Below are 72,089 nucleotides of genomic sequence, written 5' to 3'. Positions count from 1 at the left end.
TAGTTGAGACTGAAGAATGGCAATCGCCTCAGTAATCTTAATTTCCTTTGGGTTTTCCTGCTCTAGAACTCTTGTCCTGCAGATTTATTTGCAAGAGGGCAGGAAAGTTTAAAGATAAACTCAGGGCAACTCTGTTCTTAGACACAGACTTGATGACTAAGTCCCACAGGAAGAACTGAAAGACAAAATTTGACCTTTATTGTTTCAGGATGTGAAAAGGAATTTGAATTTTGGAGTTCATTAAGAAGTATTGAATATTCTTGTCATCAAGGCCAGGTTTGCCTTTCCTTGGTACCCTCTGTGCTTGATATGGTGCCTGGTATGTAGTAGGAGCCCTGGTGATGCAGCGGTTAAGCTCTTGGCTGCTAACCGAAAGGTTGTTGGTTCGAATCCATCAGCCACTCTGCAGGAGAAAGATGTGGCAAGCTGCTTCTGTAAAGATTTACAGCCTTGAAAACCCTGTGGGACAGTTCTACTGTACCCTATGTGGTCATTATTAGTCACCATCAACTCATTGGCATTGGATTACATAGTAGGAGCTCAGTGCACATTAGCCAATGAAGGAGAAATGCCTGTTAGCCCCCTTTATCCTTGGGTAAGTACTCTCTGGCAAAGCCGTCACTTAGTGAAAGGCAGTGTGGACAGCTGCTGAGACAGTGGACTCTGAAGCCAAGCTGTGCCCAGCCTGACACTTCTTAGCCATGTGACCTTGGGCAAGTCACTTACATTTCTGCATATCTATGAGAAAAAATGGTTAATATAACAGTATCTACATCATAGGCTTACATCACTATGAGGATTAAATGACTTATATGTGCTTAGATTAGTGGCTGGCACTTAATAATCAGTGTACTTTTGCAGTTGTGAATACAGGTCACAGGGCCATAATGGTACGTGCCAGTCATAGTGAGTTCAGAAGACACATTGTTTAAGTTTGGGGCTTCTCTCCGTGAACAATTTTGATGAAATTGTTTTGTGGTTACCTGTTCTCTTTAAAGTTGCTTCTCTCTGCCTCTACAAAAGAAAATTCGTCAACAGAAGCTTATGGTTAGGCTCTCATAATCTATTGCAGCATTTAGTAGATGAAGCAGAAATAAGCGTTGGTAAAGCAATGTTCTTTAAGGGAGCTTGGCTTCCTGATTTGTACAGGCTGTGCGTACACAATCTGCAATAACTGGGGATCCAGCTATTTCTCTGTAACAATGATCGAGGAGAGGATCTTTACGCAAATAAGAAATATTGATTGAGACTGACTACATTCTCACTAAAGAATATATAGTAGCCTTAGCATAAATTGGAGCTCTGGTGGCGCAGATTAAGAGCTCAGCTGCTGACCAAAAAGTCGACAGTTCAAGTCCACCAGCCACTCCTTGGAAACCCTATGGGGCAGTTCTACGCTGTCCCTTAGGGCCTCTATGAGTCAGAATCGACTCAACAGGAACGGGTTTAAGCATAAGTTATAAATATCTATTCTGTGCCCAAAACATATTTCTTTAATAAATGAGTGGGGTGGTATAAATTTGGTTTTCTCCTCATGACAAAGCTGGTGAAAACCCTTAACTTGCAGCCTGGATTTTACTTGCCTTGTCTAAGTTTTTCTTCTTTTCTTGTTTGTCCCCAGTGGTCTTATCTCGTATCGAGATATTCTACAAAGCTACCTCCAAGCATCAGGGTCCTTATTTCCATTTATGGAAAATCCTTCCCACCAGGATTGACTATTGAGCAGTGTTAATTGTTGAGCAAGAGTTAATTATGATCAGAGAGTGTCCAAACCAAAAGTGGAGAGGAGCTGGTTCACACAGCACAGGTACAAGGTCTTTGAAGTGTTAAGGGGATTTTCAGTAGGGAAACCACAATGATTGGGTCTTAGATATTTCCAGAGTTGAAGGGAGGGTCTTATGAAGTGGGAGTCCTTTCTGTCATTGGTTTTATAGGTATACTTGTTTGTCTGGGATTATCAAGCCTTGGGCCCTTCCCCCTCACCGTATCTGGTATGGTTCATCTGATACGGTGAATTAGAAACATCTTTCAATGTTATGCCTTTTTTCTTGGAAAGTCCCTGCAGTTAGAACATTTTGAAAGACTCTTTATTGTTCTCAGAAAGGTCTACACCTGGCACAAACATCCATTAATTTTTACATAATAGTTCATATACCTGCACCACCACCCGTCAGTTTGTCCTACTGTGGTGGTTTTTATGCTCCTATGATGCTGGAAGCTATGTTGCTGGTATTTCCGTACTAGTAGGATCACCCATTGTGGACAGCTTTAGCAGATCTTCCAGACTAAGAGAGGCTAGGAAGAAAGACCTGGTGATCTACTTCTGAAAATTAGCCAGCAAAAACCCTTGGTACAACAAGAGCGGACTCAACATACCAAGAAATCGTGAAGATGGCACAGGACTGGGCAACATTTTGTTCTGTTAGACGTAAGGTCACCATGCGTCAGAGCCAGCTCAGTGGCAACTAACAACGACAACAATATCTGTAGTAGCTCAAAATGGTCTTTACGTATGGGATCATTGTCAACAAGGCTTTTGAGGCAATTTGGGCAATAATCTGGGTCTCTGTGCCTGCTCCACGTGGCCGTGATGGTCACCATCTTCTGTGCAGCGGGGTTGGATGTGTGCAGGGTGGTCAGGAAGAGTGACCTCCCAATTAAAATTTGAGTCAAAGACAAGCTTTAGGCACTCTTTGAATAGAAAAATGGGTGCCAGAATCCACTTTGTGTGTGGCTATTACACAAGCTCCAGAGGGCAGCAACTAAGGGTGTAAGTGTTTAAACATTTCTGTTCACTCTCAGTGAGCTGTTGTTGTTAGCTGTCATCAAGACAACTCCAGCTTATGATGACCTTAGGTACAACAGAATAAAAAGTTTCCTGGTCTTGTCTCATCTGCACAACCACCAGCATGTTTGAACCCATCGTTATAGCTATTGTGCCAATACATCTCCCTCACCCTCATTGGCTCTCTACTCCACCAAACACAACGTCTTCCTTTAGCAACTGAACCCTCCTGATGATGTGTCCAAAGCAAGCTGAGTCAGAAATGTTCTGTTGTGATTCATAGCAGTTTCATTGGTTAGTTTCGTTGGTTAATCAGGCCTTTCTTCTTAGTCTTAGTCCGGAAGTTCCACTAAAACCTGTCCCCCATGGGTGACCCTCTAGTATTTGAAATATCAGTGGCATAGCTTCCAACATCACACAACACACAACCCACTATAGTATGACAAAGTGACAGACAGGTGGGTCACTGAGCTACTATGAAGTTAATTTGCCATTCTCAGAAAAAGCATTTCCTCCCTAAAGGGGGGATGTCAGTGAATACACTATATTCTCAGGGGTTGAATTTCTTTGAAAAGGAAAATATTGGCTATATCCTACAATAAAACACCCAGAAATAGATAAAAACTAAAATTATTCAATACCATGCAGAGATTGTTACCATTTCTATTAAGAAGCATGGAAAACAGGAGAGATGAAAATTAAGAAATGTTGAAATTATTCCCAAGGACAGAAACGAAGTCATACAAAGTCAAGGTACTCAAAAATAGTAAACAGATAAAATCTCAAACAATCCACTAAAACTGATTACATTTTTTCACAGTGGATGGAATAATGTGACCCTGTGATATTCTGTTAAAGTGAATAACAAGTGTATTCTAGACTTAATTTTTCTAATCACAATTGGAAGGGTTATTTTTCATACTTAATTCTTTCTGTGAAAGATGTGTTCCTTCATATCTTTCATCAAGCCCCATAATTCATTTCATCAACATACTGTAACATATGCCATCAAAATATAATATGCCTTAGATCACTCTACTGACGGAGCTCCATAAACCAAGGAGTGAGTGAAAATAAATCACACTGTCTTCTATTTTGCCTTGAAAGCAAACAACAACACCCACAGAAAACTAAGAGATAGAAAAGGGAAACCACCACTGTGGGTAAAATGTAAAATGTCCCTAAAGGCTTTAACATGAAACACTTCATATGAATATAGAGTCCTTATGAGTTATTTTTTTTCCTTTTTAATGGTTTATAGCGTTAATTTCTGATTACTACACATTTCAGTTGTGCAACAATATTCTTCACTGTACTGATTCGATAGTGAGGATGATGAAAGGAAGATATCACAGTATAACTCCACTCCAAGCAGTCTTATCTGCTGCTGCAAAATTAATCTTCTCCTTCCAAAAGCCATTTCTGATCACACTATCCCCGTGTTCAAAAATCTTAATGATTTTCCGTTTGCCTAAAGAATAAAATCTGACTGTGTAGTTCAATACTCAAAGTTCTCCAGGCCCTCATTACCTCTTGCCCAACCGGTGTTCTCTCACATAAATTAGGCTCCTGCCAAACTTCATTATTACCTTAACATCCCCTTCTGTGCCTTTGTTCACACTGCTCCCTCTGCCAACAATTGCTTTTCAATCTTTGCATGCACCAATCCTGAATAACTACTTCCCACCCAATTTTTGCATGTCCAAACCCTAGATAACTTTTCGAGCCCAAACAAATGCCAACTTCTTTATCCTTCTCTCTAAATCTTTGTCTATGATAAGTACTTTCTACCCTAAATTATGAGAGGAAGATCCCCAATGAGATGGACTGACATGGTGGCTACAACAGTGGGCTCAGACATAGCAATGATTGTGACACTGGCACAGGACTGGGCAGTGTTCCATTCTGTTGTACATAGGGTTGCTATGAGTCAGAACTGACTTGATGGCATCTAACAACAACCCTGAATTATCATTATTCCCATACCTGTCTTGACAGGCTTAGGAGACCATAAGCTCCTGGAAAGCCAAATCCATGAGAGATAAATTTTAGACCCTCTTAGAATCCAGAGTGAAGTATCTGGAATTATTTGCTGACAACAATTACATTATGTATTTTGGGGATCAAAAGAAGAATTTAATTCTGCTGTGAGTGACACCATGCATGCTTACTTAGTTTTGGTAATCTAAAGAGATGAGGAAAGAGACAACGGAAGACATACTTAAAGGGCAGTGAGTTTCCTCTGCTGTTTTCGTTTTAGAGAAATTGGCCCAGCTTTCTGTCTTTGACCCATCAAATACTTGACTACTCCCCCATGTTTTAAATTGTGAACTGGCTACTCAGAACCCAGAAAAAAGGTGAGTTTAAATAAAGTGAAATATCAAAAAATATCAGTTAGAAGCAATAAGAAAATGTTCCTTTAAGTAGATGATCAATATAAAGTGGAATATAAGTATACAGTTTAAGACATTAGGCTTGTAGAGTTGTACAAAATCTCATAATTTCCATTAAAAGCCCTTAATATCTTCAACGATGAATAAACAAATGTTAAAACTTTGCAAATGTATAAAATTGGGGAGTACCTGGTATTTGACTCGGACAGTAACATTGATAACAAAATAAAACTGTACATATAATTACATAGCTCCACATCTTGGAGGGAAGTCACATTTTAGAGTTCAGAATAAAGGTAAATCCCAGGCTCTCTAAGCAAACACTTTTTTTTTTTTAATTCCCAAAACCATTTGTCAACCTGTTTCACACATCAGTTGCAATGAATTACAACTGAGAAAAATCACACTTAGATTGGAAGCAAAGTAAGATTAACCTGGTCGGCCACATCTTGTTTTCAAGTACTTGTGTACAGCAGTAGATTAAAAAAAAAATGACTTCTATTGCACTGACATTGATGAAAGCAGAATTCGTTCTGGTGAGTCCTTTCAAGCTTTTGGGAGGAAATTTTCAATTATTTTAAGCCAGCAGAATAACAAAATCCTCGAAGTTTTACTATCCCCAGAGCACTGTTAAATTAACGTATGGAAGCCTGGAAAATTTAAAGGATCTGTCCTAGAACTGAAGGGCTATGAAATTTGAATCCTCTCTGGCACATTAAATGTCCAAGGATATCTGTTTGACTCTCATTTTAATGGTAACTCTCACTTGACCTAACTGCTAAATTGATGCCCTATGATATATGACATCTTGGGAAGAATGTCTAATAAATTTCACTTGTGGAAGTGGTAGTGGTATGTCCTAAATTTTCAATGCTTGGGTTTTCATATTTTATTCTTCCTTTGGGCCTACCTGACGTGACTAGTATTGATGCAACCAAAATTTACCTTTTACTGTGTTTTTGCCATCTTATCACACAGCACTTACGTTCATCTGTTAGTAGTAAAAAAATTTCCATTAACATATCTGCTCTCTAAATAATCTCCCATTTCATCTGATCCCACTTTAACTTGTTTCTCACTTGCTACACCTAAATGAAATTCCTCTCTCAAAGGTCACTAGTGATGCCCTTAACATAAAACTTTTTTTAGTCATACTCTTTAACATTTCCGCAAATCCTGGAATTGTTAAAAAAAAAAAAATTGGAATTGTTAGCCACCTTTTATTATTTGAATCTGTCTCTTGTTCTGTGTGTTATTCTGCCCCATGTATCTCCTGTTATGCTTTGCCTATGTATCTGATTACTGTCCTCTCGCTTAACTAGACTTTTGCTCCCTAAAGGTTCATATTTCTCTGGGTTTTATTCTTGGTCCTTTTCCTTTTATACCTTATTTCCTTGCCTTATCTCCTTCTCAGTGATGAATGCAAAGCTGACTTTACTTCTAAGGTATAAATTCCTATTTCCATGTGCTTCCTAGATATGTCTACTGTGTGCTCTGCGGATTTCTCAAAATTAGTATGTCCCAAAGTAAATTAATGTCATCTTCCCTTACAAACCTTCTTTTCCTCACTGGATATTACTAGTATCATTAATGACCTCACACTCCATCCAGTCTCCAACCCTGAGAGGTTAGATTAAGTTTTACTCCCCCTCTCCTTCTCCCTCTCCCTGCCTGACCTATTCAGTCACAAAGTGTCCTGGACCTGACCTTCACAGTATTTCTCAGATGCATTCCTTCTTTGTTGTTTCCTCTGTTCTGGCCTTTGATCAGATCATTTTCATCTAGCCCCTGAATTACCCCTGTATTTTCCTTACATGCGATTCCTCCACATTCCACCTTTCTACCTGTTGCCAAAACCCTCGTTCAAAAATAGTTAATGATAATTATCCCTTTCTAGAAAACCTTCAAAGATTTTTAACAGCCTGTAGAATAAAATAGAACTAGTAAAAAAGACAAAGGGACAGTGGTCAGCTGGAGCAGGCTCCCAGAGGCTTTGAGAGCCCACTGGAGCAGTTCTTCCCAACTCTGAAGTCAATGATTCTCCTTGGTCACGTTAAAATGGCCGAAGTAGAGTATTTACATAAACAAAATCAGCAGATTTTATAAACCAGGGATTTTTTTTTTTGAGATATGGTTGTTAAACAGGTGCCAGTAGACCACTGCAAACGAATTTGCGTTTATGAAGTGCCTATTCTGAATGGGGCAGTGTTACTTGCTATAACTCAGTGGCCTTCAAAGTTTTTCCTCTCATATATGCTAAAAGAAGTCTGGAAACTTTTGTATCCATGTATTTTCAAGCTGACTTGTGTTTTAGATTACCGTTCAAAAATATTCACTTCACTTAGGAGAGTTATGCTTCTCAGCTGCATTGATGTCAACCTCGTGACTTGTTTTGGCCAATGACCTGAGAACAAAGGTGACATCCCTCACCTCAGAGCAGAGACTTGGAGGCAGCTCTAAAAGGGAACAGAGTCCTGTTCACTCTGGCAATCATCTAGATAAAGGTTACTTTATCTCTGGGGTCCCAGTGTAAATTTTGTTCTAAGATATTATGTTTTTATCCTTGAAAGTCTTGTACTGATTATTGTGTAGCCCTGAAAAAATATTTATACAGGAAAAATATATATAAATGTATGTAAAATACACACACATATGTAAGGATTAATTATACATATGACAACATTTGTATGTGTATACACACATACGTACAAACATATAGAAATGTTATACATATGTGTGCATGTTTGTGTATGTGTGTGTGTTTTGGTATGTCACCATAGACTGGACAAAATCTAATTTTTAAGCCTAATATCATAAAATTTTTTTTTAATATCTTAATATGATTCACATGCCCTTTTTTGTCCATGCATTTAGCCCACACACCCAAAATACCTAGATTCTGAAGCTCCTATGTCTAGACTGAAACACCACCTCCCTGCCTAGAGTATCTTATTTACCCTTTTCCCCTTCTTCCCATTCTAACCTCATCTCCTTGCAGAGTAATAGTGTCTCTTCAAAGCCAAGTTGAACTCTCATTACCTTCATGAAGGCTATCCAGTTACTGTTTACCTCATGCAGAATTTATTTTAGCTTGATTTATATGTATCTTCCTCTTTTGCTAGCTTGTGAGACAATTTACTGGAAATATAAAGTCTTATTTTAAATTTATTTATACTTATTTATGTTTTCCTTATTTCTATATCCCCATTGCCTACTGTAGTGTATATAGTACATAGTTTAAGCTTAATAAGTGTTGAATGAATGAATTGGAACAATTTGTTAGATTCTTATGCCACAACAAATGCAAAAGCAAATTCCCAACAGACTGAAGATTTAAATATAAGAAGTAAATGTGTTTATATATTTGCAGAAAGGTTTTTCTAAGTAACATGGAAATCCCAGATGCCTTAATGGGAAGTATTGACAGATTTAACTCATTAAAATTAAAAACTTCCATGCAGAAAAGGATACTCTAAACAAGTGAAGGAACAAAGAACAAATTGAGAAAATCTAACTTTTCAACACAGATAATAGAAAAATGTTTTATAATCCTAGTATTCTTTAGTAGGAGGTCTATGCATAAGCGTCTTAGTTATCTAGTGCTGCTATAACAGAAATACCACAAGTGGATGGTTTTAACAAAGAGAATTGTATTTCCCCACAGTAAAGTAGGCTAAAAGTCCAAATTCAAGGCGTCAGCTCCAGGGGAAAGCTTCTGTCTCTGTCGGCTCTGGAGGAAGGTCCTTGTTCTCAATTTCCCATGGTCAAGGAGCTTCTCAGGCACAGGGACCCCTGGCCCAAAGGACGCATTCTGCTCCTGGTGCTACCTTCTTGGTGGTACAAGGTCCCCAGCTCTCTGCTTGCTTCTCTTTCCTTTTATCTCTTAGAGTTAAAAGGTGGTGCAAGCCACACCCCAGGAAAATTCTCTTTACATTGGATCAGGGAGGTGACCTGAGTAAGGGTGGTATTACTATCCCACCCTAATCCTCTTAACATAAAATCACAACCACAAAATGGATGACAAACACACAATATGGGGAATCATGGCCTAACCCAGCGGATATACACATTTTTGGGGGGACATAATTCAATCCATGACAACAAGAAAGAAGATAATCCAAAGTAAAATGGGCCAAGCAATGGGTAATAAACAAAAGAAAAATTATTTAAAAAAAATGCAAAGATGTTCCATTTTACTTGTAGTCAGAAAAGTGCAAATTAAAATGAAATCCATTTTACTGGAAAAATTTTAAAAAATTCTTTTGTGCCTACCCATTGCTGGCAGGGAATTCACATACGGTGTACAGTGTTGGTGGAAGTATATATTAGTACAACTTTTTGGAAAGAAATTTACCAATGTTTATTAAAATTTAAAACATATGTGCTATTTGTTTGACAAAATAATTTCTATTTCCAGGAATATAGCTTATAACATTGAAACCAAAATGTATAAATAAAACCAAACCCAAACCTGTTACCACTGAGTTAATTCTGACTCACCGCAACCCTATAGGACAGAGTAAAACTGTACTATAGGGTTTCCAAGGAGTCACTGGTGAATTTGAGCTGCCAGCCTCTTGGTTAACAGCCTGAGCTCTCAACCACTGTACCACCAGGGCTCCAAATAAATATGTAAGAGGGTGGTAATTGCAAATGCACTCAATAACCTACTGATATAGATTTGCAATTTTTTTTTTTTAAAACAACATCAAACAATGCAATTACCTCCGTCTTACATATTTATTATAGAAACCCTGGTGGTGTAGTGGTTAAATGCTACGGCTGCTAACCAAGAGGTCGGCAGTTCGAATGCGCCAGGCGCTCCTTGGAAACTGTGTGGTGCAGTTCTACTCTGTCCTGGCGGCAGTGGGTTTGATTTTGGTTTTGGTTACATATTTATTTAGAGGATGGTAATTGTATTGTTTGATGTAAAAAAATTGAAAGCAGCCGAAATATTTATTAGTAGAAAATTTTTGAGTACATCGTTACATATTAATCATATTAAATACCATATAGTCGTTGAATGAGGTAAACAGACAAATTGATTTAGAAACACACACACAACATTACTCATAGGTGAAAAAGTGCAAATGGCAGAATATTAAGCACAGCAAAATTTCTGTTTTTATTTAAAAAATAAAGATAATATGTGTCTATCAATTTTGTATTACCGTTAAAAACATGATTTCCTCAAAGTTAACATCAGTCTCTTTAAGAGGGTAGTTTGGGGTGAGTGAGAGAAAATTATCATTAAAAAAAAGAAAGTATGGTCTTTTAATCTTTACAATGACAGTGCATTACTTTTGTTAAAATTTTGTCTTTATGAGGGTTTTTCTTTTGGTCATGAAAAGAAAAATTAATGAAATAGATCATTGTTTCAATATGGAGAATATTCCTTGATGAATTGAGTTAAACATCACACACACACACATACACACACGAGCTTTTTGTAAAACAAAAAGATGTAAGTAATGAGAGATGTATTTAAATCTGTACAGCTCTATAAGCACACATATCTCTTCTAGAGTGAGGAGACATCCTGGATTCGACCCCTAGCTCCACCACTCTCTTGCTGAGTGACCTTCAGGATGCTCCATTATAATTTTTCTATGTCTCAACTTTCTCATCTCTAAAACCTGGATTAAAATAGTAGCTATATCATACACATATCATGATGACTAAGTGAATTAATAGCATTTAAAATAGTAATGGGCACATGGTAACTACTTTTAAAAGGTTAGTTATTATTATAACTTAAAACCTGGACAAAAATACAACAGTCTATTGGGATGAGTGATGGAAACCTTATGCTTATTATAGAAGGTGAACCAAGGATGGGACCAAATATGTTCCAGTCAAATTAGGTGTGTTGTGGTGTGTTGTCTATACCAAAATCCAAACCCATTTTCATCAGGTTGATTCCAACTTATAGCAACCCTAGAGGACAAAGTAGAATTGCCCCCATAGGGTTTCCAAGGAGTGGCTGGTGGATTGTAACTGCCAACATTTTGGTTAGCAGCCAAACTCTTAACCACTGCACCACCAGGGTTCTTGTGCTGTCTAGAGAGAACTTAAAAACAATAATAATGATAGCTAAAAGTCACTCTGCTTTTTGTTATCACTTTGCACCAATGATTCTAAACATTGTCTGTGCAAAAACTTTACTGTCTCTCCCCCTTGTACCTCTTCCCCGAAAAAATTTTTTGTCCATCTAAATTCAGAACAATTGCAGTGTTTACTGTTAAGTTAAATACTGATATGTAAGTTTCAGGTTAGCATATTTTAATTATTTCTTTAATAAACATTGTATTCTACATGAAGCTAATTCACTAAACTTTCAGTTACATACTTGACCTCAATACATGTGGACTCAGCTACCCATGTTCATTTTGAGAGTTAGTTTGTAACACTTTGGAATAGTTTGAGCTTGCTTTGGTTTGTCAGCAATTCCTGGGGTACTACTTATTCCTCCGTTAAAAGGTAGGTTCGAAATAATGATTGCACAATAATCATAAAGCGGAACACAGAATGTAAGTTCTGTCATTCAATATGATGGCTTGGAGTTTTACAAGCTTCAAAAGTAGGCCACTTTCGCCTCATGCATTACTCTCCAGTCACACTGGCATTGTCTTCATTTCTAAAACACTAAGCTTTTCCCCACCTCGGGGTCTTAGCACATGCTCACACTCTCTGCTTGAACTTGATTTCCTGGATGCTTCCTGAGGCAGACTCATTCTCATCCTTTGGGATGAAATAAAACTGTGAATTTCAAAGTGTAATTATTTTTTTTTTGATAAGTGCAAATATTACATCCCTCATGAGATATTATTCTGAACTTGAATATCTTTTATATTTATGTTATATTTAAATTGTATTATATTTAAACTGTTAAGTGTTTTAATCCTAAAGACTTTTATGATTAAGTTTAATACTTTGTGCAAAATCTGATCTCCTAACAGTAGCCTAAAACACTAGAATTGATCTGTCTGCCACCTGCCTCTCTGACCTTGTGTTGTTTGCCCCTTTCCCTTCACCCTCTCTTGGGCTGCACCAGCATTCTTCATTTCTCAAACATGGCAGGATCTTTCCTGCCTCAGGATCTTAAAACATGCTTTTTCACTATCTGATTGAAACTGTCTTTGTGGCTGACACCTTTCATCCTTCAGGGCTCAAGTCAATGTCACCTTCTCAAAACTTCCCTGACCAACCTTCCTGGTCACATTCATACCCTTCACTCAGTCACTATCCTGTGCTCCTTTATTAGTGCTTATTATGTTTGTAATTATAGATTAATTTATTGTTTAATACTTTTTCTACTTCTTTCAGTTGATAATGCATCCCTTAGAATATGTGTATGGATGTGACCAAGAAAATAACAATCTTATTAATAATGGACTAAGTAAAAAAAAGTCTTTGGGTTGGATTGTAAGTTTGAGAATAAGTTCAATGGCTCAGATGTTGTGTCCAAATTCTCTCAAATTTCTTTTCCTTCTAAATTTTCTTTATTTTGTTGTTGTTGTTCAGAATACACTCAGCAAAACATATGCCAATTCAACAGTTTCTAAATGTACAAATTAGTGACATTGACTACATTTTTCGAGTCATACAATCATTCTCATTCTCCCTTCCTGAGTTGCTCCTCCCTCATTAACGTAAACTCACTGCCTAGTCTCTCAAATTTCTTCACCTTCTCCTTATGGTCCCAAGGTGGCTGTTACACTGCCAGTCTTCATATCTGCATTTCAGTCAGGAGGAAGAACGAAGGAACTCAAGCAGCAGCAACACCTATGTCAGAAAAGCAAAGGCTTTCATAGAAAATCCCGGAAGACCTCCATTAATATTCCATCAACCAGAATTCTGTCACATGGACACCCCTTGGGGAGCCCTGGTCGCTCGGCTCATAACCAAAAGGTTGGCAGTTCAAACCCAAGAGTCACCCCACGCAAGAAAGATGTGATGGTCTGGTTCTTATAGCCTTAGAAGCCCTCTGGGTGATGATCTGGTTCTTACAGCCTTAGAAGCCCTCTGGGGCCCTTCTGCCCTGTCCTATAGGGTTGCTAGGAGTCAGAGTTGACCCTATGATAATGGTTTTGATTTTTTTTGTTGTTGTTTTGGATACCCCTTGCTAACAGGGGTTCTTGTAAGGTGAGTTGTTACATTTTCAAGTCTCTAAAATTGGTAAAGACTGAAGAAAATTCATTTGGAATGGGTATTGAGTAACTACTCAATCCCCTTACCATTCTCTCTTTTTCATACATACGTGATACATGAAATGTGTTCATCTTTCTCCAAGGAAGACAGCATCAAAATTATATCCAGATCTTTATTCATTCATTCATTTTAAAGCATTTATTGAGAACTTAATGTAGTGCCAGGAACTGTTCTATGCTTTTGGAATACATCAATAAACAGTGGAAGATCCCTACTCTCATGGAGCTTTTATCCAAACCTCACAATCTTGAAATTCAAGATCTCTGGGTCACATGTAGTCCTATTCTTTCCGTTGGGTTAGGTGTGGCTTCTCATAGTTGTTTATAAACTAAAAGACATGTTTTCTTCCTCAACAACCATAATATACCATGAAAAGAAGTAATAACTCCAATTTAAAAAAAAAATGCTCATTTAGTATATAATTTGGCTGTTAATTCTTACTGAGCAGTTTGATGCCATTATGATTCCTGATCCTTTTACTACCAAACCAAACCAACACAAACCCAGTGCCATTGAGTCGATTCCGACTCACAGAACAGAGTAGAACCACCCCATAGGGTTTCCAAGGAGCACCTGGTGGATTCGAACTGCTGACCTTTTGGTTAGCAGCCGTAGCACTTAACCACTACACCACCAGGGTTTCCTGGGGCTCATTTATTCTGTCTGGAAGCTTTTTTGTGTCAAAAGTTCTGATTTTTATACTAATGAGATTCCCTATGGGTCTTTTTCATGTATTGTGCCTGGAACATCATGGAATTTCCCAAGGATCTACTTCATAGTCTTCAGTCCTAAACATATTTCTGGAATTCTTTTATATATTTGCTTCTTTCTGTTTATTTCTAGAACTGTTATGATTAAGATGTAGGACTTATAGTATAAACCTCTAATTTTACTATCTTATTTTCTTTTTCTTGCTGTTGTTCTGTATTCTGTAAGATTCCCGAACTATTGTGTTTAATTTCTACTATCATTTTTTTTCATATTTTTAACTTCCAAATCATTTTTCCTGTTTACTAAAGCTGTATTTTAAAACCTTCTATTCTCTTTCCTTTTATGAACGCAATATTAATTGTAGGTTCTTTTATATTTTCTCCTACTTCCTGTGTTGCCTCTGTTCCTGTGAGTTTTTTACTGACTTGTTTGTCTTGCTGACATTTTTGTTAGAGAGCTCCCCAGATTCTGGTTATTGAGGCTGATTGTTCATACTTACAAGATGCAATAAGAAGTTGAGTATCAGTGTTACCCAAAGCAGGCCCTGCTCGGTGCAACTTCTCGTCAATAAAGACACACCCAGGTGAGGGGGGAGGAAGAGAGTTTGTTGCAAATATGCAGGCAAAGAACAAGGAGTGGTATACCTCAAATCAAGCTCCTGAACAAAGGGAGGCAGAACCTTTTATACCATCTCTCACAAGGAAGTACATACAAACATTATGGGCTACATAGCTTATCAGAGCGCACAGTCACAGTAAGACAAATTGCATTCTTTTCTTCGGCATGTAGGTTAGTAAACTGGGTTTGACTGGTTTCAGCTATACCCAGCACTTGAGGATAATGGACAGGTCGTGGCAGCTTCTACTTGGTCTGAGCAGCTCCCAAATGAGCCACGACCATCAATACCACCTATGGTTTTTTGTTTGCTAATGGACGGGGGGGCAGGTAAGCAGGTCCTGGCTGTCTTATGTAATATAAACAGCCAAACAAAATCAAATAGGTAAATTGACTTTCATCAAAATTAAAAACTTTTGTGCTTCAAAGAAGACCATCAAGAAAGTGAAAAGCTAACCTACAGAATGAGAGAAAATATTTGCAAATCATTTATATAAGAGAGTTCTATCCAGAATAACAACTCAATAATAAAAAGACAAATAACCCAGTTAAAAAATGAGCATATGACCTCAGTAGGCATATACCCAAGACAATTGAAAACATGTTCACACAAAAGCTTGCATGTGAATGTCCATAATTGCATTATTTATAATTGCCAAAAAGTGAAAACAATAAAGATGTCCATCAGCTGGTGAATGGATAAATAAAATGGGACCGAAATACTGATACTTGCTACAACATGGATGAATTTTGAAAACATTGTGCTAAGTGAAAAACTCCCACACATTTACAGCTTGTCCTACTGTGGGGGCCTATGTGTTGCTGTGATGCTGAAAGCTATGCCACCAGTGTTCAAATACCAGCAGGGTCACCCATGGTGGACAGGTTTCAGCTGAGCTTCCAGACTAAGACAGACTAAGAAGAAGAACCCAGTGGTCTACTTCTGAAAACAATTAGCCAGTGAAAACCTTAAGAATGGCAGCGGAACATTGTCTGATATAGTGCTGGAAGATGAGCCCCTCAGGCTGGAGGCACTCAAAAGATGACTGGGAAAAAGCTGTCTCCTCATAGAGTCAACCTTAATGACATGGATGGAGTCAAGCTTTCAGGACCTTCATTTGCTGACATGGCAAAACTCAAAATGAGAATAAACAGCTGCAAACATACATTAATAACTGGAAGGTGGAATGTATGAAATATAAATCTAGGAAAATTGGAAACCATCAAAAATGAAATGGAACTCATAAACATCAATATTTTAGGCATTAGTAAGCTGAAATGGGCTGGTGTTGGTCATTTTGAATTGGACAATCATATGGTCTACTATGCCAAGAACTACAAATTGAAGGGGAATGGTGTTGCATTCATCTTCAAAAAGAACATTTCAAGATCTATCCTGAAGTACAATGCTGTTAGTGATAGGATGATATCCATACACCTACAAGAAAGACCAGTTAATATGACTATTATTCAAATTTACACACCAACCACTAACTCCAAATATGAAGAAACTGAAGATTTTTACAAACTTCTGTGGTCTGAAATTGATCAAACATGCAATCAGGATGCATTAATAATTACGGGTGATTGGAATGTGAAAGTTGGAAAGAAAGAAGAAGGATCAGTAGTTGGAAAATATGGCTTTGGCAATAGAAATGATGCTAGAGATTGCATGATAGAATTTTTCAAGACCAATGACTTCGTTGTAAATACCTTATTTTCACCAAGATAAACAGCGACTATACACATGGATCTCACTAGATGGAATACACAGGAATCAGATCAACTACATCTGTGGAAAGAGATGATGCAAAAGCTCAATATCATGAGTCAAAACAAGGCCAGGAAATGACTGTGGAATAAACCATCAATTGCTCACATGCAAGTTCAAGTTGAAGCTGAAGAAAATTAAAACAAGTCCACAAGAGCCAAAATATAACCTTGGGTGTATCCCACCTGAATTTAGAGACCATCTCAAGAATAGATTTGATGCATTGAACACTAATGACCAAAGACCAGACCAGTTGTGGAATGACATCAAGGACATCATACATGAAGACAGCAAAAGGACATTACAAAGACAGGAAAGAAAGAAAAGGCCAAAATGGATGTCAGAAGAGACTGAAACTTCCTCTTGAGCATTGAGCAGCTAGAGCAAAAGGAAGAAATGATAATGTCAAACAGCTGAACAGAAGATTTCAAAGGGCAATTCCAGAAGACAAAGTATTATAATGACATGTGCAAAGACCTGGAGATAGAACACCAAAAGGGAAGAACATGCTCTTCATTTCTTCACTTGAAAGAACTGAAGAAAAACTTCAAGGCTCAAGTTGCAATATTAAGGTTTCTACAGGGAAAATATTAAACAACGCAGGAAGCATCAGAATATACAAAGTCCCATGCCAAAAAGAACTGGCCAACATTTAACCATTTCAGGAGGTAACATAAGATCAGAAACTAATGGTTCTGAAGGAAGAAGTCCCAGCTGCACTGTGGGTACTGGTGAAAAACAAGGCTCCAGGAATTGACGGAATACCAACTAAGATGTTTCAACAAATGGATGCACTGTTGGAAGTGCTCACTTGTCTATGCCAAGAAATTTGGAAGACAGCTACCTGGCCAACTGACCGGAAGAGATCCATTTTTATGCCTATTCCCAAGAGAACTGATTCAACTGAATGTGGAAATTATAGAACAATATCATCAATATCACATGCAAGTAAAATTTTGCTCAAGATAATTCAAAAGCAGCCGCAGCAGTATATCGACAGGGAACTGGCAGAAATTCAAGCTGGATTCAGAACAGGATGTGGAACCAGGGATATCATTGCTGATATCAGATGGATTCTGGCTGAAAGCAAAGAATACCAGAAAGATATTTACCTGTGTTTTATTGACTATGCAAAGGTATTCGACTGTGTGGATCATAACAAATTATGGATTAGATTGCAAAGAATGTGAATTCCAGAACACTTAATTGTGATCATGAGTAACCTGTACACAGGTCAAGAGGCAGTCATTCAAACAGAACGAGTGGATATTGTGTGGTTTAAAGTCAGGGAACTTGTGTGTTAGGGCTGTATCCTTTCACCATACCTATTCAATCTGTATGCTGAGCAAATAATCCCAGAAGCTGGACTATAGGAAGAAGAATGGGGCATCAAGATTGGAGGAAGGTTTATTAACAACCTGCAATATGCACATGACACAACCTTGCTTGTTGAAAGTGATGAGGACTTAATGATGAAGATCAAAGACCACAGCTTTCAATATGGATTATATTTCAACATAAAGAAAACAAAAATCTTCACAACTAGACCAATAAGCAACATCATAATAAACAGAGGAAAGATTGAAGTTGTCAAGGATTTAATTTTATTTGGATCCACAATCAACACCCATGGATGCAGCAGTCAAGAAATCAAAAGACGCATTGCATTGGGCAAATTGGCTGCCAAAGACTTCTTTGAAGTGTTGAAAAGCAAAGATGTCACCTTGAAGACTAAGGTGTGCCTGACCCAAGCCAAGGTGTTTTCAATGGCCTCTTATGCATGTGAAAGCTGGGCAATGAATAAAGAAGATGGAAGAAGAATTGATGTCTTTGAATTGTGGTGTTGGTGAAGAATATTGAATATACCATGGACTGCCAAAAGAATGAACAAATCCATCTTGGAAGAAGTACAGCCACAATGCTCCTTGGAAGCAAGGATGGTGAGACTACGTCTCACATACTTTGGACATGTTATCAGGAGGGATCAGAACCCCGAGAAGAACATCATGCTCGGTAAAGAAGAAGGTCAGCGAAAAAGAGGAAGACCTCCTCAACAAGATGGATTGACATAGTGGCTGCAACAATTAAGCATAACAACGATTGTGAGCACGGTGCAGGACCGGGCAGTGTTTTGTTCTGTTGTACGTAGGGTCGCTATGAGTCGCAATTGACTCCATGGACCTAACAAAAACAACAAATGAAAAAAGCCAGGCACAAAAGGCTACATATCATATGATTTCACTTATACGAAATGTCTACATTAGGCAAATCTATAGAGATGGAAAGTAGATTAATGGTTGCATACTGGGGGTTTGGGAGAGTGGAAAGTAGGGATCAGGATGTAGACATCTTTGGGGGACCTAATGAGAATGAGGTTTGCATTTGGGAATGAGATATCTTTTTGGGGTGATGAATGTTCCACAGTTAGGTGGTTGCACAACTCTATGAATATACGAAAAACCACTGAATTGCACATTTTAAAAGTGTGAATTTTGGGGTATGTGAATTATATCTCAATAAAAAGAAAAGTTAATTGGAAGTACTATGAATATGGGCAGGGCTTTGTCCAGGGACAATTAGTGGGCTTCACTTTACGGTAATGAGATGAAGAGACTGTGTAGTTTTAAAGGGACTCTCCAACAATTACTACCTGTAGATCTCTATTCTGAGCTTAGTTCTTAACCCTGCAAATGAATTTCTAACCACCTAGCATTGTGAAGACTGAGTAGAGGAAGGAGATTGGGGTCTTTAGTGTTTACCACTTAGATTTCTCCATCCACCTGGGTCAGCATGATATCCCATAGCCTATATGTGATCAGAGTCTCTGAATCTTGTCTTTCTGATTCACATTCTCAAGGGGAGAATCTAGTTTCTGAAAGGGTTATGAAGAGGCAATTGTCAGGAAGTTCAATATTGAGGAGAGGATCTAGAGGTACAAATTTCTTCTTACGAATACTTTTAGCCTCCCTTGTTCTCCTACTTTATAGGGCTCAATGAGAGGACCTAGCATACTTCTACGCTTTCCCACATACTAGCTAAGATTTTAGCCTTCTCTAGTCAGCCAAGTCAGTTTCCACTGATTCCTGCTTACAAATTTGTGTTGCTATCAACTCCTCACCCTTTTTCTTTGATTTTATTAGTTAATGTTCTTTTTTTTTTTATCCTTATACTGTCTGATGGAATCTCTGGTGGCATAGCATTTAAGAACTATGGCTGCTAACCAAAAAGGTCAGCAGTTCAAATCCACCAGGTGCTCCTTGGAAACCCTATGGGGCAGTTCTATTCTGTCCCATAGAGTCACTATGAGTCAGAATCAACTTGACAGCAGTGGGTTTTTTTTTTTTTTTCTTTGTAATACTGTCTGAGGTAAGCAGAAAAAGGTCCCCCCAAAGATGTCTATGTCTTAATCCCCAGAACCTGAATATGTTAAGTTACATGGCAAAGAAAATTAAGGGTACATAGTTAATCAAGGTGATCTTAACTACTAGCTGAAATATTGATGGTTCACACTCACCCAAAAGTGCCTCAGAAGACAGGCCTAGCAATCTGCTTCTAAAGGTTCACAGCCTTGAAAACTCGATGGAGCACACTTCTACTCTGCACACTTAGGATCACCATGAGTCAGAATCAACTCAATGATAACTAACATCAACAACTATCAGTTAAGCTTAAAATAGGAAGATTATCCTGAATTATATGGGTGTACTAATCACAAAAGCCTATATAAGGTGAAGAGGGAGACAGAAGAGAGAGGGAGATGTGACTATTGAAGAATGGTCAGGGAAATGTAATGAGCCAAGGAACATGAGCAGTCTCTAAGAGCTGGAAAATGCAAGGACATTAATTCTCCCCTAGAGCTTCCAGAGAGGAACACAGCCCTGCAGGCACCTTGATTTTAGCCCAGTGAAACTCATGTCCAACTTCCTTTTATAGAACCATAATAAATTTGTGTTGTTTAAACTGCTAAGTTTGTTGTAATTTATTAAAGCAGTAATAGAAAACTAATACACTAAGGTGAATTTAGGAAAGAATAGTTTTTAATCTTCCATGTTTAACCAGAAATCTCTCTCTTTATATTCAACAAGCCTAAATTAATTTACCATACCCTGAATCTTTTCTATGATTTGTGATGTCTTCCAGCCTATCTGTTCTATAATTTTGATTTCTTAGTTCATAGGGTGTCATAACCAGGATAAGACTGGCCTGGTTTGTACCAGCACAAACAGCTAGTTTCATTCATGATTGGTTGGTTTCTGTGTCATAGCAGTCATTAAATATTTTCAATGTTGCACCTGGCTGTAAAACACAACAACCTTTCTTCCATTGTGGAAATTAGAATATTTTTTAGTCATGGAAATTTTTTCTTCTATTTTATATCCTTTTCTTTTCTATTCAGTCATTACCACCCTTCTCTCCTGTCTTAGGCTGGCTTCTCTAGAAAAGCAAAATGAGTAAATCGTATAAATATATATACATAGAGAGAGAGAGAGATTTATATCAAGGAAATGGCTCATGGGATTGTAGAGGCTGTAATGGTCCAAATCTGTGAGTCAGGGTAGAGGCTTCTCCTGATCCACATAGCCTCAGGGGCTAGTGAACCCAGGATCAGCAGGTCAGAGAGCAGGGCTATGGCTCACAGGCCGTGAAGACCAATGAATCAAAGATCAGCAGGCTAGACTGCAGGTAAGCTGCTAGCTCAAGTCCCAAGAACTGGAGGTCAGGTGAACAGGAACCAGCTGCAGGATCTAGAATGAGAAAAAGCCCCTGAGCCCTGCCAGAGCATCCACCCATATGAGATGCAGGCCACAATCCCAAGGAAACTCCCCTTCAACTGATTGGCTACTCATAGCAGATCCCATTATGGGGGTGATCACATATCAAATTTCAATGGGGAAGTGACCACAATATCATATGACCGCCAAAACACTGAGAATCATGCTCCAGCCAAGCTGACACACAATCTTAACCATCACTCATATGCTTTGTGAGGCATATGCTAGGCTTTAGGGCCATTCAGGTCCACAACGCGAATTCCTGGGTTGTTCTTTTTCAAAGACCAGGGAATTCAACTAATGCTTTTTTTAACTGACTGTCAGATTCTCAAAGATCATAACAGACACTTCAGAAGATTGACGTCCCTAAACTTGGAACCCATTAACATTCTTTCAGCACTTTTCTCCTTGAAAAAATGATCTTAATTTTGCCTCTATCCTACACCTACATTAAAATTTTTATAGCTGAAGATCAGCGTGATTTTTTTAGCATCTCTTATCTCTGATATTATGAGATTGTTTCTCATAAATAAGCATTTTTAACTGCTTCCTCCACCCAAAGAAATAAGAGCAGTTCAGACTCCTAGATTCTAAGCCTTCTGAATTATGAAGCCAAACCAAGACAGAATCATCTTTCCTGTGTACCTCTGGACCAAAAAATACTAAAATGTTTCAAGGATCAGATCATATATATCTAGTGTTTACATCTAATCCGGGCTCTGGAGGTATGTGTTAAAATTTGATTCTACCTTGAAAGGTAGTTGAGATACAGCTGGACTTTGAGCTTCTAATAAATCATTTTTTAATTAGTCAATCACAACATGTAAAAACAGCTTGGGAGGAGTGTCTGACCTCTTATAACTTCGTAAGGAGGAAGAAGAATCAAGATCAACAGCCCAAGGCTAATTCCTATGAGGCTGAAGTCAGATTGTCTCCTCTTTCCTCCATCTTTACCACTTCTGACACCAATCGTCCCTCCCATAGCACTCTCCAATGGGTTCAATAGTTCACTGCAATGAACTCATAGACCATATTCACTAGTATGGGGCTTATTAGTTACAATTACAGTTACAATTCAGGGTCAGGGACACTCAGGATACAGTTCTTGCATCAGAACAGCCTCTTCCAACTGTGCTTGCAGGCACACCTCTCCCTGGCCCTAGACTTCTCCCTAAAGGCACTTAGCTTTCTCTTTCTGTCATCCAGAAAGGCACCTTTAGGGTTACCAGTCTCCTGCTTCCAGGAGTTTCTCAGCACAGGGATCCTGGGTCCAAAGGATGTACTCTCTGCTCCCGGCTGTTGTTCCTTGGTGGTGGTAGGATCCTCCTCTCTGTTCTGGAATTGGCTCACTTTTAAGGCAAAATTGACCAATCCCTTTGGTGGGCCACAATTACCCTATCACACAGTTCTGCCCAATCACCTGGGTGGTAGTTACAAGACCATGGCTAGAAAGGCCACATACAAGAATAATTAACAGCACTGCACAACATAATACCCAAATTCTGTCTTCTGCCTTGAAAATAATAATTTACAAATTCTTGATCTTTATTTAATTCTGCTGTGATTTTTCCCTCACTTTCTTTAAATACCATGTCATTTAATCACAGTAAAATTAATTTTGGAGCTTAAGAAACACAAGCATCTTGAGGCTAGAACAGTTTTTTTTAAAGTAAACCATTCTTAGCATAAAATTTTGGATTATTTTGACTACATATTGTTTTTCTCATTAATTATGTTTCTCAATTTTATTCAAAAATGAGATATTTAGATGGTGATTAGCGAGTGCCTGAGTTCCTCAGGAGCCCAAATGATTTAAGGGCTTGACTACTAACAAAAGGTTGGCTGTTTGAACCCACTCAGAGGCACCTGAGAAGAAAAGCCTCGTAACCTGCTCCTGAAAGTCCACAGCCTTGAAAATTCTATGTAGTACAGGTATACTCTGCACATGTGGGGTCGACATGAGTCTGAATTGACTCAACGGCAACAGATTTGGTTTATTTTTTGATTAGTGAGTGGTTATGAGTGCATTGTTGAAGATGGAGTTCAGGACTTTTTACTTTACCAAATGGAATTTGTATGTCTAATGATTAAGGTCAGAGAGTCTAAGACAATATCCTGGGTCTGCACACTAGGAGATATGAACTTAAGCAGGTAACTTAACTTTTCCAAATCTCAGTTTCATAATCTGTAAAATAGGGATGTCTTAGTTTTGTTTTCCCAGACTTCCTGTGATTGTGAGATGGGAATTTGAGTGTGGGTAGTGTATCTGAATAGCAAAGGAAACAACAGTAGGACTGAGTAAAAGTGAGACAGAGAGGGGAAGGTAGCCAACTACATGTGTTATTGAGTAATTAACATGTGAACACAGGAGCTGAAGCCCACTTGGGAAATTTTGGGAGTCAGTATAGTTACCCCATGGGTGGGGATAGGGGAAGGATGCCAACTCCTATCAGTCTTTGGGAGAAGGCTATTCCAAAGGGTGTTAATTTCCTGGCATTTCTAGCCTGCCACACAAGTTAGTAATGTGGGCTTCAGTAGCCAGAGAAAGCCCTCAGGTAGAGGACAAAGAAATGCAGCTCCTGGTGGCCAGACAATGTGTATTAAAGTGGTAAGAGAAAGGTGATATGGGTGGTAAACCAAAAGCCCTTTTTTCATAGGGTTTTTGGGGAAAATTGAATGAAGAAATAAATATCAATGTCTTAAAGCATAGTGAATACTCAATATGTCCCCAATCCTTTAACCTCCAGCTGCTTACAAATTTTCATATACTTATTTTCTTACATATTTTCAATCACATCATATGCATGTGAAAGCTGGACAGTGAATAAGGAAGACCAAAGGAGAGTTGACGCCTCTGAATTGTGGTTTTAGTGAAGAATATTGAATATACCATGCACCACCAAAAGGATGAACAAATATGTCTTGGACAAAGTACAACCAGAATGCTCCTTAGAAGCAAGGATGGTGAGTCTACGTCTTGCATACTTTGGACATATTGTCAGGAGGGATCAGTCCCTGGAGAAGGACATCATGCTTAGTTTAGAGTACAGAGTCAGGGGAAAGAGGAAGACCCTCAATGAGGTGGATTAACACAGTGGCTGCAGCAACGGACTCAGGCATAACAATGATTGTAAGAATGGCCCAGGACTGGGCCGTGTTTTGTTCTGTTGTACATGGGATCACTACGAGTCAGAACTGCCTCAACAGCACCTAACAACAAAAGCAATTTTCTTATAAAACTAGTGGCCAGTTTCTTACAATGTTTAGGTCTAGCTGAAACAGTTTTTGCAACAATTCAACAAATGAATTATTAATTAAAATATAATTGTTAACTAAGAATTAAACAATGGAACTGTTCCCATAATTATAATCCATTTCTGATGGTATTTTCAAGTGACATTATAGTCAGGAAAATTACTGCATATTTTTTCCCATTTGTGTACTTTCCAAGGCTGGGCTATTTAAGAAAGTAAAAAAAAAAAAAAATTCTGTGTTCTGGCTACTGTCATATAGCAAATCAATACAGAAGTAAAAGAATAAGCTGCGTTCCATTCTGTCTCATATATCACCAAAATTGCCCCCTGAGTTCGGACATGCTGTTATTCGAGATAGTTGATGGTATATGAGCCTACAGAATACAGCTGGGTTCCTAGGTTACAGGTTCAGCTTATGACAAATCTTAGTTTGATTCGTAAGGGGAGGTAAAATGATATGAAAGATATTGATAGGAAATACATGACAGCAAGACACTACTTTAACTATCTACCTTAGGCTATCAAGAGTTTCAAAAGATATTATTTGATCTATTATTGCTTGACCAAGCTCTAAAACCAAAGAAAAGCAGTGTTTCTTTCAGTCCATTGATAAGATATACAGCTACCTGAAGGAAAAGCTATCAGGGAGATAGTATGGATTTTATGACATGGCTATCTCCAATATTGGCTGCAATCTTGCTTTACATGTGCAAAATATGAAAGACATTTACCTGGGCCACGTACAAGTTAAGTGGGGGGTTCAACAGAGCTTTGAGATAAGAAAGCTTCCACTGTCATCATCTGCTTCCTGGGTCTCAGCAGTGACGATGACTTTGAAAACTTTCGCATGTCTTGTCTTCTTCATCTTGTCCTAGGGACAAAGATTCCTAACGGATATGAGTAGGGCTGGAACTAAATTTTCCTAACCCTGATGAGAATTCCCACTCTTTCTGCTCCATCCTCTTTCATCTCCCCACTAAGCCTTTTAAAAAAAAAAAATTGGTGATAGATTAGGATCTTTTCGGTACCAGTGGATGTCTGCCCACTTTTGCAGGAACACAGAACAGAATGTAATAAATCAGGCCCTTTGCTTAACTCCTCTGGGCAAGTTAAATCTGGAAATGCGAATTGATGCATTCAAGTAGAACTAGGTAGTTGTCTGTCTCCAACCGTAGCCAAATTCTTGTAATATTCTGGAAACAACTTCAGTGTAAAGGCAGCTAGCTTTGGTTTGGGTTAAAATGCTTGGAAGATCTTCCCAAAGCTGATAGATATGCCACTCAGTGACATAAATCCTGAATGGAATTCAGGTGTTTAAGGAAGCCCAGTAAAGCGTTTGGAGAGTCACCTTCTGTGTTCCTAAGATGAGCACAGTGATCAAAAAAGCATTTCATGAAGGACGGTGACGTGCAAATTTGATAATAACATGACAAAAACATCTCTTGATTATGTATCATTAAATGGATGTTCTAAAGAAATTGATGTTTTGCAATTTAAGAGAGCCACTAGTGTAAAAAAATAAATAGGCAGCTTATTTTTTATGAAAATAAATACCTACTAAGATCAGACTTGAACGTCTGAAGAAAAATCTCCTGCGCACTTCACTTAGCTTCTGGCTGATGTACTCTGTATACTTCTCATCCATATTTACTCTAGAGTCTCAGCTTGTTTCTCCTCCTTTCATTTACTCGTGCCATAAATACCTAGTGTATTTCTCCAACATATGACGTGCTAGAGGTTGTAAGTATAAAGAACATCAGCAAATTTGGCTGTGCTCTTCTATCTGTAGATTTATAACCAAAAAAGTAATATGATCAAATTTGTCTCACCAGCTATAACTCTCATGACGAAGAAGGAGGAGGAGAGCTGGCTAAGAGTGAAAGGAAGGGTGGGAGAAGGGGCTCGTAAAGTCCAAGGGTAACATTACCAGCCTGAATTTAGGCAATAAAAGTGAAAATAAAGAAGCAAGGAGAGATTTGAATACTATTTTTGTGCTGTAATCAGTCGACCCTGGTGACTGATTTTACCTGATTAATGAAAGAAAGAAGTCATTTATGCTTGGATTTCTCTAGTGTCAACAGGAAAGCATACACAACAAAAATGATGCAATTTCCTTTTGCAGAAACTTCAAAGGAAAATAATAGAACACAATATTTGTTTATCAGTGTCTCCTGGGTCTTGATGGGGATCAAATATCATAATATTCATGAGATCAATATATAAGCCATAAGGCACTATACAAATACATTGTTATCTTGGTGAATAATTTTGCCAGTAAGAATTAACATGACTTGGTGCTTTATGGTTTACAGTGCCTGGTGGAGTAGTATATATATATTATCTCATCTGATATCTCCTTCATATCCACATTAATATGCCAACTTCTTTCCCACACAGTGTGTTTATTCGCACCATTTCTCCTGCCAGGAATACTCTCCAGTATACTTCTTACCTGCTGGTTCTACTTATCCTTGAAGTCTTGGCTTAAATGTCACTTTGTTATAAATATAAATGCCTGCCGTGATCCTGCAATCTCAAATATGTCTTTCTGCATACCCTACCATAACATATAGAAAAAGGCTTTTTCTTCAAAACACTTACAACTTGCAATTATATATTTACACATGTGATGACATTATTATCTTCTCTGTGAAATCCATGAGCGTAGGGCCTTAATCTATTTTGTTCACTTCAGTATCCTCTAGCTCAACCACAATGCCTTACTTGTAGTAAAAAGTAAATAAGTATTTTCTTTAAAGAATAAGGAAAAATAATAATTAAAAATTTTGCCTTTGCATATGAAAGACATTTAACTTTTTTCACTGTGTTCGATATCCGTTACTCTCTGTGTTTTGTTGGAGTCCTTGGGGGATGCAAACAGTTAATGTGCTCAGCTTCTAGCCAAAAGGTTGACAGTCTGAGTCCACCCACAGGTGCCTCAGAAGACAGGCCTGGTGATCTACTTCTAAAAATCAGCCATTAAAAACCCTACAGAGCACAATTCTACCCTGACATACATGGTGTGGCTGTGAGTCAGAGTCACCTCCATGGTAACTGGTGTGGTTTGTTAGTGTCATTGCTGTTAACACTCACCAGATTTTATTGTAATTCCTCTGGGACCATTGTTGCTGTTGTTGCTAGGTGTCGTCAAGTCAATTTTGACTCATAGTGACCCATGTGATAGAGTAGAATGGCCCTGTGAGGTTTTCTAGGGTGTAATCTCTAAGGAAGCAGATTGCCAGGCCTTCTCCCATGAAGCTGCTGGGAGGGTTAGCAGCCGAGTGCTTAACCGTTTGCTCAGCTAAGGCTCTTCTGGGTCCACCAGAGTGTGAAGTCTTTGAGGGAGTGCATTCATGTCTGTAATCATTAAGGCTGTGTGTCAACTTGACTGGACCATGATTCTCAGTGGTTTGGAAGTAATGACATAGCTTGGCAGTCCTATAATGATGTGATCACCTCCATGATGAGGTCTGATATAACATGATCACTTCCATGATAGGGTCTGCTGTGAGTAGTCAATCAGCTGAAGGGGAATTTCCTTTGAGATAAGGCTTGCATCCAATATAGTTGGACTTCCTGACAATGCTTGTGGGCTTTTGCTTGCTCTGTATCCTTTAGCTGGCTCCTGTTCGTCTGACCTCTGGTTCTTGGTACTTGAGCTAGCAGCTTACCTGTGGGCTTGCCTGCAAATCTTCGCAGCCTGTGAACCACAGCCCTGGTGTCTGACCTGCCAGTCTTTGGTTCACCGGCCCTTGTGCCTAAGTGACTCAAGAGAAACCTCCAACCTGACCCACAGACTTGGGACATTCCAGCCTCTACAACTGCGTGAGCCATTTCCTTGATATAAATCTATCGACTTGACGGCACTGGGTTGGGTTTATACACATGTATTTATACTCTTCACTGCTTTTGCTTCTCTAGAGAACCCAGGCTAAGACAATGAGCTATTCATCTTTAGCACCTGCATTCTTTCCCAAGACCTAGAATAGGGTAGCTATACAATTTATTGACTGAATGAGTCATTGAGACCTCTAAGGAGACTTTCCTAATAATCCAGGTGTGAAGTTTGGATGACCTGCACTTGGATAATAAGTTGCAGGGACTGAGATCAAACAGAAACAGAGATTTGTAAAGGTAGAAGCAATAGGACTGGACAATTAATCAACTAATTATATGTAGCAAATGAAAGAATATAAAGAATGAGAATTTAAAGGCAAGGGCTGAAGTTTGGGGAGGAAGATGCTACATTTTATTAGGTTGAACCATTTGAAACTCTATTGTCTGTGGGGCAAAAACTGTCAGTATTGGAAACTTCACATAGTTCAATATACACATTTTGTTTTCAGAATGCTGAGTTTGAGATGGGGCCCTGGTGGTGCAGTGGTTAAGAGCTACTACTGCCAACCAAAAAGTCAAGGGCAATTTTACTCTGTCATATAGGGTCACTATGAGTTGCAATTGACTCGACAGCAACGGGTTTGGTCTTTTGTTTTTTGAGTTTGAGATATTGGTAGTACCTTCAATATTCATTCCACATTCAAATGGAAAATTCCCACAGCTTTTGAAAATATTTAGATTTGGGGCTAGATTTTTACTTTGGGAGTCATTTGAAATATATTTATGTGGGGATAGGGAGGAAAAAGAAGAGAATGAAGAGAAAAATCCTGAAGAATGTGTATATTGATGGAATTTAAGTTATTTCTAGTTTTTTTTTCAGATTATAAACAATGCTTCAAGTTTCTATGCATGTTTGAATAAACATTTTTTGTGCTTTCTCTTTTTATTTACAGTAAGTTCCTAGAAAAGGAATTTTCATTAGACAAAGAAAGCAGTCAATACGTTTAAATATATTGATAGATTTCACTTCAGAAAAGTCTTCCTAATTTCCACTGGTAAACACAGATTTTCTTCACAATAAATTGCATAGACTAAATGAACCTGCGTAAACATCAACTGATATTTCATCTTCCTTCACAAAGATACTCTTTAGAGCAATGATTCTAAAACTTTTAGGTCTCAAGACCCCTTTACAGTCTTAATCATTACTAAGAACCCCGAAGAGCTTATGTTTCTACGGATTATATTTATTGATACTTACTACATTCTAAAGTAAAACTGAAGATTATAGATGTTTATTAATTCATTTTAAAATATCACTATTAAACTTATTACATGTTAACACAAATAATGTTTTATGAAAAAATATATTTCAAGAGAAAAATGTATTGTTTTAGTTTTTTTTAAATTCTCTATATTGTCTAGCTGAATAGAAGACAGCTGGGCCCTCATCTCTCCTGCATTCAATTTGTTTTAATATGTTGTTGTGGTTGAGTATATGATGAAAATCCAGCCTCACAGAAATAAGTGATTGGAAGAGGGAAAAGAATTTTAATAGACTTTTCAAGTACCTGTGGGTATTCTTCTCTGATACTGCACCCAAGCTTGATTCGTGTTAGTTTTTCAAAGAAGTTGAATATGCAATGTGGAATCTGAAACCATATTAATGACCTTTTCATATTACCTGTAACATTAAAACCTATTAGTCTATCTTGCACTAATGGATCATTTACTCTTGGAGGATTTCGTAAATGTGTACATTTGGAAAACATCAGTTCATTGAGCTGTGCAGATCTTCAAAATATTATACAATATCAAAGAGTAATATTCATTGATATCACTGCTGACCTCATCAAAAAAGCCCTTATGTAGTGGGAAGCTGTCAAGCTTATAGTGGCAGATACATTTTCCAAAATTTTAATTTTCACTTGAAAGCTCAAATTTTATCACTGACAAAAAATATGATCAGTTTTCTTTAAGTGTAAAATCTTTATCAAATACTTCAGTACGAGTGGCCAGAGTTTGCCAGCTGTCGTTTCAAGTAAAAATGGTGTTCCATTTAAAAAGTTGCTAGATCAGCTCCCAGCTCAGTCACATAGTGTTTTTCCAGGAGAAAACCTTGCACTTTGGCAGATAGCAGAAAGGCTTTGTGTATAATTTCCATTTCATCTCATAAAGTGCTAAAAAGACGTTTACTCAGGGGTTGAGATTTAACAAAATGAATTATTTTTGCTATTTTTCCAAGGACATCCTTAAGAGAAACTGGGTTTTTTTTTTTTTTTTTTTTTCCTGTAAGTGCATGGCAGTTAAGAATGCAATAACTCCGGGTACAGTCTGAGTCCAGTTAAGGTGACCGCAGTTTTACGCACCATTGCTTTCACACTATCAGTGCACATATCAACACAGTTGTCCCAGGTTAAACGGTAAGAATCGAAAAGTTATTAGACACATTGACTATTACATCATGATTTGCTTTGGTTTTCAATCATTCACATAAAAGAATTTCTACTTTCATTAGTTGGTACTGATTCAGGGTGAATATAAGCTAAAAAAAGCAAATCTAGCCAAGTCTGTAGAATTGTTCATTCGCAAGGCAAAAGTACAACTCTGTAAACAATTGTTTGAAGCTAAATCTTTAATTTGACAAGTTACTGTATCATTGGAATATGGCCGAGGTGTGATTTATTTTACAAGCATTTCGTATAGCAGGTATTCAACAATGTCACCTGCAAAGTCTTTATTTATCCTTTAGCTATTGTGTGTGCTTCTCCAGCCAATACAATAAACAACTTATGCTGTAAGATGCTTCAGTGGTTTCTTTATTTCTAGTTTCAAAAGCTGAAACAATGTCAAACTTTAGAATAGATCATCCCATCTACATTTGAAATATTCAATACTTTTCATAAAAAATTCTGAGTGATTTGTCTCAAAACGATGCTGCAACTGAACAGGCACCATATTATTTCAAAACGTTCTGTAGAATAAGACACAATAAGGTAAATCAGTAACATTTATAAAGCCTAAGGAAAGATAACTTTTGTCCAATCATTTTTACTTCTTATTTACACTATTGCCCAATTTTCTTGGAGTAGATTTCTCTCTTCCATTGGTCATAAAACTCTCTAACACAACTTTTTCCAACATCTTAAGACATAGACACTAGAGCTGTGGAGAGAAAGACCAAGCACTCTAATGCTCCCTTTTAAGCCAATTGTTTGGTGCCATCAGGTTGGTTCCAAGTCATAGTGACACTATGTACAAAAGAACAAAACACTGCCCACTCTTCTGCCATCCTCACAATCATTGCTAGATTTCAACCCATTGTTACAGTCACTGTGTCAATCTATCTCACTGGGGGACTTCCTCTTTTTGCTGACCATCTGCTTTACCAAGCATGGTGCCCTTATCCAGAGACTGGTCCCTCCTGATAACATGTCCAAAGGACATGAAGCGATGCTTCGCCATCCTTGCTTTTAAGGAGCATTCTGGCTGTACTCCTTCCAAGACAGATTTTTTCGATCTCTTGCCAATCCATGATATATTCTGTGTTCTTTGCCAACGCCATAATTCAAAGGCATCAATTCTTCTTTGTTCTTCCTTATTCATTGTCCAGCTGTCACATGCATACGGCATGATTGAAAATAACACGGCTTCGGTCAGCCACACCATAGTCCTCAAAGTAACATCTTTGTTTTTTTAGCATTTTAAAGAAATCTTTTGTAGCATATTTGCCCAATACAAATGTTTGATTTCTTGACTGCTGTTTCCATGGGCATTGATTGTGGATCCAAGTAAAATGAAATCCTTGACAACTTCAATATTTTCTCCATTTATCACAGTGTTGCTTATTGGTTCATTTGTAGGATTTTTGTTTTCTTTATGTTGAGGTGTAATCCATACTGAAGGCTGCAGTGGTTGATCTTCATCAGTAAATGCTTCAAATCCTCTTCACTTTCAGTAAGCAAGGCTGTGTTATATGCATATCGAAGGTTTTTAATGAGTCTTCCTTCAAACCTGATGCCACATTCTTCTTCATATAGTCCAGTTTCCTAGATTATTTGCTCAGTATACAGATTGAATAAGTATAGAGAAAGGATACAACCCTGAAACACGCCTTTCCTGATTTAAACCATGAACCACTCTCGGTCTATGTGTATGTTCCTCACAACCACAATTAAGTGTACTGGAACTCTCATTCCTCACAATGTTATCTGTAATTTGTTATGATCCACACAGTTGAATGCCTTTGTGTAGTCAATGAAACACAGGTAAACATTTTTCTGGTATTCTCTGCTTTCAGCCAAGATCCATCTGATGTCAAAAATGATATTCCTGGTTCCACATCCTCTTCTGAATCTGGCTTGAATTTATGGCAGTTCCCTGCCCATGTACTGCTGCAACTGTTTTTGAATGATCTTCAGCAAAATTTTACTTGCATGTGATATTAATGATATTCAATAATTTCTGCATTCCGTTGGATCACCTTTCTTTGGAATGGGTACAAATATGGATCTCCTCCAGTTGGCTGACCAGGAAGCTGTCTTCCAAATTTCTTGATGCAGATGAGTGAGAGCATCCAGTACTGGGTCCATCTGTTGAAACATCCCAGTTGGTATTCCATCAGTTCCTGAAGCCTCGTTTTTTGACAATGCCTTAAATGCAGCTTGGACTTCTTCCTTCAGTACCATTGGGTTTTGATCATATGCTACCTCCTGAAATGGTTGAACACCAACCAATTTTTTTGTACAATGACGCTGTGTATTCCTTTCATCTTCTTATGATGTTTCCTGCATCATTCAATATTTTGTCCAAAGAATCCTTCAATGTTGCAACTTAAGGTTTGAATTTTTTCTTCAGTTCTTTTAGTTGAGAAAAGCCAAGTGTGTTCTTCCCTTTTGATTTTCTAACTCCAGGTCTTTACACATGTCATAATATTTTACCATAATATTTTACTTCTCGAGCTGCCCTTTGAAATCTTCTATTTAGCTCTTTTACTTTTTCATTTCTTCCATTTGCTTTAGCTACTCTACATTCTAGACCAAGTTTCAGAGTCTCTTCTTACATGTATTTTGTTCTTTTCTTTCTTTCTTTCCTGTCTTTTTAAAGCCAATTAAACAAACAAAAAAAACCAAACCTGTTGCTGTCGAGTTAATTCTGATTCATAGTGACCCTATAGGACATGGTAGAACTGCCCCATAGAGCTTCAAAGGAGTGCCAGGCAGATATGAACTGCCAACCTTTAGGTTAGCAGCCATAGCACTTAACCACTACACCACTAGGGTTTCCTAAAGCCGATTACTCATCCTTAAATACAAGAAGAAGCGGTATAAATTACATATTCTTACAATAAAATGTTATTTAATTAAAGTAATAGATTTAAACAAAATTTTAAAATTCAGATACTTTTCTTAAAAAATTACAATTTTGATGTGAAACAAAAAAACACAATATACTTCCTTTGTGGTGGGCTTTTATATATTAAAAAAGAAAAAAAAAATTGCCGTTGAGTCGATTCTGACTCCTAGCAACCCTATAGGAGACAGTAGGACTGACCCATATGCTTCCAAGGAGTGCCTGGTGGATTTGAACTACTGATGTTTTGGTCAGCAGCCAAGCTCTTAACTACTGTACCACCAGAGCTCCTCATACCTGGGGAAAACATAGTTGGCTAAAAAGAACATAGTAGAAAAACCTGAAAGAAACCTGAATTTATCTCTGAAAAACAAACATAGGTATGCACATACACACCCTTATATCTTGGAAAATTCTAGGAATGCACCTGTATAAAATTACATATTCCATTAACCATCAAAGCAAAGATAATCCATGTAATTTAGCCTCTGCAAAACTCCACTGTATGTGCATAAGAGACTGAGAGTAGAAGAGATAAATAGGCAAATAAGATCTTGGTATTATCATAAAAGTGATAGGGACCTTCCAGAGTTCCATAGAGTCCAGTCCACAGAGCACATTTTAAGAATCACTGCTTTATAATATCTATATCTCGAAGACTCTTAATATGCCATTGCCTCTGTCAGCCAATAATTTTACTACTCTTTCTTCCATTTTAATCTTGTTCAACATATGCAGAATGCTTACACATATTACATAAAAGAAATGAATATCTAAAAAGAGAAACTAGCAAAGGATAAAAGCAGGCAATTAGCAAAAGAAAATATACCAAGTGACTGCAAATAAAGAAAAGATGCACAATTTCACTAATAAAGAAACAAAAATACTGTTTCCATAAAAACTCTAGAAAAATAAAAAGATACCAATGGTACCAGGCTTGATAAGAATATGAGGAGATCTGTACTGGTTTTTTTGGGGGTACATTCTAAAATTAATTATTAAAGCAAGTATAAATTAGTGCATTCTACATATTCTCAAATTTAATTCTTCAAATACAAATTGGTACAATTTGTATGAAGGAAAATATAGCAATATCATCCACTTCCGGAAATTTATCATGAGGAAGAAACTGGATAAATGTTTAAAAATATGTATATAAAAAAAATTGTATACAAATATTGTTTTATGACATTGATTAACAGTCCCACAACATGTCAACACTCTCCATTCTCAAACTTAGGCTTCCTATTACCAGCTTTCCTGTCCCCTCCTGCATTCTAGTCCTTGCCCCAGGACTGGTGTGCCCCTTTAGTCTCATTTTGTTTTATGCGTCTGCCAAATCTTCGTTACTGAGCTGATAGGGTGTCCAGGGGCCACACTCTCAGGGTTTCTTCAGTCTCTATCAGGCCAGAAAGTCTGGTCTTCCTTTTTGAGCTAGAATTTTGTTCTACATTTTTTCCCAGCTCTGTCCAGGACCCTCTATTGTGATCCTTGCCAGAGCACTCAGTGGTGGTAGCTGGGCACCATCTAGTTGTACTTAAGTCAGTCTGGTGAAGGCTGTGGTAGATGTGGTCCATTAGCCCTTTGGACTAATCTTTCACTTGTATCTTTAGTTTTCTTCATTCTTCCTTGCTCTCCAAGTGGTAAGACCAGTGGAGTATCCTAGATGGCTGCTCACAGGCTTTTAAGAACCCAGACGCTACTCACCACAGTGGAATGTAGAACATTGTCTTTATAAACTATGTTATGCCAGTTGAGCTAGATGTTCCCCGAGACCATGGTCCCCACAGCCCTCAGCCCAGCAATTTGGTCCCTCAGGGAGCATACAAACACATTTATATTTACTGGCATTGTATTTATAATAGTGAAATAGGAACAGTCAGAACACAGACATTTTTGTGCATCCACCTAGTAGAATACTACAGAGCCACTCAAGATGGTGAATTAAATCTTTGTCATTGTCAGGGGTGGCAGTCCAAGATACATTAAATAATTAAAAATAAACAACATGCTACAAAAAGTATGTAAATAGCAAGATCATAATTTTTTTAGAAAAAATTCATATGTATGGTTAAATGCACAGACAAAAGATGTGCACCAAAATGTTAACAGAATTTACTTACAGGTACTAAAATTGCATATGATTTTGAATTTAGTTTAATGTAAGACAGCACTTCTTGGTGATGAAAGGAGAGGCCATTTCATTCCTCAGGGGGCATGAGGCAATATCTAAGGACATTACTTGTTGTCACACTCAGGGAGTATTACTGGCATCCAATGGGTAGAAGCCATTAAAAAAAAAAAAAAAAGATGCTGTTAATCACCCTATAATGGTTGTTGTTGTTAGTTGCCATCAAGTTGGTACCGACCCATAGGACCTTACCTATGTACAACTGAATGAAATGCTGCCCAGTCCTGTGCCAACCTCACAATTATTGCTATGTTTTATAAGGTCACTGAGTCGCAATCAACTTGACAGCAACAGGATCTTACAATAACCCAGTTCAAAATGTCAACAGGGTCAAGATTTGAAGGTAATTTAAGCTAATTCAATATCATAAATATTTATTGGGTTACTCTCATGTGAAAGGCACTGGGAATACAGGAATAAACAAAACAGACATGGCTATTGCCCATAAGGAAATAATGACATTTATAATATCTGAATCTTAAATAATTATTTCTTTGTAAATGGGTAAAAATCATAGTTATATTAATTAAAGGGAGGAATAAGCCTTAAAAATGTGTTTTCCTTTGATCTTTTAATTATAGTCGGACAATTTTTCCTTAAGGGAATAGTAAAGAATTTCTCAAAGATTTGTGTACAAGATTGTTTACTGAATTATTATTTACTATAATGCAATTTTTGAAGTATCTCATGTGTGAGAAAGTAGGAGTGGCATAAAATAAAATATGAACATCCAGCTGATGGACTACTATGCAGCTTTTAAAACGCACATTAAAAAAAAATACTGATATGAGAAATGTTCATAGCATGAAGTTAAATGAAAAAATAGAACACAAACCTCTAACTACCACCTGACCCTAATTTTTAAAGCACACAAAGGAGGGGAGAAAAGCTAGCAGGAAATATATCAAAATGAGTTTTTAGTGGCTTTCTCTATGTTTTTATATTATGGGCAATTTTGATTTTTTTTTTACACCTGTATACTTTCTAAATCATCTGAAGTAAACATCTGGATTATTTTATAATGTTTTATCTTTATAATTAGGAAAAAAGATATATTGATTACTATGTGCAACGCCATACATTGTTGTTGTTATTATCGTTGTTAGGTGTCATAGAGTCAGTTTTGACCCATAGCTACCCTATGTACAAAAGAACAAAACACTGCTTGGTCCTGCACAATCCTCACAATCATTGCTATGTTTGATCCCATTGTTGCAACCACTGTGTCAATCCATCACCTTGAGCATCTTCCTCTTTTTCACTAACCCTCTACTTTGCCAAGCATGATGTCCTTCTGAAATGATGTTCTTACTGAAAAAATGTGCAAAGTACATGAGATGAAGTCTCACTGTCCTGGATACTAAGAAGCATTCTGGCTATACTTCCTCCAAGACAGACTTTTTCATTCTTCTTGCAGTCCATGGTATATTCACTATTCTCTGCCAACACCATATTTCAAAGTCATCAGTTTTTCTTTGGTCTTCCTCATTCATTGTCCAGCTTCCACATGCATATGAGGCTACCAGGGCTTGGATCAGGTGCACCTTGGTCCTCAAAGTGGTATCTTTGCTTTTTAACATTTTAAAGAGCTCTTTTGCAGCAGATTTGTCATTTGATATATCGACCACTGCTTCCATGGGCTTTGATTGTGGACCCAAGTAAAATGAAATCCTTGACAACTTCAATCTTTTCTTTGTTTATCATAAAGTTACACCGTGGGTCTGTCAATTTGCCATACTATGGTGGCTTGTATGTTGCAGTGATGCTGGAACTTGTGCTACTGGTATTTCAAATACCAGCAGAGTCACCCCTGATGGAAAGGTTTCAGCTGAGCTTCCAGACTAAGACAGACTAGGAAGAAGGACATGGTGGTCTATTTCTGAAAAATGGATAGCAGTGGAGCATGGTCTGAAATAGTGGCAGATGATAAGCTCCTCAGGTTGGCAGGCACTGAAAACACAATTGGAGAAGTGCTGCCTCCTTAAAGTACATTCAACCTTAATGATGTGGATGGAGTAAAGCTTTCAGGGCCTTCATTTGCTGATGTGACATGACTCAAACTGAGAAGAATCAGCTGAAAATATCCACTGACAATCAGAATATGGAATGTACAAAGTATGAATCTAGGAAAATTAGAAGTCATCAAAAATGAAATGAAACTCATAAAGATCAATATCTTAGGTATTAGTGAGCTGAAATGGACTGATACTGGCCATTTTGAATCAGGCAGTCATATGGTTTACTACGCCATGAACTTCAAGTTGAAGAGAAACAGTTTCACATTCATTGTCAAAAAGAACACTTCAAGAAACATCTTAAAGCACAATGCTGTCAATGATAATATTCATAAGCCTACAAGGAAGACCAGTTAATACGACTGTTATTCAAAGTCACATGCTAAACACTAATGTCAAAGATGAGGAAACTGAGGATTTTTACTAACTTATGTAGTCTGAAATTGACCAAGCATGAATCAATATACCTTGATAATTACTGGTGATTGGAATTCAAAAGTTGGAAACAAAGGAGAAGGCTCAGTAGTTGGAAAATACGGCCTTGGTGATAGAAATGATGTCAGAGATCTCATGATAGAAATTTACAAGACCAACAGCATTGCATAGACCTTTTGTCAAGAACATGAACAGTGACTACATACTGTTTATGGACCTCACTGGATGAAAAACACAGGAATCAAATCAACTACACCTGTGAAAAGAGAGGATAGAAAAGCTCAATATCATTAGAACAAGGCCAGAGGCCGACTGCAGAACAGACCACCAATTGCTCATATGCAAGTTTAAGTTGAATCTGATGAAAATTAAAACAAGACCATGAGAGCCACAGTACCATCTTGAGTATATCCCACTTGAATCTGGAGACCATCTTAAGAATAGATTTGAAGCATTGAATGCTAATGACCAAAGACCAGGTGAGTTGTGGAATGACATCAAGGGCATCATACATGATGAAATCAAAGGGTCATTAAAAATACAAGAAAGAAAGAAAAAACCAAAGTAGATGTCAGAAGAGACTCTGAAACTTGCTCTTGAATGTAGAGTACCTAAAGCATATGGAAGAAATGGTGAAGTAAAAGAGCTAAACAGGCAATTTCAAAGGGCAGCTCAAGAAGACAAAGTAAAATATTGTAATGAAATGTGCAAAGACCGAAGTTATAATCAAGAACACACTTGGCATTTCTCAAGCTGAAAGAACTGAAGAAAAAATTCAAGCTTCAAGTTGCAATATTGAAAGATTCTATGGGCAAAGTATTGAACAATGCAGCAAGCTTCAAAAGAAGATAGAAGGAATATACAGAGTCACTGTACCAAAAAGAATTGGTCGGTGTTCAACCATTTCAGGAAGTGCCATGTAATCAAGAACTGATGGTATTGAAGGAAGGCATCCAAGCTGCACTGAAGGCATTGCAAAAAACAAGGCTCCAAGAACTGACAAAATACCAGTTGGGGTGTTTCAACAAATGGATGCAGTGCTGCAGGTGGTCACTTCTCTATGCCAAGAAATTTGGAAGACAGCTACTTGGAAGAAAGGTGATCTAACAATGTGGAAATTATTAAATAATATCATTAATATTATACACAAGTAAAATTTGGTGAAGATATTTCAGAAATGGTTCCAACAGTACATAGAGGAGGAACTGCCAGAAATTCAAGCCAGATTTGGAAGAGGACATGGAATGAGGGATATCATTTCTGATGTCAGATGGATCTTGGGTGAAAGCAGAGACTACCAAAAAGGTGTTTACCTGTGTTTTGTTGACTATGCAATGGCATTCGATTGTGTGGATCAAAACAAATTATGGATAACATTGCGAAGAAAGGGAATTACAGAACACTGAATTGTACTCATGTGGAATATGTACATAGATCAAGAGGTAGTTGTTCCAACAGAACAAGGGGATACTGAGTGGTTTAAAATCAGAAAAGGTGTGTGTCAGGGTTGAATCCTATCACCATAATTATTCCATCTGTATGCTGAGCAAATAATCTGAGAAGCTGGACTATATGAAGAAGAATGTGACATCAGGATTAGAGGAAGATTCATTAACATCCCACAATATGCAGATGACACAATATTGCTTGTTGAAAGCAACGAGGATTTGAAGAACTTACTAATGAAGACCAAAGACTATAGCCTTCAGTATGGATTACAGCTCAATATAAAGAAAACAAAAATATTACAACTGGACCAATAAACAATATCATGATAAATGGAGAAAATTTTGAAGTTGTCAAGGATTTTATTTTACTTGAATACCCATGGAAGCAGCGGTCAAGAAATCAAGTGGCCTGTTGCATTGGACGTTAAAAAGTAAAGATGTTACTTTGAGGACTAAGGTCACCTGATCCAAGCCATGATATTTTCCATTGCCTCATATGCGTGCAAAAGCTGGACAATGAATAAGGAAGACCGAAGAATTGATACCTTTGAATTACGATGTTGGCAAAGAATATTGAATATACCATGGACTGCCTGAAGAACAAATAAGTCTGTCTTGGAAGAAATACAGCAAGAGTGCTCTATGGAAGCAAATATGACTTTCTCTAATGTACTTTGGACATGTTATCAGGAGGGACCAGTCGCTGGAGAAGGACATCATGCTTGGAAAAAGGGAGGGTCAGTGAAAAAGAGGAAGACTCTCAAGGAGATGGATTGACACAGTGGCTGCAACAACGTACTCAAACATTGTAATGATTGTTAGGATGGTGCAGGACTGGGCAATGCTTCATTCTGTTGTATGTAGAGTCATTATGAGTTGGAACAGACTAGACAGCACCTAACAACAATAATAATCATGATATTGCTTACTGGTCCAGTTGTGAAGGTTTTTGTTTTCTTTTTGTGGTGGTATAACCTTTACTCTTCATCATTAACTGCTTCAAATCGTCTTCGATTTCAGCAAGCAAGGTTGTTTCATCTTCGTATGTAAGTTTTTAATGAGTCTTCCTTCAATCCTGATGCCACATTCTTCTTCATATAGTCCAGCTTCCCTCAGATTATTTACTCATCGTACAAATTGAGTAAGTATGGTGAAAGGATACAACCTTGATGCACACCTTTCCCGATTTTAAACCACACAGTATCCCCTTATTCTGTCTGAATGACTGCCTCTTGGTCTGTGTACATGTTCCAATGAGCACAATTAAGTGTTCTGGAATTCCCATTCTTTGCAATGTTATCCATGATTTGTTTTGACCCACACGGTTGCATGCCTTTGCCTAGTCAATAAAAGACAGGTAAACATCTTTCTATTAGCTTCTGCTTTCAGCCAAGATCCATCTGACATCAGCAATGATTTCCCTCCTTCCTTGTCCTCTTCTGAATCCAATGCTGTCTCTGTTGTGATGATTTTGAGGGTGTTAAGTGTTCTGAGGCCCCTCAGGGAAATCAACAGAGCAAAAGGGCTTAAACATGCTGTCCAGTGTGCCTTTGTGGCCATCAAGACAATTAATAGCATCATAATCATCACCACCCTTCTCCAATTCATGTTTACCTGCATTGGGGTACAGTTGTTCAATGGAAATTTCTATCACTGTACAGATGAAGCCAAAAGTAACCCTGAAGAATGTGGGCGGCCATTCATTGTCTATAAGGATGGGGAGGTTGATAACCTCGTGGCACATGAGAAGATCTGGCAAAACAGAGATTTCAACTGTAATAACGTCTTGTCTGCTACCATGGCATTTTTCATAGTGTCCACACTTGAAGGTTGGCCCGTACTGCTGTATAAAGCTATTGAATCAAATGACAAGAACATCAGACGGATGTGTATCTACTGTCTGGAGATCTTCACTTCTTCATTGTCTACTTCATCATTGTGGCTTTCTTCAGGATGAACACATTTATGGGTTTTGTCATTGTTACATTTCAGGAGCAGGTAGAAAAGGAGTATAAGAACTGCGATTTGAACAAAAATCAGTGTTAGTATATTGAATATGCCTTGAAAGCCCATCCTCTGCAGAAATACATCCCTCCAAACTCCTACCAGTACAAGCTCTGGTATGTGATGAACTCCATACCTTTTGAATACATGACGTTTGTCCTCATCATGCTCAACACACTCTGCTTGGCCATGAAGCACCATGAGCAGTCTAAGATATTTAATGACACTGTGGACATTCTGAAAAGGGTCTTCATTGGGGTGTTCACCATGGTGATGGTTTTGAAAGTCATTACATTTAAACCTAAGCACTGTTTCACTGATGCTTGGAACAGTTTTGATGCCTTAATTATTGCTGGTAGTGTCATTAATATTCTGTAACTGAAGTGAATAAAATTGTAGCTCCAGCTGAAAGTAAAAATGTCCCTGTCCCAACTGCTGCATCTGGGAACTCTGAAGAGAGCAATAGAATCTCCAGCACGCTTTTTCATCACCATTTTCCATCTTTTCCAAGTTATGTGATTGGTGAAGCTTCTCAGCAGCGGGGAAGGCATCAGAACATTGCTGTGGACTTTTATGAAGCCTTTTCAGGCCCTCCCATATGTTGGCCTTCTCATAGCCATGCTGTTCTTTATCTATGTGGTTATCGGCATGCAGATGTTTGAGAAAGTTACCATGAGAGCTATCAACTAGACCAACAGGAGCAACAACTTGCAAACACTTCTCCAGGAGGTGCTGCTGCTCTTCAGGTGTGCCACTGAGAAGGTCTGGCAGGAAACCATGCTGGCCTACCTCCCTGGGAAACTCTGTGACCTAAAGTCAGATTATATGTGAATGTATGTGCGGGAGCAATTTTACCAGTTTTTATATGCTCTGTGTATTTCTGATCATCTCTCTGTGGCCATTATCATGGACAACTTTGATTATCTGACCCATGACTGGTGTATTCTGGGGCCTCATCATTTAGGTGAATTAAAATGAATATGATCAGAATATGACCCTGAGGCAAAGGGAAGGATAAAATACCTCCTGTGGTCACTCTTCTCCCTTGTATCCAGACACCCCTGGGATTTGCAAATTATGCCCCCACAGAGTAGTGTGCAAGAGATTAGTTGCCATGAACATATTTCTCAACAGTGATGGGACAATCATGTTTAATGCATCCTTGTGTGCCCTTGATTCGTATCGCTTTTAAAATCAAGACTGAAGGAAACCTGGAACAAGCTAATGAAGAACTTTGAGCTGTGATAAAAAAAATCTGGAAGAAAAATCAGTATGAAACTGCTTAAGTAATTTGTCCCTCCAGCTGGTGATGATGAGGTAACCTTGGGGAAGTCCTATGCCACTTTCCTGATACAAGACTAGGAAATGCAAGAAATGGAAAGAACAAGGGCTGATGGGAAAATACTTAAGGAAGAACACCATAATTACCCTACAGGCGGGATTAAGGACACTTCATGACATTGGTCCAGAACTCTGGTGGACTATATCATGTGATTTGCAAGATGATGAGTCGTAGGAAACAAAAAGAGAGGAAGATATGTTCAAAAGAAATGGTGCCCTGCCCTACAAGGGAGGTATATTAGTTTCCTAGGGCTGCTGTAACAAATTACCACAAACAGAAATTTATTCTTGCACAGCTCTGGAGACTGGAAATCTGAAATCAAGATATCAACAGTGTTCATACCTTCTTGGGAGCTCAGAGGGAGAACCTGTTCCATGCCTTTCTCCTAGCTTCTGGTGGTTGCTAGTAATCCTTGGTGTTCCGTGGCTTGTGGCAGGATAACTGTGATCTCTGCCTGTATCTGCACATGGCATTCCCCTGGTGTGTGTTTGTTTCTGTGTCCAAATTTCCATCCTGTAAGGAGATCACTCAGTGTATTAGGGTGAGCCTTAATCCAGTCTGACCTCATCTTAACTTGATTACATTTGCGAAGACCCTATTTCCATACAAGGTCACATTCTCAGGTACAAGGGATTAGGACTTCAACATATCTTTTGGGGGGACACAATTCAATCCACGACAGGAGATACGATTTTTCTAGCCTTGAGTAGCTTATATAAAATTTGGGCAGATGAGTTGAGGAGTTTATAATTAAAAATAATGATACCAAAACCAAACCCATTGCCATCAAGTTGATTCTGACTCATAGTGAATTTACAAAGCAAAGTAGATCTGCCTCACAGGGTTTCCAAGGAGCAGCTAGCGGGTGGATTCAAACTGCTGACCTTTTGGTTACCTTTTGGTAACCACTGCGCCACCAGGGCCCAAAATAATGATAAATACAACAGTAAAAGAAAGGAATGAAACCACTCATTTAAAATACCTGCTAGACTGGCACTGTACTAGGTGCACTCACCAACCTTATCACATTTCATTGTCCCAACAGTCCTGTGAGGTTGGCTTTTTTATTCCCATTTTAGTAATGAGGAATTGAAGCTCACTGAGATTAATTATATTGCCCCAGTTCAGCCACAACTATTAAGTGTCAGTGTGAGAATCCAACTCAGAACTGAGTTATTTTTGTAAAAATAAAAAAAATACTGTTTCCACTTTGTATCCTATTCCATTCTGGGGGCATAATAAGAGATTACCGTAATCATTAACTTAAGAGTTTCAATGGGAGCCACGCAAATTCACTCCTTCTTCTCTGGAGACAACGGTAGTCACCAACCAGAAAAGCTGAAAAGTACTTTTTAATTCCTTCAGAGAGTAGTTTAGCAAAAGCCTTACGTGCTCAATGTGTTACGAATACAGAATTTTTATGTTTCTGGTATTTTACTGCATTAAAAGGCATAGCATGAATCTCACAGAGTCATCAATTGCTTCTGCAAAGGAGGAGCTCTTAAAAACGGAAGGTGTGGTGGTGAGGTGTGATTAATGGCTGCAAGCTGGATTACTTCTTCAGACTGTTCTCCTTATCTACAAGTGATATCATTTGGCAGAAAGTCAGAAAATGGATGTTTTAATCAATCTTTTTTCTTTGATGACAGATCCCTGCCTGAGAAGGAGTGGACAGGTCTGTTCCCTCCTCCCCTTTGTCTGCATTCCAAGGTCTTGGTCTCCGTTTTCTCTGACATGGAGAGGGATTTATTCAAAATAATGGCTCTCCTTTACAGAGGGAAGTTAGATCTATCACTATACCCAGACAGCATAACTAGACCTAATTCTCTCTCTCTATTAAACAAATAAAACATCACCGCATGTCTGTTACTGAAAAATTCTGCCAGTAGCTCAGGATTTAGTAGTTTACTCAAGCCCCTGATTACAAAAAATCTAGGCTTTCTTCTGGTGGTCAGCTCAGTATGTAAAAGGGTTTGGGAGAAGAGAAGAGGGAAAACGTGGGTTGTGTTTTATTTAAGAAAAAAAAGGCAGGTTGATGATCATTTGTCTTATTATTTTAAGGACTATCTTCTTTATTCCTCCCTCAATGTGATGTTAAATGACTTGGGAAATACTTTTCTTCATTCTCAGAAAAACTGCCATCTCATTTGGAATTTTTCTAGTAAATCTAGCCTCCTGAAATTAAACATGGGGTTTTCTTATTTTACTACGATAATAATAATAGTCATTATTTGAGTGTCTACCTCAAACTTTGCCAAATGAGTATTATTTCTCACAATTTCTAAATGAAAACATTGATATGTAAAGGATTTAAATAAATTATTCTAGGTCATTTTGTGATAATTACTTGGCTTGGAATTCTAAACCAGTCTTTCTAAATACAGAATCCATGTTTTCTTCCTTATACCATGTCAAATTTTACGTCAAATATAATTATGGAAAATGTCACAAAATAAGAGTTTACAAAGCCATTTCTCTGACAATATTAGAAGTTAAGCTTTGGTATTTGCATGACAATAAAGTTGCAGTCAAAATATCGGACAAAATGATGAGAGATACTCAAGACTCCTTGGGATGAGATGAAAATGTCTGACCAGAGAAAAGACAAGATGAAGACATTGATATGACGTAATACTTCTGGTCACATACACCCAAGAAATCTGAAGGGTAGAATTCAATCTTGTGGTAATGAGATTAGCTGAAGGAAGTTAAGTGAAACTTTACTGGGAATACAGGCTTTAGTACACGCAACTCAGGTGAAAGAACAGGATATGTGTGTGTGTATTTAAAGCTTCTGATCACCTAGTAATTATAAAAAAGGACTAAGTATGTCAATTCGAGGTTTAGAATATGACTCTTGTAAGTATATGGCCCTTGAGATTTGTCCCTAGGCTCTGACCACAAGTAATCTTATTACCATGAATTGTCAATATTACTTCCCTGAAATTGTAAATATGCTTCCTTTGATGAGTAACTTTTCATCCACCACAGAAAGTTTTAAATAAATTCATACATGATGAAGTATATCAACTCCAGATCATTTCTACTTTGAGTTCAAGATCTGGAATAAACTTTTTAAATTATTAGTTTTATATAATTAATATTTAAAGAATTTATAATGGTTAAGAGAGCCTGGTATATTAAAGAATCTGAGCATAAATCGAAATGTATAATAGATTCTGGAATTAAGCTTTTAAACTAAAAATGCCTAAGACTAAGTTTTTAAAAGTAAGAAAACTGCAGATGCATTGTATTTGCAGGTTTATTTTATGAGATTTACAAGACTATTTTAAATGCATAGGAAGGATTTTCTTGCTAGGGTTTTGATTTGAGCTGTCAGGTGCTGAACTGCTTAAAAAAAAATCCTAAATGTATTAAATTTTAAGTAGAGTCCAAAATATTTGAGGATATGCAATTTACTAAAATTGTCAATGGGACTTATTATTTACAGTAATTTAGTGTATTCAACTTGAGTTAATTAAATATTCATCAAAGAAAAAGAGAAAATAATTGTTCTTTATTCATTTTATAGATAGTAGAATAAGATTTGATAGTTAAAAGCTTAAAGAAAAGCTAGATTCCTTTAAAATGACAACTTTAGTAAAAGCTTTATTAACTTAAAAATTCAGTAATTGGACATAGTCCTTGTAATGCACAAAAGCTTCTTTAAGACATTTAAGAACTCACACTAATGATGTTGTCATGAAAACTACACTAAAGCCATTTTTCTCAGCTCCAGTGGAGATACCTTTGGGGTAGGATCAAGTAAGATTTAATATATAAAATGACTAAAGTGAACAAATCATTTATTTTAAAGAATGGAGTAGATTCTAGGCTATCTTTATAATGATGTCATCTTAATAACCTTGCTTTACTTCATATTCTCTTCTGTGGCAGTTAATTTTGAATTCGGATGAAATCAGGTGTGGTTCTCATTCATGAAGATCCCCCCTCTAAGAGCATTTCCCAAGGAATGCCACATGACAAGGAGGGTGAGAAGACTAAGTAGTAAACAAAACGAAAGGTTAACTAGCATATCCCAGTATGCTGGTTTATCTAATGCAGAATGCCATTTCCTGCTATACCAAATGGTACAGATATTCCTGGGTTTCTGTCTCTTCTCAAAAATCATGTATGAAATTTTAAGGTACGAAAATTTTTTATAAAAGTTTTGATGATCCTGGGTGTGTATTATTGCATAGAATTCAGTTAATGAGCACAAACTGACTACCTTCAAGAACTAATTCTTTACAAACACTTTTCTTAAGGGTAGAGGAAAATGAAAGCATAAGATAGGCCTTGTATGTAATCTCTAAGGAATGTCATTTAACAACTAGCTTTCCAGGATTAAAAAAGAAAAAAAGCCCTGATTTGTAGCATTTGCAGATTTCCATGGTGTAATAATCTCACATTGGCCAATTTTCAACTTTCACCATAAAGATGCATACAATTGCCCAAATGGCTCAGGCATGAACTAGCTCCAGCACACCACTACCTCTAATTCTCCAGTCCCTGTTCCTTTATTCCAGCAGCTGATCGCACCTGCCAAAAATAATAAAAAATGGATGTAATAGTGTTAACTCATCTTATCTTACACTCCTGACCATGAATCTCAAGTGGGTTTTTCATTCTACCAAGCAGTCATGCTATATACCCCTAGTCTATTCATTCTTCCAGTATCCCAGACAATTGTTTTATACCTTCTCCTTTCTCCTCAACTCCAAACAATGCCTCCCCCATTTTCACAGACTGTCTGCTCATATCTAAAACCTATCCCTACACTTATGGGTCAGAGTCCATCACCTGGTTTACTCAAGGCATCGCTCATATAATTCTCCCCACTCTCCCCTAAAGCATCTGTTTCTAGCTCTTTGCTGGATTAATACCACCAGTTAAAAGGTTCCAATTGCTATCATTTTTTCTTTTTTTTAAGCTTCTCTCAACCGCACCTCTTCCATCAGCCGCTGCACCCTTTCTCTGCCCCCTCTTCGGTAGAGTTACTCTTGAAAGAGTTGTCTGTATTCAGGTCAATTTCTCCCCTCAATTGGATCCACTCTCTCTCATATCCACTCCAAACTGGCTTTTGCCATAATCACCACGACATCAGGAGTGCTCTCGTCAAATGCACTGTAGTGTCCCACCCATTCCATTGTGTCCCAGCTCAACCTGAAAATGAACAGGGTCTGCATCTCTGTCTGAGAGCTCCTCCCAGATTCTATAAAAGTGCCACTCATGTTAGGGGGAAGCCAGAATCACCACCCACCCTTGTCCCCAGAAGTGTTTACTGAGAGGATAAAATACCACAGTCCCTTTGCCTCTTGGGTAGAACAATTCTGAGGTGTTTTTATACTGTTTCCCAAAGCTTTCCTGTGGGATTAACCGTGGTTTAGTTATGGGGACTTACTGTTCCCTGTACCTCTTACATAAACTTCTTCCTTGCAAACCCTTGTCTGGAGCCTGCTGCTGAGGGAGCCAAAACTAGCAGTCACCAAATGACCTCCATGACACTAAACTGAATGACCAAATCTCAACGTTTTTCCTACTTAGCATTTCAGCAGGATGTGACACAGTTGTTCACTCCCTTCTGCTTGAAACACTTTCTTCTCTTGGCTTCTAGATCAACACACCCTTTAGAGTTTTCTCTTAAATCACTGGCTACTCCTTCTGTCTTTTTTCTTGCTTCTTCACCCCACTTCTAAATTTTGGTGTGGCTGCATGTTAGTTTGCTCTTCATCATCGTCTTCATCAATCACTCCCGTGACTTTATATACCATTTCTATGCCAAAAACTCGTTCTTTCTGAACTTCACATTCATGTATCAGAAAAACCCAAACTAAACCTGTTGCTGTTGAGTCAATTCTGACTCACGGCAATCCCATGTGTTAAGGAGTAGAACTGCTCCATCAGGTTTTCTTGGTTGTAATCTTTACAGAAGCAGATTGCCCGGCCTTTCTTCCATGGCCCCTTGGGGTAGGTTCAAACTGCCAACTTCTAGATTAACAGTTGTCTTAGTCTTCTAGTCCTGCTGTAACAGAAATACCACAAATGGATGGCTTTAACAAAGTGAAATTTATTTCCTCAGGGTAAAGTAGGCTGTAAGTCCAAATTCAGGGTGCGGATCCAGGGGAAGCCTTTCTCTCTGTCGGCCTTCTCATCAATGTTCCCTCAGAAGCTTCTCTGCACAGGGACCCCGGATCCAAAGGATGCACTCTGCTTCTGGCACTGCTTTTTTGGTGGTTTGAGGTTCCCCTCTCTGCTCGCTTCCCTTTCCTTCTTACCTCTAGAGAGATAAAAGGTGGTGCAGTCCACACCCCAGGAAAACTCCCTTGACATTGGATCAAGGATATGACCTGGGTAAGAGTGTTACTATCCCACCCTAATCCTCTTTAACATAAAATTACAATCACAAAATGGAGGACAGCCACACAATACTGGGAATCATGGCCTAAACAAGTTGACACATATTCTGGGGGTACACAATTCAATCTGTGACAACACTTGATTACAAATTGCTTATGCCACCCTGGGACTTTTAGCATCTCCACTGTGATGTCCCATAGTCATTTCAAACTCTGCATGTCCAAAACTGAACTTCTTCCCCTCCTCACACCCACTCCACTCAGAACACTTTCCATCTCATTTGACAGCAACACTTCCTACCACTTGTATAGACCAAAAGCCTTGGATTTATTCTCAACTCTTCTATTTTTATCAGCAAATCTCCTTGGCTTTAACTTAAAAATATATCCAGAATCCAGTCACTTCTGACCACTTCCACTGTTTTGATCCTGGCTCCAGTCATCATCTTTTCTCATCTGGATAACTTCATTAGCCTCATAACAGGTCTCCCAGAGTTTATTCTTGCCCCTCTATAGCTTCTTTTCAACACAGAAGCTAGAGAGGCACTTTAAAATGTATTTCAGGTCATTTCACTCTTCTGCTCAAAACCATTCAAAGACTGTTCCATGTCCCTAGTGCAAAAGCCAAAAGTCCCCTCCTCCAACCATTTCTGACCTCATCTCTTCTTACCCTGCCACCCTCAGCTTGCTCTGCTCCAGTCACTCTGGTTTCTCAGCTGTTCCTTAAACACAATTGTCCTGTTCTTGCCTTAGAGCTGGTGTTTAGCTCCTCCCTCTCACCTGAAATAATATTCCAGGTGAGGCTTAAATCCTCCATCAGGACATTTTTAGACTTTGCACAGATCTTACCTCCTCAGTGAGGCCTACCATAACTGACCTATCTAATACTGCAACTTGCCCTCCCTAGCCCCATACTTCTGATTCCCCTTATTCTGCCCTATTTTTTTTTTTTAATCTGTACAATTTATCATTTTCCAACATACAATGTAATTCGCTCCTTAGAAAGAAGGACAGTGACACTTTGTCTCACATACTTTGAACATGTTATCAGGAGGGACCAGTCCCAGGAGGACATCATGCTTAATAAAGTAGAGGGTCTGTGACAAAGAAGACCTTCAATAAGATGTGTTAATACAGTGACTGCAACAATGTAGACCAGGCAATGTTTCATTCTGTTCTACACAGGGTTGCTATGAGTTGGAACTGACTGTATGGCATCTAAAACAAAAACAACATCTAAGAACTGCAAGGTTGCTTATAACATCAAAAAAAATGAATTCATGTAATTCACTAGAATTTAATAAATAATAAAAACCAAATTATTTTTCCAATAAATTCAGAAAAAGCATTTCATAAAATTCAATAATAAAAACTTTCATCAAACTAGGTATAGAAGAGAACTTCCTTGATTTTACAAAGAATATCTCCACAAAACATACAGCTAGCACCATTCTTATTTTTTTAATAATTTATTTTTGTTGCTGTTGAGAATATACACAGCAAATACATACACCAATTCAAGTTTCTACATGTACAATTCAGTGACATTGATTATGTCCTTTGAGTTGAGTTGTACAACCATTCTCACCCTGCTTTTTGGAGTTATTCCTCCCTCATTAACTTATACTCACTGTCCCCCAAAGTTCCTATCTAATTTTTCAAGTTGCTGTTGTTAATGTGATACCATAGAGATGGATCTTAAAAGAGCATAATGCTCAAGGCATACATTCTTTACTAGTTAAACAGCATCATTCTTAACAGTTAAATATTGAACAGTTTCTCCCTCAGATGGACATTAAGGCAAGGAAGTTTTCTTTAATATTATACTGGAGATTTTTAGCCAATGCAATAAGACAAGGAAAAAAAAAAAAGTACCGTGCCAAGCATTGATGAGAATGTAGAACAATTGAAACTGCAATGCATTTATTTATAATTATCTCACATCTTTTCTCTTTGAAAGTAATTTTATTTTATTCAGTTTCTTGCTGATTCTAAGTTATATATTAGCTCTGTAATGATGTTATTGTTGTCCTCAATTTATTTCCTTAAGTATGCAGTCCCTGTTATTATCTTAATCTGTTGCATTATCACCTTGTGTTTGAAATCATATTTTATCAAATTTGTGGTCTTGCTGCATTTTTCTATAGCATAAAGCAACTCTGTGGAATTTTTTTCTTATGTAATTTTTTTCTAGGTTGAGTTATTTGTTTTTTACAAATTCTTTCAACATCTTTGCTACATTATGTTTGCATAGTTGCCAAAAGATCTCTTTTCATCTAGCTCATGTTTTAGGTGGCTTTTCTGAGCTCAAACATCATATTAACTCTGTTGTAATGTAGCTTTCTTTTTTACTCCAGGTACACTGCATATCTTTGTGCAGCTTGTTTATTGCAAAGGGCATCTGGCCCAGGATGCAATCAGGGCTGACATTCAACTAGGCCACCATTCATGGGGCTGCATCTCTTAGTGAGTGCTCTTTTATCTAATTAACCCAAGTGTGAAATATAGTAGCCCTGCTAGATTCTCTTCCTACTACAATAGAGACCATGCTTTTGTTCCTTCCAAGTTATCATTTCAAATCTACTTATTTCATAGTCTAGCTGCTTTCCTAAAGCTTGAGGGAATGGAAGTGAAAGGAGCTCAACAGAGGGACCTTTTTTTTTTGGCACACCTTGATACGTGAGCTCTGTTCTCTTGAGATTTCTTAAATGCTCTGCCCACGATTCAGACCACATGTTTGCAAGCCGGAGGGTATTTCATTCCCATGAGGATAATCCTTAGTCTGGGAATTCTTTCCTCAATTCACTGAGGGCCTCTGGAACTTCCATCTCAGGCAGATTTTCACTCACTTTATTCACTGTTAAAAAATAGATAAATAAATAAAAGTGTTCTCCCCAACAGCCATTTAGAGAACTTAAGTGAGAATACTCAGAAATTTCTTGGCTCAACAGTATAGTTTCTTTGCAGGATGGTGATTGTTGGATCTGAGCTGCTTTGTCCTGCTCTGCCCAGAATCATGGTTGTTTCTTTTCCTTAGTGAACCACCTTTAGGTATTTTGTTGCTATTATAATTTTGGAAACCCTGGTGGTGTAGTGGTTAAGTACTACGGCTGCTAACCAAGAGGTTGGCAGTTCGAATCTGCCAGGCGCTCCTTGGAAACTCTATGGGGCAGTTCTACTCTGCCCTATAGGGTCGCTATGAGTCGGAATTGACTCGACGGCAGTGGGTGTGATTATAATTTTTGAGGGTTTTTTCATTAGTTTTTTTTTTTTTTTTTATGTGCCCTCTCTCTCTTTTTATTGTGGTGGAACCATGCACACCATAACATAAACCATCACAATTTCAACATTTACAACTCAACATTAAAAATGATTACATTTTTCACGTTGTGCCACCATCATTGCTCTCCTCACCTAAAACATTCCATCAATATTAACACAAACTCAGTGTCCCCCTCAAAAAAAACCTCTCCCTTCCCCCTCCCTCCCACCTCTGGTAACCATTGGTAATCTTTGGTGTCTATATATTTGCTTATTTCATATAAGTGAGATTATACAGAATTTGTCATTTTGAAACTGACTTATTTGGCTCAGCATGATATTTTCAAGGTTCATCCATGTTGTGGCATGCATCAGAACTGCCTTTCTCTTTACAGCTACATAATATTCCATTGTATGTATGTACCACATTTTGCTTATTTATTCATCTGTTGATGGGCATTTTGGTTGTTTCCACCTTTTGACTTTTGTGAAAAGTGATGCAGTGAACATTGGTGTACACATTAGTTTTTGTTCATTTCATTAGGGAAGAAAAATTCTATAGTACAATTTCTATCTTTTAAAAAAAACTAAAAAATCAAATGGTACAATAGAAAAATTATTCTGAGTAAAACTATTATGGCTTCTTAAGAATAATACACATTGTTGCCTGATTAGAGTCAGTGTCCCAGAGCAATTGAGCCAATGAAGCATATTTGAAGTCAGAAAGACTGAGAGAGTTTATTTAGGAAGTGACACCAGTGGGAATCTAACAGTAACGCGGACTGTCTCTATGGAGACCCAAAAGGCTTTTTTTACAGTACAGCTTATACATGATTTTTCTAAAGGTTAGAAGTGCCTTTGTAGCCTGCAGATGGCATGGCCGGAGGAGTTATTCATTACAAGATAGTGACAAAAGACTCTTTATCAGACTAAAGAGATACAGGCCAGACATCATTTTATCAGGCTAAAGATATACATGTCAGACACCTCCGCTGTAGTCTCCATGGGGGAAGGAGTCGTAAGCCACAGGTGGTCAGGCAGAACAAAAGAAAGTTATTAGCATCAGATCAAAAACAAAGTTATTGCATCAGATCAAAACAAAGTCATTAAAGGTATGTGGAAAGGAGAAGTTAGGCAGAGGAAGGAGAAAAACTTACGAGTTTATCATGGCATTAGTTATGTCAAGCTCTCAATCACTCATTTTGAAAAGGAGAAAACATGCTGTGGAGTATTAGGGTCACAACAGGAAGGTCCAATGCTGTGATCTAGGGTATTGTAAATTTGATCACAGAAAATCCTTAGTTTACATAATTAAAGAAAAAAATTTTCCCAAAGGTTAGCTTTTCTGCCTCAAAAATTTCTGCAACTATTTAACTTCCCTTTCCCTCTATTACCTTGGGTTATCAAGACGTAGCTTATGATTTTCCTGTGGGGGATAATTATCACAGAAGGGAATATAGAAATCTTTGTTGCAGGGGCTGTGTGGGTACAGAATAAGTCAATGTCATCATAGAAAAGACAGAGTCTTGTTCTCCTCTTTTCCTTTCTTCCTTCTTTTCCTTCTCCTACTCTTCCTTCTTCTCTCTCAGACAAGGTGATTTCCTTGTCATAAAAGATTCCTACCATTCCCTAACTCTTTGCTTCTCCCACTTTCCATATCCAACTGTAACCGAACGAGGGTTCTTTTCCTGTCCTATTAGCCGTTGGAAATAAGACGGATGCCACACCACCGGCTGCAAGGAAAACAGAAAGTGGAAATTTATCGTCTGCACAGACAAGGAACAATGTGGGGTCTAATGACAATAAGGCCGAGTGTTCACTGTCTAAGGAGGCTGGGGAGCTTTTTGTTTCCAATGGCATCAGGGGTTGGGTTTGGTACCCAGAACTCTCCACCCTTAGCCCTCCCATGTCCATACTTGAAGGTCTGGATATTAAATCATCTTCTGTCAGATGTGTGTGTATTGGGACTCCTTGCTTCTAAAATGAAATGGGGTGAAATCATGGACTGGGAAATATTGTTCTTTCTGGTGACACTTGGGTCCGGGGTGGGTTGAAGGACGTGATCTCTTTAATCTGTGCATGCTTCAAGGCATAGCTTGGGCTAGTTCGGTGGATGGAGCTACTACTTGCTGAGGCTTCTTGAAAAATGCTGCTCAAAACAAGCTTGTGGTTAGCAAGACAAAGAAAGGGGAGGGGTGTTGATTGGGGTTTTCGATCCCCCCTCTAATAGGTTCCTTTTAATCTTAGAAGGGGTTTAGGGCCAAAGGTCTCACCTTCTGTAGCTTCTTCTTGCTGGCTAGGGGCGCTGGCATAGAACTGGGCTCTAGCTGGAACCTGCTCAGGGGAGATGGGGTGATTTCTCTGTTGCAGCATCATTTGTAGGTGTAAATTCTGAAGCCCAAAAGACAAAAACCTTACTAAAAGGTTAAGCAGACAAGGCCTGAATACACCAGCAGGATGACCATGGCCAAGGATCTTAGAAGGGGAAGACACCATGTTAAACTCGGGGTTGTTGCCTTTACTATATCTTAGATATCTTGTGAATTTGGGCCTTGGTTGAACATGTGTAGTCATTTATTATGAAGGGACTCGAGTCCTCAACAAGGGGCCAGGATCCCTATTACTGCTCCTGCCCCAGTTAGGATTAAACCCAGTGCCCTCTTTAGTCTATTACCTGAGGCTCGCCTGGAGGCCCAGTACATGCAGACACTGGTGCCTGAGAGAAACAGAAATCTTAGGGAATGTTGACCTGTGGTTGTGACAGGGCCAATGTAAGAAGCTGTTCATTCACAGCCAGGAAACAGCAAGCAAGGCTGCGGTCACCCACGCACGAGCCAGACCCACACACTCAGACACATCTATCGGGGGCACACAAAGATTCAGTGATGGGATAGCCACAGAGGGAGGCACTAGCTCCTTCGGGCCAAGTGTTGCTCCACAAGTTCGGGGCCGGGTTGGTGCACCTGGCTCTTGGGGCTTCGGTTGTGTGTGTGTGTGTGGCATTATAAATGTATTTCAGAGGTAATGAGTGTGCCTGGGGGTGCAGGCCCCATGTTGTTGGACAAGCAATAGTCAAGGAGTAAATAAAAAGTTCTCGGGAAATTCTTGGATATTTTTTCTCAGTAGATATCTCTATGTAACAGACTTGGTTGGTCAGATTAGTCTAGAGATAAATTGTCTCATTCTAATTATCTAGGGTTTTAGCAGTGCAGTCAGTGAGACTCTGGATAGTCTGTTGCTCAAAGTCCTTATTGTAATTAATGAAAGATGGGCCAGGGGGAGACCCATAGCATGGGGAATCTAGTGGTGTTTTTAGTAGGTGGGGGCACCTGGACCAGGACTGCCTCTGCGCTGTGTTTAGTTCTGGTGGGGGAGTGAAGCAGACCCAGTGAGCCTTTAAGTGGAGAGCATTTGAGGTGTTTATGAGATAATTATCCTGCCATTCTGGGGGCCCTGTTTTTCTTCTAGAGACACAGGAAATAAACAAGCAGGCTATAAGGCCACATATAGGTAGTAAACTTGAACAGAGTCATGAATAGCAACCTGTATAATTGCCCGGGTATGACAATCAACTGGCAAAATTGTCTATCACTTTAAATCTTCTGAAACCTGACTTTTTCAATTATTACTGCCTTGTCAACTCTTACTGTTCTGCAGGGCTTGTTGGTCAGTATCGTGAGTAGCAGCCAGCTCAATGTGAGAGTTATGGATCCACGCTCCCTTTTTGGCGATCTCGATTGCAGTGCCAGGGGTTGTTCTCCTGTCAGGTCTATAGTGCTCTAGGTTCTTGACACGGAGAGAGAGACTTCAGGTTGTGGAAGAGTCTGTCAGGTGTACCTGTAAAAAGAGTCAAGCACCCCTGCCACAGAATACAAATATTGTTTAATAGCACGTTAGCTTTGTGCATGTCTCTAGCCTCCAAGGTATCCTCAGGACCCAGAGTAATGAAGCCCTCCCACAAGTTACGGAGGAGGGGATGCCTATACATAAGCTCAAAAAGGCTTACCTTAAGTTTGCTTTGAGGTGCAATGCTAGTCTTGAACTGAGCCTAGGGAAGGGTCTTAGCCCATGCTGATTAGGTTTTTTTTTGTAAGGTTTAGTCCGGTGAGATTCAATAGTCCAGTTTACCTTTTTCTTGCAATCTTTTTCGGATCATATTCCTGGTGCTTAGTCTCCTCTTACGCTGCCAAGAAGATCTTGTTGTCTTTTTTTTTTTTTTTTAAAGTAGTGGTCTTTAATATTGAGAGGGACCATACAGAATGACAAATGGTACAGAGCCAGCTGTCACAAGACTCTAAAACCTGATCTAAAAGCAGAATAAATCAATACACTTACATTTAGGTTTTTCCTGGAAACCCAGGACAGTCCGGTCTGGAGTCATCCCTCCCTTTCTTCTCTACCTTTCTACTTCCTTCTCACATTTTTCTTTTCTCTTCATTCTTCTTGCTCTCTGCCCTTTTACTCCTCTAAGCCTCATCAATTGTTTCTTTCCTGTCCGGCCCCTATTTTTGCAACCATAAAGGTCTTTTGTAGCTTATGGAAAGCTAGAATCAGTCACTATTATTAGGGTCACCGTTCTCGCTGCTCGCTTGGCCTGTAAGTCAGCCCTTTGGTGGCCTTGGGCCACTACTGTATCTTCCTGTTGATATCCTTTGCAGTGTACCACAGCCAGAGTGGTGGAGAGTGACACCACCTCAAGGAGTTGTAAAATCTGTTGGCCATGTTTGATTTCTTTACTGACCCAATTTAAAAGCTCTCTTTGTTTCTACAAAGTCTCGTATACATGTAAAAGTGACACCACAAACTCCGAATCCATATAAATGGTCACTCATTTGGACTTGGCCAGCCACAAGGCCTGGATCACTGCAACCAGCTCAGCTTTTTGGGCTGAGGTTCTATTTGGGAGAGTGTTTGCCCTGAAGACCTCGATGTGCTTGACAACTGCATAGCCCACTCTCCTTTGGCCACCCTCATCTAAGCTATTCCTACCTCTGAAGATCTCTAAACTGGCGTCTCTTAGAGGTTGATTTTGTGGGTCTGGAGAGCTAATATGGACTAGGCCCACCGTCCAGACACAGTCATGGTAGATAGAGTTTCCCAGGGACAGAGAGGGAAGAGGGGTGGCTGAATCTGGAGTGGCAACAGATTGGACCGATGTTCTCAGATTACTGACTAGAGAGATCTCATTGTCTCTTGGGACATTGTCAGTGGCCCTCTTGCTTACAATATGCACACTGGTTCTCTCCCAGCGGGGGTCAGGGCCAGGCCTCACTAGGTTCTGCAGGTCTTTTCCTCTTAGGAGGCCTATACCATTTCTGTACTGCTGTTGCTGCTGCCGGTAGCACACCCTGGCACTTCCTGTCTTTGTCTTCTTCTCTGTTGTTATAGGCCTTGAATGCCAACTCCACTAGATGTTTGATACTCATAGTTACCCCTCCCTCTATTTTGTGAAGTTGGTTCCCAGTATCTGGGGCACACTGTCTTATAAAAATATTACTGACCATGTGAGTATTTGTTGGGTCTTTTGGATCTTGTTCAGTGTATTGCCTAATGGATCTATCACTCTTTCGAGGAAGGTTGCAGTGTCCTCAACTTTACACTGGTTAATTTCATATACTTTGTTCTAATCTAAGAGCTTAGGCACTCTACATCTAAAAAAAAATACATCTGAAGCCCACTAAAAGACAGTCCCAATATCAGGTGAGCCTACCATATTCCACTGTGTGGTTGTGGTCCCAGTGGGGTCTTGAAGGGGGAGGATGTCATCGACTGCGTCCCTGGTCCATCAAGCATCATGTTGCCTCTGGGCTTCCTCTCCGCCTTGCCTAGGGCCACCTTCTTCTCTTCCGGGGGGGAGGAAGGTGCTTAAGAGAGATTGACAGACTGCCCAGGTGGAATCAAAAGAGTTGAAGATGGCGGTAAACAGTTCATACAATTTCTTTGGTTTCTCTCGACATCTTAAGGTGTTTTTCTTTCAGTTAATCAGGTCCATTGTACTAAAGGGAACGAGCCCCTATTCACCACTGGAGTTCTTTGGTGGAGGGGATGCTGGCTGGGGGCTAGCCCTCCCTGTTGGCTCTGTTCTGGCCTTGCGGCACCCAGGGGCACATTTGTCCCTCTGTAGGATGTCCACCCCCCTCGTATGGGGTGATGGCAAGCGAAGATTCCCAGGATATTTGAACTGCCTTCCCTGGTTAATTCTCCACCCTTTCTCCCCACCTGGCACAGGTCCAGGAGGGAGCTGCTCATGCTGCTGGAGTTGTAAGGGCTGCTCATCACCAACCCTGGTGGCGGCACAGTGGACTTTTTCTTTTTTTTACAATTACAACTGAATTTATCTCAGTTCTCCGAAGTACACCTTAAGGTTGAATGCTTTGGAATGTTTTTAGGATTATCCCTGTTACTACACCTACACACTCACAGGAAGACACACAGACAGACAAACAAAAGACACCAGTTTTAAATGCATTCAGATAGAAGGATGCCCCCCTCAACCTAGAGAAGTGCCCATCAGACAGACAGACAGACAAAGAATACCAATGCAGAAAGGACGTCCCCTAAACCAAAAATCAAAGCCAAAACCAGGACTTCACCATAAATCAATGACCATAAACTAAATTACCCGTTTTCTGCTGTCAGAGAGCAGAGATAGAGAGAAAGAAAGGAAAAGAGTGTTCCGAAAGAAAGATTGTCACCATGGCAGGGCAACCTCTGAGGGACTTAAATACCCTCTATTAACTACCGACTAACCTTGGGTGATCACACATGGACAAAGATCGTCACTGATGGCAGAGTGACCTGATACCCTTGGTTTCGGATGGGGCGAGGGACCCCAGCTAGGCTGAGGATGGGTCCCAGGGGCCAGCACCCCCACTTCCCTCATTTTACAACCCTTGGGGTCAGGCCTTAGGACTGTGATATTGCCACCCTCTTCTTTGCCTAGCTCCCGAGGGGGACTGTAACCCCCCTCAGGGGGGACTGTAACCCTCTCAGGTGACCAGTGGAACATCCTGGTCCCTCGCATGCTTACCTTAATTTAGGGTCTTTCCCATCCAGCTTCCAGTTACTGTTTGTGAGCTGAGGTGGGGACCCGGCAGGCCTCTCTGGGGGCAGGGTCATGATGGCCACCCGAAACTCCTTACCAACCAAATGGGGTCGGGGCGCGCCTTAAAGGGTTGCGGGCGTTCGGATGCTCACTGCCCAGATTTCAGAGTCCGCAAGTCCCAGCCAGAGTCGCCAAAATCTGTAACCAGACGAGGGTTCTTGCGCAGTCCTATTAGCCAATCGAAATAAGACCGAAGCCACACCGCCAGTTGCAAGGGAAACAGAAAGTGGAAATTTATTGTCTGCACAGAGAAGGAACAAAGTGGGGTCTAGCGACCACAAGGCCGACTGCTCCTTCTCTAAGGGAGCTGGGGAGCTTTTTGTTTGCAATGGCGTCGGGGGTTGGGTTTGGCACCAGGAACTCTCCTCCCTTAGCCCCGCCACGTCCATACTTGGAGGTCCGGATATTAAATCATCTTCCTTCAGATGTGTAGTAGGCCCTTGCTTCTAAAATGGAATTGGGTGAAATCATGGACTGGGAAATTTGTTCCTTGTGGTGACAGTCGGGTCCTGGGTGGGTTGAAGGATGTGGTCTCTTCAATCCGTGCATGCTTCAAGGTGTAGCTTGGGCTAGTTCAGTGGATGGAGCCACTACCTGTTGTGACTTCCTAAAAAATGTTGATCAAGACAAGCTTGTGGTTAGCAAGACAAAGGGGGGGGGGGAAGGAGTGTTGATTGGGATTTTTACAACCTTCTTTTTTTTCATAAAACAGTGTTTGCAGGAATAACAGGAAATTATCTATTATGGGTATTTTTGAGTTTGCTAAATTGGGTCTTCCTTTATAAAAAAAAAAAAATTTTTTTTTTATAAGCCAAAAATAGTTTTGATAGTGGAAATAATGCCAAGAGTGCTTGTAAAAAAAATAAATAAATAAAAAAGTAGTTTTGAAAAACAGGGTAAACAATAAATTAAATTTTAGCGTGCTCTCATAATTTTGTTTTTCTTTCTCATTGGCCGAATAGGAATTATATTTAAATACTGACCTTCTTATCTTTTTTTTTTTTCTTTAGTAAAAGATTTAGAATTCATTATTCCAAACAACTCCACTTGTTGCAGAACGGTAGACATGGTAAAAGTTTCCTTGGTAAAGATGCTGAAGTATTCAGCAAATAGGCTTGACTCTAAGGACAGTGTAGTTCCATCTAAGGAAGAGTTCCAAGACAGGATCTGTGGACTTGCAATAGATATTTCATGCAAAAACAGTTCTGGGTTGAAATAAGCTAATTAAAATTAAATAAATTTACATGTTATTTTAAATTTTTTTAATTTGTTACATATAGATATATTTACAGCAAGACATTTTGCAGACATTTTTATACTTTGTTTCCAACTCGATGGCAATGAGTTTCAATGATAGCTATGTTTGGATACAGACCCTAAGCTATTTCACCCCTATGGTTTTCCATTTCCTCATCTATAAAGTTAAAGATATTGGAATAGAAATGTGTAAACTTGGAAACTTAACCTTTTTGAGTTTCAGTTTCCTCACCTATAAAGTAAAGGGTATAGGATTCCCTTACAAATTAACATTTAGTTTTTCTTAAAATTCCAAATGCCCTCAAGACCTAAGCAATCAGGTGTTAACAGTGAAAAATTTTCAGTCCTATGAAGATGGGGAAGGAGATACTTGTAAAAAAAACAAAAAAATTTTTTTTTCCCCAAAGGTGCAAATCAGACAGTTTTTTTTTTTTTTTCAATTCTGCTTCCAGTCACCATCCCAGGCCTTTAAAGCTACAGAAACTTCTTTGAGGAGGTTACACATCCTATCAAGAAACAATCAAGCTCTTCTGTCTTGCAGGTTCCATGTTTTTAGACAAACTCAAGGTCTATAAATTTACCCTACAGCTTAATTACCAAGGGAAAATCTTACTTCTATCATTTCCAAATTCTTGGTGATGAGTGGACACCGCAATGCAGCGTCCAAGATTTAAAAACTAATGTATTTTTCAAAACAATACAGTTCAAATCTGACAAGGAACCATAATACAATATCTAAAGCCAGTCCTGCTAGGGAGTAAAACATTGCCTCTATATAAACAAAAAATGCTGGAGAATGCTGACTCTAAGGAGGCAAATCGGGAAGCAAACAGATTGGTTAGTCTAATCTATTAGCACCACCTAGAGCAGCTAATTGATTAAAGCAAAATGAGAGTGTGTTTAGGATACAGAAGGTCAAAGGAGCACTTATAAAATAGTAATGAAGGCAGATAATACAAAATTTATTTACCAATAAATTGCTTGAATTTATTGCACTTAATTGTTTGAGGTACTATATTGCATTTCCCCACTAATCCTCACAAAAATCCTGCAAGAGAAGCCTTATTATCTCAACTTCTAAAAATATGAATAAAAGGGATTTTCCCAAGAGCGCCCTTTCCCCAGTGGCCCTATGTACTGGTAACTTAGTAGCTGGAGGTTTGGTACATCTCATTGGTGGCTGGGCATGCCCAATACAACCAGATGGTACACCAAGTGGCTGGTTGAGAAAGCAATATTGAATATTATCCCCTCCCTCCCCTCTGTCAGCTAAGTTCAGAGTTAGCTCTGTCTAGCCAATCCTGTGGGAGTACAAATAGTTTTTTCAGTGAGTGCCCTGAATTCTGTGCTTAGAAAGACAATGCTAGTTGCCTTGTGTCTTAAAAAGGTGCAGAAGAGAGAGACAGGCTGCTGCTGGTCATCTTCAGATTTAACCATGAGTTAAAGTCAGAATCTTGTTCCCTGCAAAAGTATTTCATAGCATTTTATTCTTTCACTACTCTATCAGGATAATACTAAAAAAAAACAACCATCAGGATAATACTAATTCACAAAATTTTGAACTACAGAGACTATGACCCACATATGAAGTAAATGGGTAATTTTATAATTCCAGCCAAGTAGGCACTTCTACAGATTATACCAACAAAAGTCTGTTTGTTCCACATTATACTTGCTTTTCATGTGTAACTATCATGGGAATGTTTTCTAAGGGAAAAAAAAAAATACAACTATACTAATTTTGAATAGATTTATGTTTTTATCATGCAAACACCAATTCCTTTAAATGAAATCTTCGAGAGTACATTTGGCGTAACGTTTTGTCACGTTGAAGAATTATAATTACCAGTTTAAAGCAGCTATCTAAGACAAATTATAATGATTTTCTCTTACTGAAAAACACCTGCAAGTGTCTGGTCAAGTGTATCCATCAACACAATACTATAAGCTTTTCTTCTTTAATGATCTTTTTCTGAAAAAAAAAAAAAAAAAGGGCAGTACATTTGAAATACAGAGATTATTTGGAAGTTTTTAGAACACATTAAGGATTTTAATACAGATTTTTATTGTGCTCTTATTAGGGAAAAAAAATGGTAGAGATTTAATAATTAAGTTTTTATGCTTCCCATATGCTCACAGTGAAGTGGCAACAAAAAAGAAGAAAGGAAAGGCACAGTTGAAAACACATTACTTATAGGAACTTCAACAGGAAAAAAAAAATGAGTGACTGAAAAATATATTAGTTTTTAGAACTTGGAGGCAATAGTGTGGTGTCCACTCATCACCAAGAATTTAGAAATGATAGAAATAAGATTTTCTCTCGGCAATTGAGCTGTAGGGTAAACTTATAGATCTTTAGGTTATCTAAAAACACTGAACTCTCAAGACAGAAGAACTTGATTATTTCCCGATAAGAGGTATAACCTCCTCAAAGAAGTATTTGTAGCTTTAAAGGTTTAGGGGTGGGGACTGGAAACAGCATTTAAAAAAAAAAGAATGACAAGAGTTAAGCATTCTCAGTGCCCATCCAAGCACTCTCCAGAGAGAAAGAAGCCTTAGCTTAGAGGTTTTACGTTACCTGATCCCAATGTTGAGTCAATTCCAGGCCCCTGTAAATACTATTGCTTTTATCTAAGTCATTTGCTTTTAGAGGGTGTAATACTAACTATAATAAAGGGGTTTTCTATTACTAGGTTACATACGGATAATGAAAAGACTTTATAATAACAATTCTTCCATATCATTACAGAAATAATTAATATGGAGAAGAGAACCCCTCTATGCCCTCCCTCTCTGGGCACCCAAAGATAGTAGATTATGAACAAGGGGGCATCCTGCCCATGCTGTTTCTCCCTAAAAGTTAAAAGTAAAACCTTGACCAGGGGAATTTCCTTTGGAGGCAGAAGGAAATGGGAGTTGTCAAGAGGGGTTCAAATTCTTTGTTGTGTGTTCCCCTGTCCTGAGAACCAACCCTCTCTTTTCCTTAAAACCGTGGGACTGACATAGACCACGGCTCAGCTCTGGTAACTAACTAATTGTATTATGAAAACAGTGGATTTCCGTTGTTAGAGATGCCAGCAGGCTGATCCCAACTCATAGCGACAGAGTAGAGCTGACCCTTGGTTTCCTAGGCAACAGATCACCAGGTCTTTTTTCTTTCAGAGCCACTGATGGGTTCAAACTGCCAACCTTTCAGTTAGCAGCCAAGCTCTTAACCATTGTGCAACCAGGGCTCTTACACACACACACACACACACACACACACACACACACACGAATTCACAGGCTAAATAACTAGGCACTTAAGAAGTACGATAACTTCAAAAGGGAGAAAAAAAAAAGGACAACATATGCTGTCTGAAGAAATATTAGAATATATCAACTAAAATTTTTAAAAAATCATGTTAATTGTCCAGAAGGACATAAGAGAAGAAATTAACAATATAAAACAAGAATTAGAGATTACTTTTAAAAACATAAAAAAATAGGCAATATAAGCTATGAATAATAAAATTGTTGAAATAAAGTCCATAATAAATTTGGATAATCAGATGAATAGTAGCTAAAGAACAAATTACTGAGTTGAATAGCTAATAGGGGAATTTCCCCCAAAAGCACCAGGTACTAATAAATAGAAAATACAAAATAAAGTTAAATGATATGAAGTACAAATATCCAGGTAATAAACCCATTGCCATTGAGTCAGTTTCAACTCATAGCAACCCTATAGGACAGAGTAGAACTGCCCCACAGAGTTTTCAAGGAGCGGCTGGCTGGTGGATTCGAACTGAAAGCCTTTTGGTTAGCAGCCATAGCTCTTACCCATTGTGACCCCAGGGCTCCATGCAGGTAATACGTCTCCCAAAAGAATTAAAAAAAAAAAAAAAATGGAGGTGAGGAAGTAACTGAAAAAATAATGGGGATGGTTATTATAAAATAAAAAAAATGAGAGATTCTGAATGAAATATTCATAGAGAAACAGGAGAAATGAGTGTCAAACAGGAGAGAAAAGGAAAACTCCACACCTACGTACATTATACACACATTATACGCAGTGATATTTAAGAAAATTAATGATAAATTCTAATGGCTTTGAGAAGGAAAAGAATAACTCAACTACAAAAAAAGTATAATCATATTTGGATCAAATTTCTCAGCTATAATACTGTATATAAGAAGACAATGAAACAATACTTTTAAATACTGAATAAATTGTTTTGAACCTGGAATTTCCTATCTAGCCAAACTGTCATTCAAACGTGAGGACATAATGGCCTTAGCAGTTGTGGTAGGTGAAATTCTAAGATAGATCTGAAGATTCCTGAACCCTAGTGTAAACATCATGCATAATCCTTGGACTGTAAATACAATAGGTTTTACTACTGTGAATAAGCTTTGTTAGGTGGCACAGTTAACTTTAAGTAAGGGAGATTACCTGAATGGACCTGATCTAAACACATAAGCCTGGTAAATTTGGATTTAGAGGCCAGAGACAAGGGAAGTCAGAGTTTTGAAGGTGGAGAGAGACATTGTCCTGCCTGCCTTGGAGAAGCAAATGCTATGCTCTGGAGAGGACGATGTAACAGGAAATGGTGAGAGGCCTCTAGGAGATGAAAGCAACCTCTGTTGACAGCCAGCAAGAAGACGGGGACCTCAGTCCTACCACCATAAGAAGCTGAATTCTGCCAACAACCTGAATGATCTTAGAAGCAGATTTTTCCCTAGAGCCTCTAGACAAGAACTCAGTCCAGCCAGCATCTTAATTTCAGCTGGATGAGACCCTGAAGAGAGGTTGCAGCCATGCTGCGTAGAACTTTGGCCCACCAAAACTGTGAGATAATGAATTTGTGTGTTTTAAGCTGCTAAGTTTATGGTAAGTTGTTAAACAACAATAGAAGACTAAAGCAGAAGTCTCGTCATATAAATACTAAATTGAAAACAACTACAGTTTTCAAATAAGAACAAATCCAAAAAATACTTTGTGACTAGGACAAATCAAGAACAGAAAACTATGCTTTTACTTCACTTACAAATATCGTTGAAAAGTTCCTGATAAAATATTAACTAGTTAATTCCAACTGTATATTTAAAAGACCATGATTAAACACTGTTACTCCTGAGACACAGAAAATGACCCTAAATCTTAGCAGCGAAACACAACCATTGAAATGTTAAAGAAGTAAATCTCATAATTCTGACTCATAGCAACCCTGTGGGAAAAAGTAGACCTGTCCCATGGTTTTGGAGGCTGAAATCTTTTCAGAAGCAGACTGCCACATCTTTCTCCCACAGAGTGGCTGATGGGTTCGAACCTCCGATCTTTCGGTTAGCAGCCGATTAGCTGGGCAGCCTTAGGTATAAATACGAAGTACTCTGCTGTTCAAGTGATGAGAGGGGTCTATATACACAGAAAGGTAGGGGGTTAATGATTGATTGTAAACAAGATCAGCTTCAGCTTGAATTCCTTTGAAATGTAAAGATTGATCACTTGCTTAGGGAGGAATGAATCACCACTCAGATATGAGATGCCGATCAGTTTCGGTTATACTTGATTGTGGAGTTGTAGTCAACTATTCATGATTGCATTCGGTTCCAGAAGCAAATTGTTTATACATTCTTCCCAAGTGGTTTACATCTTGACAAGTTTTGGTTAGTTATGAACACATTGTTCCCAAGAATAATTGTTTACATCCTGACCCAGCCTTCCAAAATAGTTTGCATCCTGACTTTTTGTTTCCTGAGAATGCATGTTGGCCCCATCATTCTTAGTCTGACACGAGCACCTGCAGTTTGAAACTTTTCCCTTAACATTATTTTGCTCACAGTTTTAAGGGTCAGGAACTTGGGAGGGGCTGAGCTGGCAGTTCCCTCTGTGAGACTCATTTGGTTTCTGTAGGTATTGGCTGGGACTGTCATCTACTTTAAACTAATAGTTAAATGCTGAACTCTAGGTTGGTTTTATATGAAAAAGAACTGGAGTAATTTAAATAGGCTTTGGCAGTTTGATCAAAGAGCCTTCAAAGACTATTGTCTTACTTGGGACTCAAATTTTTTTTTTAGCAGTCAAAGCTGAGAAATGGTGTTATTGTTCTAGCTTGGGTCCATCTTTTCCTGAAAAGCAGTGACCCCTATTACTTGAGTAGGTTGGGAGCCTGAGAGCAGTACAATTTCCCTTATATAAAAATTTCACATCTATTTTTTATTATTACCAATTATACCAGCTATGTGCCAACCCCTGTGTTATATTCTTAGTTATGATGATGAATAAGATATTTCTGTCCTAGAGGAGGTTCCAGTTTCAGGGCTGAGACAGATGTGGGAAGAGCTAACCACAATTTTATAGTACTGGTGCTCTAATAATGGTATGAGCAAAGCATTATGGGAGCACAGAGAAAGCTGAAGCAAAATACCGAGGAAACAAAGGTGCCATAGGAGACAGTAGTATACTCCTGCTAAAATAGGACTATTACAATGGGAAAAGATAACATAATTTGTAGTATATCGTAACCTGAACCCTTTGGACAGAAATTGTCAACAACCTTTATATTAAAGGAATATGTTTCTCACTAATTCAAGATACTTGACCTGGTGCCATATGAGGAAAACAAACTTGTTTTTGCTGGGGGTTTTTTTTTGTTTGTTTTTTGTTTTTGCTTGTTTGTTACTCTTTTTTTATCATGCTTTTGGAACAGGCTGCTCAGCCATGTCTTGAACAGGACCTGCACCATTTTTCCTCTCCCTAGCCTGCCTCTGTCTCCAAGTACGATTTTGCTGTTAACTCCTCTAAAAGCTAAACGTTAGCCAATGTCTCTCCTAAGATCATGGAAAAAACTGATACCAATCTAAGCCTGTCAAGCTGGACGGAGGATGGTGCCAGCCACCACTGGGAATGGCAGGAAAAGATCAACCTGCTTGAAATACATCCATCGAAACCAAACAGAGAGCACACATTCCACAAATTCCTAAAACCTATGGCTCCTTTTCTGTTTAAAACCCTCACTGGCCTGCAGTTCCTAGAGACAGACAGCTTTAGGGGGAGATCATTCCCCTCTATAATAAGCTCTTGCTACCCACCTCACTCCTGTCTCAAAAACTGGCTGTTTGTTGCAGGCAGCTTTAACTCATGAAATTGCCATAACAGTTTGGTTTTGTTAATTAAAATATTGCTTTCTAAAACTCCAGTTTCCTCAGATTATTTAAAAAGACATGCAATTTGGTCTTCAAAAATTAATGTTTACTCTTTTATTTATTTAAAAATTCATTTTAAGCAATATTTGTGAGATACTGATGAACTGCTATGGGACATAGAGAGGTGAAAAATGAAAGTTTCTGGCCTTATTAAGCTTATGGCTTATATCCTGGTAGGAGGGACTAAGGCACAAAAACAGTAAAATATCAGGTAAAATAAAATAAAATGTTATGGAAAATAAGGTGAATATACTTTGTGTTTTGATCTTTTTTTTTAAATGTATTTATTGTGCTTTAGGTCAAAGTTTATAAATCAAGTCAGTCACTCATACAAAAAGTTATGCACACCTTGCTGTGTACTCCTAGCTGTTCTCCTCTTAATGAGACAGCACATTCCCCCTCTCCACCCTGTATTCCCTGTGTCCATTCAGCCGGCTCCTGTCCCCCTCTTCCTTATCATCTTGCCACCAGACAGGGATTGCACACATATTCTCGAGTGTCTGCTTGAGCCACAAATCTTACTCCTCGCCAACTTCATTGTCTATCTTATAGTCCAGGCTGATCCCTGTCTGTAGAGTTGGCTTTGGGAATGGTTCCAATCCTGGGCTATCGAAGGATCTGTGGACCATGACCATCAGGGTCCCTCTGGTCTCAGTCAGACCATTAAGCCTAGTCTTTTTATAAGAATCTGAGATCTTAATCCCACTGTTCTCCTGCTCCATCAGGGATTCTCTGTTGTGTTCTGTGTCAGGACAGTCATCAGTTGTAGCCAGGCACCATCTAGTTCTTCTGGTCTCAGGCTGATGGAGTCTCTGTTTTATGTGGCCTTTTCTGTCTCTTGGGCCCATCTTTACCATACGTCTTTGGTGTTCTTCATTCTCCTTTGCTCCAGGTAGGTTGAGACCAATTTGTGCAACTTAGATGGCCGCTTACCATCTAAGACCCCAGATGCCTCTCACTAAAGTGGGAAGCAGAATGTTTTCTTAATACATTTTCTTATGCCAATTGACATAGATGTCCCCTGAAACTGTGGTCCCCAGACCCCCATCCCTGCTACTGTGGCCTTTGAAGCATTTGGTTGTATTCAGGAAGCTTCTTTGCTTTTAGGTTAGTCAAGTTGTACTGATTATCCCTGTGTTGTGTGTTGCCCTTCCCTTCACCTAAAAAAATTTATGTCTACTGTCTAAAAGTTAGTGAATATCCCTCTCCCTCCCTCCCCACCCTCATAACCATCAAAGAATATTTTCTTCTGTGTTTAAACTTTATCTAGAATTCTTATAATAGTGGTCTCATACAATATTTGTCCTTTTGCATTTGACTAATTTCACTCAGCATAATGCCTTCCAGATTCGTCCATGTCATGAAATGTTTCACAGGTTCATCATTGTTCTTAATCATTGTATAGTATTCCATTGTGTAAATATACCATAATTTATTTATCCATTCATCCATTGATTGGCACCTTGGTTGCTTCCATCTTTTTGCTATTGTAAACAGTGCTGCAATGAACATGGGAGTGCATGTGTCTGTTCGTGTAAAGGCTCTTATTTCTTTAGGGTATATTCCAAGGAGTGGAATTCCTAGGTTGTATGGTAGTTCTATTTCTAGCTTTTTAAGGAAGCGACAAATTGATTTCCAAAGTGGTTGTACCATTTTGCATTCCCACCAGCAGTGTACAAGTGTTCCAGTCTCTCCGCAATCTCTCCAACATTTATTATTTTGTGTTTTTTGGATTAATGCCAGCCTTGTTGGAGTGAGATGGAATCTCATTGTAGTTTTGATTTGCATTTTTCTAATAGCTAATGATCATGAGCATTTCCTCATGTATCTGTTAGCTGCCTGAATGTCTTCTTTAGTAAAGTGTCTGTTCATATCCTTTACCCATTCTCTAATTGGGTTACTTGTCTTTTTGTTGTTGAGTTTTTGCAGTGTCGTGTAGATTTTAGAGATCAGATGCTGATTGGAAATGTCATACCTGAAAACGTTTTCCCAATCTGCAGGTAATCTTTTTACTCTTTTGGTGAAGTCTTTGGATGAGCATAGGTGTTTGATCTTTAGGAGCTCCCAGTTATCTAATTACTTTTCTGGTGTTTGTACATTTTAATAATGTTTTGTATACTGTTTATGCCATGAATTAGGGCTCCTAGCATTGTCCCTATTTTTTTCTTGCATGATCTTTATTGTTTTATATTTTATATTTAGGTCTTTGATCCATTTAGAGTTGGTTTTTGTGCATGGTGTGAGGTATGGGTCTTGTTTCATTTTTTTGCAGTTGGATATTCAGTTATGCCAGCACCATTTGTTAAAGAGACTGTCTTTTCCCCTTCTAATAGACCATGGGCCTTTGTCAAGTATCAGCTGCTCATATGTTGATGGATTTACGTCTGGATTCTCAATTCTGTTCCGTTGGTCTAAGTATCTGTTGTTGTGCCAGTAGCAGGCTGTTTTGACTACTGTGGCAGTATAATAGGTTCTAAAATCAGGTAGTGTGAGGCCTCCCACTTTGTTCTTCTTTTTCGGTAATGTTTTACTTCTCTGGGGCCTCTTTCCCTTTCATATGAAGTTGGTGATTTGTTTCTCCATCTTGTTAAAAAATGCCACTGGTATTTGGATCAGGATTGCAGTGTATCTATAGATTGATTTTGATAGAATAGAGATTTTTACAATGAGCAGGGTATGTTTTTCCACTTATGTAGGTCTCTTTTGGTTTCTTGCAGTAGTGTCTTATAGTTTTCTTTGTGTAGGTATTTTACGTCCCTGGTTAGATTTATTCCTAAGTATTTTATCTTCTTGGGTGCTACTGTAAATGATATTGATTTGGTGATTTCCTCTTAGACTTTCTCTTTGTTGGTGTAGAGGAATCCAACTGACTTATGTATGTTAATCCTGTATCCTGATACTCTGCTAAATTCTTTTATTAGTTTGAGTGGTTTTCTTGAGGATTCTTTAGGTTTTTCTGTGTATAAGATCATGTCATCTGCAAACAGAGGTACTTTTACTTCTTTGCCAGTCTGGATGCCCTTTATTTCTTTATGTAGCCTAAAAGCTCTGGCTACGACCTCCAGCACAATGTTAAATAAGAGTGGTGATAAAAGGCATCCTTCTCTGGTTCTGGATCTCAAGGGGCATGCTTTCAGTCTTTCTCTGTTTAGATGGTGTTGGCTTTTGGCTTTGTATAAATGCCCTTTATAATGCTGAGGTATTTTCCTTCTGTTCCTTTTTTTGTGTGTGTGCTTTAAGTGAAAGTTTACAAACTAAGGCAGTCTCTCATACAAAAATTTACTGTATACTCCTAGTTGCTCTCTCACTATTGAGACAGCATACTCCTTCCCTCTTATCTCTGTTTTCCTGTCCATTCTGTCAGCTTCTGACCCCCTCTGCCCTCTCATCTCCTCTCCAAACAGGAGCTGCCCACATAGTCTCATGTGTCTTCTTGATCCAATATGCTCACTCTTCACCAGTATCATTTTCTATCCCATAGTCCAGTCCAATCCCTATCTGAAGAGTTGGCTTTGGGAATGGTCCCTGTCTTGGGCTAACAGAAGGTCTGGGGACCATGACTTCTGGGGTCCTTCTAGTCTCCGTCAGACCATTAAGTCTGGTTATTTTATGAGAATTTCGGGCGTGCATCCCACTGCTCTTCTGCTCCCTCAGTGGTTCTCTGTTGTGTTCCCTATCAGGGCAGTCATTGGTTGTAGCGGGGCGCGATCTAGATCTTCTGGTTTCAGGCTGATATAGTCTCTGGTTTATGTGCCCCTTTCTGTCTCTTGGGCTCCTAATTAC

The sequence above is a fragment of the Elephas maximus genome, chromosome 13 (genome assembly GCF_024166365.1).
Source record: "Elephas maximus indicus isolate mEleMax1 chromosome 13, mEleMax1 primary haplotype, whole genome shotgun sequence".
Lineage (NCBI taxonomy): Eukaryota > Metazoa > Chordata > Mammalia > Proboscidea > Elephantidae > Elephas > Elephas maximus.
Note: the sequence above shows the minus strand (reverse complement) of the source record.